This window comes from Bos mutus, chromosome 23 (genome assembly GCF_027580195.1).
Source record: "Bos mutus isolate GX-2022 chromosome 23, NWIPB_WYAK_1.1, whole genome shotgun sequence".
NCBI lineage: Eukaryota > Metazoa > Chordata > Mammalia > Artiodactyla > Bovidae > Bos > Bos mutus.
This window is the reverse complement of record NC_091639.1, coordinates 20,993,660-21,063,849: the sequence shown is the minus strand read 5'-3', so window position 1 is coordinate 21,063,849 and position 70,190 is coordinate 20,993,660. Positions and strand designations below refer to the sequence as shown.

Genomic DNA, 70,190 nt, shown 5'->3' with positions numbered 1-70,190 from the left:
CCTGCCAATATTTTATTAAACTTTTAAATACTTGCCAATCTGTTAGGTGTGTAATGGTATCTTGTTTTTATTTTTAATCTCCAAATATTAATGGAATTATGCCTCCTTTTATATGTTTATTGGTCATTTGCATTTCTTCCTTTGTGAGTTTTTGATTCATATCCTTTGTCCAGCCTCCTTTTGGGCTTTTTAACTTTTTTTTCCCCCAGGCTATACCATGTGGATTGTGGAAGGTCTCTGTTCCCTGACCAGGGATCAAACCTGGACCCTGAACAGTGAGAGCATGGAGTCCTAACCCCTGGACTGCCAGGGAATTCCCTAACTTTTCCTTACTGATGTGTAGAAATTCTTTATAGTATATCTATTAACCCTATAATTAATATGTGTTAAGTAATCCATATTAATATGTGTGTACATTTGTGTATATGTATACATGTACGTGTGTGTATATATATGTGTCATTAAAAAACTGGACTACGTCTGGAGCATAAGATACTGAATGGGAGTTCTGCTGAATCCCAGACTTCAGGTGGAGTGCACCTGCCACTAAATTATGGACTATCTGGAGAAGCAAGAGAAGTCCCAGTTGTGGTCATGCCAGTTCTGGAACAAAAAAGGGCTACATGAGTCAAAGTGGAAAAAAACAGCTTCATATAGAATCAGGAATCTAGCCTGCTAGGGAAGAGTCCCTCACAGCAGGAAGTTTGCAAACAGCACTTCTGCTACCAGGATTTCCTTGGGCCTGACTCTGACCATCTCTGGGAGATATAGGGGTAACAGAGACCCAACCTTCTCTCTCCCAGGAGCAATGACTTCACCAAGATATAAGTTTAGGTCCTCACGTGTAAACTTTGGAGGAAGGTGATTGCCAGGGTTCTGTTCCAGCACTTAGGGAACTAGGTTCCTTCTAGCTTATTTCTCCATCACTTCCTGAGCAGGGACTGGTGTGTATAGCTAGCCTGGGCCAGTTCTGCCTTAGTCTTAGGACTAGAGTCCCTCACCATATCCCTTGGATCACTGATTGTTCTTAACTGTGGAGCCACTTTGAGGGTCATGAAAGAGTGTAGGCCAGGCTCAGAGAGGGTAATCTGCCCAAAGCAAAGACTTTCCAGTGCCACATTTATGCTGCTTTATAAATATTACTCACACTGTCTCTATCTCCTGCATAGCTGGTGCTGATTTGCTCTTTAGAACTCTCACTGTGGATGTGGTTCAGAGAAGGGCTTGGGTGGGGGGCATGGTGGTGGTGGAGGGAGGCTGTGGTGGGCAGTCAGGCCACAGTGTCTGTGTGTGTGCGTGTGTGCACACGTGTTCAGGCAGCCAGGCTACATCACTGTGTGTGTGTATGTGTGCACGCGTGTGCTCAGTCCCTCAGTCGTGTCAGGCTCTGCGACCCCATGGATTATAGCCTGCCAGACACCTCTGTCTATGGGATTTCCCAGGGAAGAATACTGGAGTGGTTTGCCATTTCACCCTCCAGGGGATCTTCCGGACCCAGGGATCGAACCTGTGTCTCCTGCATTGGTAAGCAAATTCTTTATGACTGCACCACCTGGGAAGCCCTTGATATCACAGAACTGTGATCTAAATGATAGTCAGGGAAGCCACGTAGAGAGCTACAGACAGACTCAAGAGAGATTAAGAGGTGGGTGGTAGGAAGGAATCACAGATGACATCTGTGGTCCCTGGGTGGGTACTGAAGTCATTTATGTATTTAATTATGGGGCCCTTGAGAAGAACACATTTGGAAGGGGGAGATAATAAATACAACTTTTGATAACTGCCAAGTAGAGGATGGACAGAGGGCTCTAAAGATCAAGATAGAAAGTGAAATAAGAGTTTATTCTGTAAATAATTCCTGCCCACACTAGCAACCACTATCTGTACTAGTCATTTATCATTTATTTGTTTATTTATTGGCCATGTGGCACAGTGGGATTGAACCCATGGCCCCTGCATTGGAAACAGTCTTAACCATTGGACTGCCAGGGAAGTCCCTTATCATTTAATTGAAACCCACATTCTATTAATACTCTTGTAAGTGGGTATTTGTAGATACCAGTATTCTTGCCTGGGAAATTCCATGGACAGAGGATCCTGGAAGGCTACAGTCCATGGGGGTTGCAAAGAATTGGACACAGCTGAGTGGCTAACACTTTCACATAGATACCAGACATTCCACTGAAAGCAGGAGCCAATCCACTTTAGTGATGTATTTCACAAGGAATAACAGATTAAAGAAAATAACATTTGAGCATCTGAGTGTGGAGTAAATGAATCTGTTACTGTTATGCATGGCTTACACTTGCACCTCAGCATGTGGGTAATTTCACGCCTGTTGAAAGAATTCAAGTAGGACTACTTGCCATCCAGCCAGAATTGGGAAGGTACAGCTTAGGGTGAGAAGGGAATGCAATGTATGTCACACAGAAATGAGTGAGATCTGTCTAAATCATCAATACTAAACTTCAGCACTAAAGAGTCACAGTTCACATCATTCACTTCCCACCCCCGCCCCCGCCCCCTGCAAGTATTTCTCCTTTGGTTACCTGCTCTGATGACTTGAATCCTGGACTCATTTAATCTCCTTAGTAGTTTTCACCATAGGCTTTATGTTGACTTTACTGCTACCCTTGCCTTTCTTCTCATGATGATTCTATTGTTACCCTGATTTGCTCCTTATTTACTGTTTTCTTGACTCCTTTGGCTTCTGCTGCCAATTTCCACAGTCACAATAGGACACACTTTTCACTTCAGTACTCAAAGACACTGCTTCACCTCCAGTTTTCCCTTTACAGAACACTCCTTCAACATCCCTGCCTACACACAATCAGAAGTGGGTATACCAATGCTCAGGTCATCAGCCTCTGACACCTGTTTTATTTAGATCTTCCTGACCTCATGGGCTCTGTTTTGATTTTCAGCTATGGATTCAGCGCCATCCTGTGGTTATTTTTATGTTCCATTATCATTTATCTTGATATTGAATATAGTTCCCCGTGCTACATACAGTAGGACATTGCTGTTAACCTGTTTCATATCTGCTGTCTGCATATCTGCTAATCCCAAACTCCTAATTTATCCCTCTCCCACTCTCTCCCTTTGGTAACTATAAGTTTTCTGCATTAATGAGTCTGTTTTGTAAATAAGTTCATTTGTATTCTATTTTAGATTCCACATAAGTGATTTTCTGTTTCTCTGACCTACTTCACCTAGTATGATGATCTCTAGTTCTATCCATGTTGCTGCCAATGGAATTACTTCATTATTTTTTATGGCTGAGTAGTATTTCATTGTATATATGTAACACATCTTCTTTATCCATCCATTCAATGGACATTTAGTTGCTTCCATGGCTTGGCTACTGTAAATAGTGCTGCTATGAACACTGGGGTACATGTGTCTTTTTGAATTAGGGTTTTCTCTTGATATATGCCTAGGAGTGGGATTGCTGGATTATATTTTTAGCTTTTTAAGGAACCTCCATACTGTTCTCCATAGTGTGTACTCAGTTACATCTGACTCTTTGTGACCCCATGGACTGCAGCCCACCAGGCTCCTCTGTCCATGAAATTTTCCAGGCAGGAATACTGGAGTGGGTTGCCATTTCCTCCTCCAGGGGATTTTCCCAATTTAGGAAAATCTGCCCATGACTTCTACATTGGCAGGCAGATTCTTTACCACTGAGCCACCTGGGAAGCCCAGGGTCCATAGCGGCTGCACCAATTTACATTCCCATCAACAGTGTAGAAGGGTTCCCTTCACCCCATCATCTCCAACATTTGTTATTTGTAGTCTTTAAGATTTTTTATTTATTTTTGATTATGCTGGGTCTTTGTTGCTGCACACGCTTTCTCTAGTAGCAGTGTGTGGGCTTCTCATTGTGGTGGCTTCTCTTGTTGCAGACCATAGACTCTAGGCATGCGGGTGCTTCAGTAGTTGTGGCCTGCGGGCTTGAGAGCACAGGCTCAATAGTTGTGGTGCAAGGGATTAGCTGCTCTGAGACACTTAGCAGACCAGGGGTCAAACCCCTGTCTCCTGTATTGGCAGATGGAGTCTTATTCACTGTGCCCCAGCAAAGACCCATTTGTGGGCTTTTTGATGAAAGCCATTCTGACTGGTGTGAGGTGATACCTCATTGTAGCTTTAACTTGCATCTCTGTAATAATTAGCAACGTTGAGCATCTTTTCACACGTGCCTTTTGGACTTTTGTATGTCTTTTTTGGAGAAATGTCTATTTAGGTCTTCTGCCCATTTAGCAATTGAGTTATTTTTCTGTTACTGAGTTGTATGAGCTATTTGTATAGTTTGGAAGTTAAGCCAAATCTGTGGCTTGTCAGTCACATCATTTGCAAATATTTTCTCCTAGTCTATGGGTTGTCTTTTCATTTTGTTTATTGTTTGCTGTGCAAAAGTTTGTAAAGTTTGATTAGGCCCCATCTGTTTATTTTTGCTTTCATTTCTATTGGCTTGGGGGACTGACCTAAGGAAAAAGTGCTATGATTTATGTCAGAGAATAAATTGTCTAGGTTCTCTTCTAGTTTTATGATGTCATGTCTTATGTCTTTAAGCCACTTTGAGTTTATTTTTGGATGTGGTGTGAGGTGTGTTCTAACCTTATTGATGTACGTATGACTGTCCAACTTTCCCAGTACCACCTGAAGACTGTTTTCTACTTTGTATATTCTTGCCTCTTGTCGAAGTTTGATCATAGGTGTAGGTTTATTTCTGGGCTCTTTATTCTGTTCCATTGATCCATGTGTCTGTTTTTTGTGCCAGTATTACATTGTTTTGGTTACTGTAGCTTTGTAGTATTGTCAGAAGTCTGGGAGGGTTATGCCTCTAGCTTTGTTCTTTTTCCTCAGGACTGCTTTGGCAATTCTGGGTCTTTAGTGGTTCCATATAAATTTTGGAATTATTTGTTCTAGTTCTGTGAAAATTTTTAATGAGTGATTTGATAGGGATTATATTAAATTCTGCCTGCATTTATAAATGGCATTCCCCAGAAAAAACCACCAAGAAAAAAAAAGGCAGGATTTCATTCTTTAAATGGATAATCAATTCAATGCAACTAATAAAGGGTTTCCCATATGTTTATATCAAAATTAGACATACACAAGGTACCAATGGATTTCAACATTTTTACAGATCATTTGTTCTAAGTTTTTGAAACTCTACATTTTTAACAGAAATATTAGTTATTTAATTGTATACATACATCATGTTTGCTTTGGGTACAATCTGCTGTATAGCTGTGACTTTTCTGTGTTTTATTAATGTCTTCATTGTGTCTGTTTCACCTGCCTTAATCTGACATATTCGCATTATGCTCCAAGTAGAAATGTGCAACGTATCTCCGAAAATCCCCGAGGTCTAGAGAGGCGCCTGGGTTACAGGCTCTGTGTAGCTGCCATGCGTTGCTCATGGCTATGTCAATCATATAGCTCACCAGAACTGAGTACCATTTCTTGCTTCTTATTCTTACCCTGTATTTGGAAGTGATCTGCTCCATTTTAGCTACACCTTCCCTGCATTCATCATACAGTTTTACTATGGATGGTTGACTTATCTGAGGGATCTCCTTGTCACTGGCAAAACAGTGTATCTCATCGACTGGCTCTATGCCAACAGCATTGGAACACAGACTGATAATACCATCACCATGCCAACGACACAAAATTATCTCATCATTTTCTTCTACTCGGAAATCACAGTACCCCTTCTTCATTGTTTTCATATGTTCTGCACTCATAAGGGGGCATTTTTCAGTCCTGCTCTCACGAATTGTCCCTGTGGCCCTCACCCCTTTCTTCTTCAAGGCTGACACCAATGTGACACTTGTAAAGAAGCCATCGAAGCACAGGTGATATGGATACTGACCCCTTGCTAAAAGAACATCAGCAAAATTCATCACGAGGTTTCCACCGAAACCAAGATCAGGATCCTTACCTGCCATCAGAGTTGCTTCTTCTTGATGAGGCTCAAACCAAACCAGATAACCCTCTGTGGTAGCACCACACCAGATTTTATAGCCAATTCTAATAGATTTACCATTCAGAAATTGGTCACTATCAAAGCACTCACACATTGTCTTATCAAAACAGTAGTATTCTTTGAGGGGAGCATATAGGAGAAAATTTTTATTCATTTGCTTTATGAGAGGCCTCAATTTTGTGAACTTATCATTCTGATCTAGATGGCTATTATCTGCAAAATGCAGGTATGAGAAAATCAATTCAAATCTATCCCTTCTGATTGCATCTCTAACCAGGTTCTGGTCAGCATCAGACGTTTCCCAGTACATTCCCCTTCTGGGACGCCGCACGAGTCCACTCAAAAGCAGGACACCAAACACACACCTCACTTCCTGAACTGTGACTTCCAAGTTGACATTTTTCTGAGAAGCATAATTATTGGTTTCACTGACAATCAGGTTGAATGTTTCATCATCAAAAAATAACTCAAAGAACTCTACTGGGTTCAACTTTTCACTCTTGAGATTCAAAAGTCCAGAATCCAGTGCTGACCAGCATGGAAAGCTGGGTTTAATATCTCTTTTGGTCCAGTGCTTCTCTGGGACACCTGGCCCTTTTGGCCGTTTTGGAGCAGGCTGGGTCTCAGGCCCGTTATCCTCCTCCACATCTGAATCACCAGAAAATGCAAGCCCTTGGAGCAGTTCACTCACTCGAGCTTTGTCTTTCTTCCTCCCTTTCCGGGTGATGTCTCCTGCAGCATATTCCAGGGAGGAGATGTGCATCCGAGCCCACAAGTCCCCCGGATGACGGTCCTTGAGAGTGTTCAAATGCACAAGTGTCCTTTCAGCAGGAACAGGGGTATCACAAGGGGTCTGGGGTACACAGTCTCTGAGAAAGAAAAAAACATAGGCTGTAAAAATTCTCAGTCTTATTTACTGATACAGGATAAATCCACTGACACCTAAAGATTCTTCTGTGGGGAATACTTCTCACTCGTGTTTCTGTGGGGAGGGCTCTGGCCAGACTGAGCATTTCTGGCCTCCCTTCTTCCAACTCACTCCTCATGACTTAACTGTTGAATCTGGGAGAAGGAACTGGGCTGTCCTCTTTCTGAGCAGGCTGCAGACATTCCATGTTCCTTCCCCCAGCCAAGATGGATCAGGAAGGCCTATGCGGAAAGGATGCAGCCACTATGCATCCATTTAGCTCTGCCTCTGAGCGGCTTTATTGGTCTAGCTTCTCTCAGTCATAAAGCTGAGGTTTCTAGACTATCTGTTTTACTCCTATGTCTCTATCAATTGGTTCTGAATTTAGACAAAGAAATGGGTGATTATTTACTGAGCCCCCTCATCTCTAACAGACTTTCTGAACAAAGAAGGATTTAGCCTCCTCTAGTTCTGCATTCATCTGGTGGATACACTGTTTTGGGGAGAAACAAAAGAGAAACTCAGACTGATTGCCCTTGAACTGATTTTTATGGGTTTCTCAAAGAAGTGTGCTAAAGTTACTAAGATGAAAACTATTACTTCATACAAGCTTCTTAAATTCTAGAAATCTGCGTTTTATTTACTAATGTCCTGTTGGTAAATGGTCTAATTTAAGAAGACATAAGGGAGAAAAAAGCAGTGAAAAAAGTATGGTGTAATATAATTTACAGTACATATGTTTATCTGCTTAGAGCATTTATGCTCAGTCGTGTCTGACTCTCAGTGACCCCACCGACTTCTCTGTCCATTGGATTCTCCAGGCAAGAATACTGGGAGTGGGTTGCCATGCCCTACTCTAGGGGATCTTCCTGACTCAGGGATCAAACCCAAGTCTTCTGGGTCTCCTGCATTGCAGGCAGATTCTTTACCCACTGAGCCATCTAGGAAGCCCAATATAATTTACAGTATATATATTTATCTGCTTAGAGCATTTATCATCCTGAATGTCATTAATATGTGTGTATGATCCATTCAACACATCCATCTTAAGAGTTCCCTGACATCCTCAACTTCAGGGATCTTCCTTGAATCCTGTCACTTCACTACACTGAACTTTCCATTGCTGAAAACTCCAAAAGCTCACTCTCTGGTCCCAATTTCTTTTCACTCTAGGCCCCTCATAAAGTTGTCCCATGGTACTGGTTCTTCCCTCTCACTCTGGCTCCTCCATTCCCTCCTCATTTTACCTCTCTTGCTCTTCCATCTAGACTTCATGATCCACTGCCTTAGTCCCTCTCTTGCCAGGATCATCAGTCACCCTGCCCCAGTGTCTGTAGTCTGGACTGGCAAAATTCAGCACCCGATCAACCCCCTCCTCAGTCTTCTCTATTCCTCACCCAGGAGTGAGCAGTGCCACAGAATCACACAATGAGGTAGACTGATAACAGCTAATAATGATGGTCTCTGAAGTTCAGCTAGTTACTCAATACTGCCCAGAAATCCTTCTCATGTCCTCTTGTCCCTTTATTCCCAGTTCCCCACAATGGGTGTTTCATCACTCTTCTCAGATCTTCTTTGTACTCAGTTCTTGGTATCTCCAAACATGATCTCTTTTCCTACTCCAAAGAGGACCCAGAATTTTTCAGGCAGAAAGTTGCTCTTCAAAATGATCTGTGACTCTTCTCTCCCAGTTCTTCTAGCCTCTCTAGGCATTTGCATTTTCTTTCTCTCTCTGATCTGCCTCCTCTTTATTTGGTAAATGCCGGCTTACTCGTCAGGTTTTGTTTCAAATGTTACCTCTTCTGGGATACCCTCTCCAGTATCCAGATCTCAGTTGGGTTCTCTGCCGCAAGATCTATCATAGCTACAGGGCACGAAGTCATACCGCATTGTGTTCTGTGTTCACTTATCTGCTGTACCCTCACATGACTTACTGAAGGTAGGGTCTCTGTATTATATATGATTCTGAATATGAGTGATAATATGCTTACTGAATGAGTGAGGATGTTGGGGGTCACTCAATCTCTGATATCATGATGGAGCCTCAAACCTAGAACAGCCTACCCCTTCAGACTTCTTGTCACATCAAACAGTAAGATACTTTGATTCTCAGAGGCACTGTGAGTCATGGTTTCAGTTATCTGATGTAAATGTACCTGACAGACACATGAGCAGATTTGTATTATCTAATTATAGTCCTGAGCTAAGTCACAGTGTTACTTCTCGTTTAGTACAGCCTGGCTCAGACTTCACAAGCTTTATGAAAGATTTCACTTCTCAAGCTTTAAGACGTTTCTCTTTTAACTGAGATTGTGGTCCCTGTTTGCCTAAGATGAACAAATGTCAAGAAGAATTCTCATCCCCTGCCCTGCTCTTCAATATAATTATCCCAAGCTGTTTCCTTTTTCTTCTTTACTCAAGTCTCCAAGGAGTTGGTGGTCTCACCAGAAGCCCACCTTCTGCTCATGATCTGGTCTCTCTGCTTCAGGAGCACCTATGCTACACACTCATTCATTCCACAACCAGCACTCGTGTGTGTACTCTTTTTTTTTTTTTTTGATATTGGAGCACGGTTGAGTTACAACGTTATTAGTTTCTTTTGTACAGTAAAGTGAATCAGTTATACACATATCCACTGTTTTTTTTTTAAAGATTCCCTTCCCATTTAGGTCACTACAGAGCACTGACTACAGAGTTCCTTGTGCTATACAGTAGGTTCTCATTAGCTACCTATTTTACATACAGTAGCATATACATGTCAATCCCAATCTCCCAATTCATCCCACCCCTCACTTTCCCCATTCCTAACCATAAGTTTGTTTTCTACATCTGTGACTCTCTTTCTGCTTTGCAGATAAGTTCATCCATTTTTCCTGATTCTACATATAAGTGATATTATACAATATTTGTCTTTCTGGCTTACTTCACTGTGTATGACAGTCTCTAGGTCTCTGCAAATGGCATTATTTCATCCCTTTTTATGGCTAACATTGTATATATGTATGACATCTTTATACATTCCTGTTGATGGACATTTGGGTGTCTTCCATAACCTGGCTGTTGTAAATAGTGCTGCAGTGATCACTGGGGTGCATGTATCTTTTTGAATTACGGGTTTCTCAGGTATATGCCTGGGAATGGAATTGCAGGGTCATATGGCAACTCTAGTTTTTTGAGGAACCTCCATACTGTTCTCCATAGTGGCTGTACCACTTACATCCCCACTAACAGTGTAGGAGGGCTCCCTTTTCTCCACATCCTCTCCAGTATTTGTTGTTTGTAGGTTTTTGGATGATGGCCATTCTGACTAGTGTAGGTTGATGCCTCACTGTAGTTTTGATTTGCATTTCTCTAATACTTAGTGATGTTGAGCATCTTTTCATCTGTTTTTGGCCACCTGTGTGTCTTCTGTGGAGGAATATCTATTTAGATCTTCTGCCCATTTTTTCATTGTTTTGTTTTTTTAAAAAACTTTTAATTTTATATTGGGGAATAGCCAATTAACAATGTTGTGACAGTTCCAGGTGGACAGCAAAGGGACTCAGCCATACATATATGTGTATCCATTCTCCCCCAAACTCCCCTCCTATCCAGGCTGCCACATACCATTGAGCAGAGTTCCATGTGCTATATAGTAGGTCCTTGTTGGTTACGTTTTAAATATAGCAGTGTGTACATGTCCATTCCAAACTCCCTAACTATCAATTGAGTTTTTTTTAAATATTGAATTGCATGAGCTGTTTGCATATTTTGGAGATTAATCCCTTCTCAGTTGCTTTGTTTGCAAATATTTTCTCCCTTCCTGAGGGCTGTCTAACTGTAGGTTTGCTGTATAATAGCCTTTTATTATGTTGAGGTACATTCCCTCTAAAACTACTAGAGTTTTAATCATAAATGGGTGTTGAATTTTGTCTAAAGTTTTTTTTTGCATCTATAGACATGATCATATGGTTTTTATTCTTCAATTTGTTAATGTGGTGTATCATATTGATTGGTTTGCATACATTGAAGAATCCATGTTGCATCCCTGGGATAAATCCAGCTTGATCAGGGTATATGATCCTTTTAATATGTTGTTGGATTCAGTTTGCTAGTATTTTATTGAGGATTTTTGCACCTATGTTCATGTGATATTGGTCTGTAATTTTTGTGTGTGTGTGTGTGATATCTTCGGTTTGGGTATCAGAGTGATGATAGCCTTGTAGAAGGAGCTTGGGAGTGTTCCTCTGCAATTTTCTGGAAGAGTTTCAGAAGGGTAGGTGTTAACTCTTTTCTAAATGTTTGACAGAATTCACCTGTGAGGCCATCTGGTTCAGGACATTTGTTTGTAGGGATTTTTTTCCCACTTTGGGGCCGTTTTATCTTTTTATAAGATAATTTTTTATTTGTTTTATCTTTGGCTGTACTGAGTCTTCATTGCTGCATAGGCTTTTTTCTAGTTGCCGTGAGCAGGGGTTACTCTTCGTTGTGGTGCACAGGCTCCTCACTGTGGTGGCTTCTCTCGTTGCTGAGCACCGGCTCTAGGACACACGGGCTTCAGTAGTTGTGGCGTGTGGGCTCTGCAGTTGTGGCTCCTGGGCTCTAGAGCACAGGTTTAGTTGCTCCACGGCATGTAGGATCTTCCTGGACCAAGGATCCAACTCATGTCTCCTACATTGTCAGGTGGATTCTTTACCCATGAGCTACCAGGGAAGCCCTGTTTGGAGTTTTTTAATCGAACTTTGTTTCAGTACTTGTGACTGGCCTGTTAATGTTTTCTACTTCTTCCTGGTTCAGTCTTAGAAGACCGTACCTAAGAATCTGTCCATTTCTTCCAGGTTGTCCATTTTATTGGCATACAGTTGCACAGTAGTCTCTTATGATCCTTTGTATTTCTGTGGTGTCAGTTGAAACTTTTTCATTTCTAATTTTATTGAGTTCTCTCCTTTTTTCCTTGATGAGTCTGGCTAAAGGCTTATCCATTTCACCTTTTCAAAGAACAAGCTTTTAGTTCTTTGCTCTTGTTTTGTCTCTATTTCTGCTCTGATCTTCATGATTTATTTCCTTCTAAGTTTGGGTTTTGTTTGTTCTTCTTTTTTTAGTTGCTTTAAGTGTAAGGTTAGGTTGTTTGAGATTTTTTTTGTTTCTTGAGATAAGACTGTACTGCTATAAACTTCCCTCTTAGAATTGCTTTTGCTGCTTCTCATAGGTTTTGGATCAACATGTTTTCATTGTCATATGTCTCCAAGTATTTTTTTATTTCTTCAGTGACTCATTGGCTATTTAATAACATTGTTTAGCCTCATGTGTTTGTGTTTCTTACAGGTTTTTTTCCTGTAATTTATTTCGAATCTCATAGCATTGTGGTCAGAAAAGATGCTTTTATGATTTCAATTTTCTTAAGCCTCAGTAAACTTGTGGCCCAAGATGTGATCTATCTTGGAGAATGTTCTGTGTGCATTTGAGGAGAAAGTGTATTCTGCTGCTTTTGGATGGAATGCCCTCTGAATACCAATTAAGTCTATTTGGTCTAATCTCTCATTTAAAGTTTGTGCTTCCTTTGTTATTTTCTGTCTGGATGATCTGTCTGTTGTTGTTAATTGGGGGCTTAAAGTTCCCTACTACTATTGTGGTGCTGTTGATGTCCCCTTTCATGGCTGTTAAAGTGCAAGTGTAGTCATCTAGTCGTGTTTGACTCTTTGTGACCCCAGGGACTGTACCCTCTGTCCATGGAATTCTCCAGGTAAGAATACTGGAGTGGGTAGCCATTCCCTTCTCCAGGACCATGGCTGTTCAGAGCATCTCAATATATAAGGCAAATGCTATGTTGGGTGCATATGTGTTGTCTTCTTCTTGTATTGATCCCTCAGTCATGATGTAGTGACCTTCCTTGTCTCTTGTCTATTTTGTCTGATATGAGTATTGCTACTTCAACTTTCTTTTGATTTCTATTTGTATGGATATCTTTTCCCGTCCCCTCACTTTTAGTCTGTATGTGTCCTTATGTCTGAGGTGGGTCTCTTGTAGATAGCATATATACAAGGCCTTGTTTTTGTATCCATTCAGTCAACCTGTGTCTCTTGGTTGAAACATTTAATCCATTTACATTTAAGGTAATTATTGATATATATGTTCCTATTTCCATTTTCTTAATTGTTTTGGGTTTGTTTTTGAAGGTCTTTTTTCTTCCCTTCCTCTCTTCCTCTTTTGTTCTTGTGTTTCCCACCTAGAGAGGTTCATTTAGCATTTGTATAAAGTCGGTTTGGTGCTGCTGAATTTTCACAGCTTTTGCTTGTCTGTAAAACTTTTGATTTCTGTCAAATGTGAATGAGAGCCTTGCTGCGTAGAGTATTCTTGGTTGTAGGTTTTCCCCTTTCATTACTTTAAATATATCTTGCCACTTCCTTCTGGCCTGCAGAGTTTCAGCTAAAAAATCAGCTGATAACCTTATGGGGATTCCCTTGTATGTGCTGCTTTTCCCTTGTTGCTTTAATATCTTTATTTATATTTAATTTTTGTTAGTTTGACACTGTGTGGTCTCAGCTTGTTCCTCCTTGGGTTTACCCTGTATGGGACTCTCCTTTCTGTGCTCCCTGGATTTGGGTGACTATCTCCTTCTCATGTTCAGGAAGCTTTCTGTTATTAGGCCCTTTCTCCTCTGGGGCTGTTCACCTGTGGGTATGCTCTGTTGTGTCCCCTTTTGTCTACTGTGCGAGTCCACAAACTACACTATTGTTGGTGCTGCTCTCAGTCCCACCTTATTAACCCTGGGTATGTGGGCAAATGGCTCTGGTGACTCTCAGGTGGTTTTTCACCAGGTCACTGGTGCAAATCCTACTATTACCTTTAATTTGTCCATTATCAGCTTCACTCCTTTTGATTCTTGCTCAGGACTCCCCTAATGGAGGCTGAAAATACCCTACCTATCTTCCTGTCTTAAGTCCTTTTCCAGATCTGATATTTCTTTAACCATCATGACAACAGCCTCATCTGCAGCCCTCACTCTCCTATCTCAATCCTCTGCCTTCTCTATCTTCTTTTTCTGGCTTCAGTATCTATAGCTCCACAAAAACATAAGGGAGCCAGGGGAACAGTGATCAGGCAAGGAACTGAGAGGATTCTTGAAGGCAACCGTGTGCCAACTGAAGGTTTTGTGTAATTATGATATACCGACAGGTCAGTGTCTTGACGTGGGGCCTCCTCTGATCATAGAAGTGAGTGTTACTTTTTCTGTATTATTCCAGGGAAGCAGACGTTTACCAACTGGTTTCTCTGGTTTCATTCCAATTTTTTACTTTTGTAGGAGCTATTCTACATGGACACTCACCTGTTCACTATTCCTAAGGCCTCAGCACCTCGTTCCATTTCTTCAGAAGTTTCTTGCTTTGCATTAAAAAATCCATCTTTAGTTACAACTTCTTCAGCTAAAATAACACATTGATAATTCAAATGTCATTGCCACCTGAATCTAGAAAATATCTCCAGGGTATGGAATAGGATGTTTCAAATTAAAACCAAAAATCAACAGGTGTCCCAGGAACATACTCATAGCAATCCTAAAAACGTGGTGGATTGTGGGAAGATAGTAAGAAAGGTCAGTTTCCAGGGGAGAAGGCCTAATGGGACAAAGACTATTTAAAGAAAATTACACATAACTTTTAGTGTTCTCAGAGTAAAGAGAACTTCCTCTGATGTGAAGAAGGAATAAGGCAGAGGTGTTTGTGGAATTTCCAGATATTAAGGGATGTGTGAAAATGACAAATTATATGGGACCCTTGCAAAGGGGGAAAAAAGGAGCAAAGGAGGAGACATTGAGGGAATCAGGGAATACAGAGGGATGATCAGAGAACAGCAAGAATCAGTAGGCTGAGTGTCTAGTAATAGAAGGTACTGTGATTGTGAGGGATACAAAATGACAGGCTGAGAGAAGTGTGGAGATCGAGCCCAGAAGGGGAAAGAAGTGTGTGTAGGAAATGTGGGTTCATGATGGCTGAGTCAGGGTTAATGACGGGAAAGGTGGACACCAGTCAGAGGCCTGTCCTCACCCATGAGACTGACGTCTGTAGCCTCCTCCTGAGCCAGACTCGGAACTGGCCATTCCTCTGAGACAAGGAGCGGCGCTGCTTCCTCAGTCTTCACTGATGTCTACAAGGACAACAAATGGCCTCTTAGTCTTCACTGTGGTAAAGATAAAGGGACTGGTTGTGAAGGGTGCTGACTACCCCACTGCACACCAGTAGGACCAACCAGCAGGGCCTGCTCTCTGAAGGTCTAGAGTAGCGTCCTGCCTCTCCTACCTTCTGAGGGTTGTCAGCAGTCCTGTGTCCCCTGGATGCATCACTCTGGTCTCTGCTTCTGTCCTTACATGGCCTTCTCTGTGTGTTTCTGTCATCACATGGCCTTTGTACAAGGACACTGACCACTGAACACAGGGCCCACCCTGATGCAGTATGACCTCATCTTAACTTGATTACATCCACAAAAAGTCTATATCCAAATCAGATCAGTCACAGGCACCTGGGGTTAGGACTTTAATATATCTTTTCCGGACACAATACAGCCCATAACTTCATCTTAGCCCTACTTCAGTTAATATGAATTTCCTCTTTCTCTGGCTGGTCTTTCATTATTTGACTCAACACTACTTTCATTCTACTGACCACCCATATCTCTGCCCTTTCATTGCCCAGACTGTTGATCTTCTTACTCCAACTTAATTCAAACTTGATTATGGTGCAACATTTAATTATTTCTTGGAGTTATTATGTTCAAATGTTTGCATTTTTTAAATTCATACACACACGGCTTATGGGATCTTAGTTCCTCGATGAGGGATCAAACCTGGGCCCAAGGCAGTGAGCGTGCAAAGTCCTAACCCCGAACCACCAGGGAATTTTTTCTTTTCTTAATAAATTATTTTGTTTCTCCATTATGTTACATTTTAGGATAATTACATTGATTTAAATATACATAAGGTAAGTTTTACTTGCTATACATTTCACTTGCTATACACTGGTTTTCAGGAAGGTAAAGTATTAAGACTAGGAGGCCCAGGGTCTGACAGAGCCAATTAGAAATCACAGGTGAAAACAGAGAGGAGAGGACTGCATGAAAACCTGTCTGGAGGAAATGAACGCAGAGGAAAGGGCTTCAATGGGAGAGTTAAACACTTACAAACTAAACAACTCGGAAAATGACTGGACCACTAAAAATAAGGGGAAGAATGAACAAGAGTCCACTCTGTGAAGAAGATACACAGTACTGCCATTACCATCACCAAGTATGAATTGGGCATGTGCAGAACACTGGGAATATAAAGGAATATGAGAAAGAGGTTGGTTCTCAGACTGCGGAGAGAAACCAGAGGTTCCCCAAAAGAGAAAACATCTGTCACTGGGCATCAAATGAGTGGAGGCACTTTCGGAAACCAAGGGCCTCACTCTACCCCTTATACCTGAGATTTGGATGTGCCTTCTGCATATGGTGCGGAATGAGGCAACAGCGTGTATGTGTGAGCTCCCGGATGAGGCGCACATAGTGTGTGGTATTCAGTGACAAGGTGAAGGCAGAGGGATTGTGCCACCTGAAAGGCTCTCAGGGTGACCAGTGTGAGCCAAGAGAAGGGCCACGGATGGGTGGGCGGGGGAAGGAGGGCTACTACTGAGGTTCCCACAGCCTGGGCACCCTGCTCACCTGGGACCTGGCTGAGTTCAACCCCAGTACTGCAGCCTGGTCTCTGGGATTCTCTTCCTGGAGAGGGTCTGGTCTCTGGGGAGCTGGCCTTGTGGACGGAGCAGACAAGAGTCCTGAAGAGAAATAGTAGCTTTTACAAGAGCCCTTTGTGGGGGACCCAGACCCTAAATCTTATGTTTTTTAAACATCCAAGAACTAAGATACAGATCTTAAGCTAGAACATCACGTCTGTTTTCATTGTCAGGAATTCTAGAGCTTTAGCGTCCCCCACCCACAGAATAAGTGGTGTTTATGAACTCATGAGATGCTTTCCAGTGATGCACTTTCACAGACATAAAAGAAAAATCAGAAATCACAGATGAAAAATAAGGAGAGGGAAGAAGAAGTTGGTGATTAAAGAAACATTAACCAGAGAACAAAGAAGAAAGGTAAGAAGTGGAGAACAGAGACAAAGCCAAGGGGCAACAGGAAAGCAGGTAAGAGAAAGATGAAAAGAGAAAGTGAGGATAAAAAAAATTGAGTTGATAATGGGGGAGGCTGGGTATGTGTGGGAGGCAGGGGGAGACGAGAAATCTTTCAATTTTGCTGTGAACCTAAAATGGCTCTAAAAAAGTCATACATGTACACTTGAAACTAATAGCACTGTAAATAAACTATACTTCAGTAAAAAATGTCAGACAGTCATACATAGAAGAGATGCTACCTGCAAACTAGGAGAACTTTTGAGAATCTGCTTCCTTGGAAACCATAATCCAAACAGTGATAATGACTGCACGTCACTGCACTGTTACTTAGAAAGATTCTTTCCCATTCCTTATCTGTATAAGGGGGAGAACACAGTCCACTTTACAGGGGCAATGAAGACTGAGATAACATAAAAGCCCTTTGTAAAGCCCTTTAAGACCCCATGCAAAGTAATGTACCACTGTTTGCCAAGACGGTAACAACAGAGGGAGTCCAGAATTACTAAACGAAGTGCACAGGGGATATTCTAACCCAGAACATAGCATTACTTTTCTTTGCTTCAACAGTGAATCACTGTGGAATCTTCTTGGTGCTGTTCCTTCATACTAGAGAGAATAAAGCTTGCTAGGAAAATAAAATAGCCTAGCCCATGATTCACTATTACCACCTAATCTCCCTGCAATGCATATATGCCAGAAAACCAACAGCTTAAAAAGCACAGTGTGAAGCCGGTCTGCTGTCAGAGAAAGGGCTAGGCTAAGGAGGGGCAGGATGGCAACAGAAAATGGAAGAGGGGCAAAGAGATCAAGAGCAATGGGAAATCTGAGCACAAACGTCAGACCAGACTCTGTGATTGCTCCTTATCATCCTCCTGAGGTGGAAAAGCTTTAGGGTTAAGACTGGGAAGAAGGTAGAAGAATGTTTTCAAACATATTATGCTCACTACACACACCACACTGATCCCATTGCTCTATATTTCTGCCAAAGACAGAACAAGACAAAGTGGGCTTAAGTTGCCATGAGTAAGATGATACCAAGGTCTTTTCTACTTCTCCATCAACATATCTAAAATTTAACAATCTGTCTGACACTAAGAATCACAGCTGAGCATTAAGAGGCTAGTAAAACTCAAGTACTCGGTAGTTTTCATTTTAAACTAGTGTTCCATGACTTGTGGGAATGAAATACCAAATATACACAAATAACAGTCACTGTAAATCATACTTTTTACGGAAAAAAAAAGGCTTCAATGGTACCCAACTTTTTTTCAAGTCTGAACTTCCTGGTTTGAATTTAAACACCCCATAAAATGGCCCCAACTAACCTTCCCCCCCCGCCCTCCGCCTTTCCCCTAATAAACCCTACCCTCCAGCAGGAGGGGAGGGAAGGCAGGTAGCCTGGGGAATTGTTCTTCTGTTCATTTGGTCTCTGGTACCCTGGAGAAATGTGCTTGGGTTATGACTAGTAGGCACACAGGTCCTTGGCTAGAGCCTCCGGAATATTTGGGAGGGCCTATGAAGGTATAAAAAGCCCTTCTGAATGACAGGGAGTGCATCTTGAAGGAGGCCACTGAAGAAAACATTACCATGGGGAAAAAGACAAAGTTATGGAAAGCTACCAAGTAAATATTTAAATTCCAGGTGTGGAATTAGAAATGTAGAGACATATAGTAAAGAGAATCTTAGCCAGAAGGTCAGGTGACAACGCTGCCTCTGCTGACCCTGGGCAAGTCATTTAAACTCTGAGTTTTGGCTTTCCTAACTATTAAGGGTGTTGAAAAGATCTTAGATTTCTAACATTTTACAATTTCAGGTGTTCTTAAAAGCTTGCTTAGGTACAGGGCTGCTGCTGCTGCTGCTAAGTCGCTTCAGTCGTGTCCGACTCTGTGCGACCCCAGAGATGGCAGTCCACCAGGCTCCGCGATCCCTGGGATTCTGGGATTCCCTGGCATCTCCTGGGATGCCATTTCCTTCTCCGATTCATGAAAGAGAAAAGTTAAAGTGAAGTCGCTCAGTCATGTCCGACTCGTCACGACCCCATGGACTGCAGCCTACCAGGCTCCTCCGTCCATGGGATTTTCCAGGCAAGAGTACTGGAGTGGGTTGCCATTGTCTTCTCTGAGGTACAGGGTTAGACAAAAACAAAACTTGAGAACACAGATAAACAAGCTTTCACGTAGAAGGCCACACACCTGTCAGTGGCCTGTTCCCAGTATCTTTACTAACTTCGCCCTCTGGCACTCACCACTCACTTCTTGGGAGGTCTCCTGGAGGGACTCTGGAGGCTCACTCTTCAGGGTGGTTGCCCCCAACAGGAGCTGGGCGCTCTGACACTCTGAAGAGGTTCCTTGATATTCTGTCACCAGGAGGTGCAGGTCCTGTCCTACAGTGTAGACAGAAGCCTGCGGACAAAAGATTCACTTTGAAAAGGCGTCCTGGTGGGAACTGGACTGAACAGCAGTTAGGGACATTCCCCAAAGGAACACCAGACAAGCTTCATTTAGTCCTTAAGTAGCGAGTAAGACAAAGTAGCAAGACACAGACATTCACTCATTTGGCAAATATGGACTGAATGCCTACTAAAGCCAGATTCTGTTCTACATGCTAAGCAAAGAAGAGACACAATACAGGCAAAGAACCCCTACCTGGAAAACAAAACAAAACCCCAGATTGATGCTTAAACCAGTGTGTGGAAATTTAATGAGAAATAGGATATGTATACCATCTCCAAATGTCTCCCACAGATTACTAATTACAAAGGGGAAAATGGTAACTTGATAGTGGAGAAATCTGACATATACCACCTTAACCTCATCAGCAACAGGATGATCCACCACCGTGTGCCTCCTGAAGTGATGCACTGAGGAGACCACAATGTCACTGCTGTGGTATTCCAGCCAAAATGTACTACCTGGGTCTTATCGTGAGAAAATACAAGACAAACCCAAATTGAGGGGCATTCCAAAAAGTAACAGATCTGTACTCTTCAAAAATGTCATTGTCATGACAGAGACTGAACAACTGTTCCAGATCTAAGAAGACTGAAGAGACAGCAACTAAAAAATGTGTGATGATGGAATCGGGGCAAAACTGTCATAAGGAACACTATTGGGCTATCACGGATACATCTGAACAAGGACTACTACTGAGGTGATAGTATCATAAAAATTTTAATTTCCCAAAACATGATAATCTATAATCTAGTTATACAAAAGAATGTCTTTCTTCTTCAGAAACACACTGAAGTGTTTAGAGATAAAAGGTATCTCCAACTAATTCCATTTTCAAATGGTTCAAGAAAAAAAACTGCATAAGCTGTATGGGGGTGTGTGCGTGCACACACAATATGTATGCATACAGAGAGAGGGAGCACTTGCTCACACAAGAAGGGTGCACATTCCTGTAACAAATGTTAACATTTCGTTAACATGTGTGTGAATCATACACACAGTTCTCTGCACTACTCTCCCAAGTTATAAATTATTTCAGAGTTAAAAATTAACAGACAAATGTTCGCCATTACATCTCCCACACCACCACACACATTCTCTTCCCACCTGTTCTCCTGAGTCTCCTGTGTCTCTCTCTAGACTCTCCAGCGCTATCACTGCATCCTCCCCACTCTCCAAAGAACACGCCTGCACCCTGGCCTGGAGCTCCTCGGGTAGGATGGTCAGGAACTGCTCCAGCACCAGCAGCTCCAAGATCCGCTCCTTGCTGTGGGTCTCTGGGCTCAACCACTGATGGCAAAGTTCTCGGAGCTGGGCCAGAGCCTCCCGGGGCCCAGGTACCTCCTGGTAGCAGAAGTGCCGGAAGCGCAGGCGGCAAAGCTCCCGAGTATTGGGGACACTCTCCTGTGAGCTGCATGTCTGTTCCCATGTGGGGTCTTCCTCCTTCACTTTCACAAGGCCGTCTCCATTTTCAGGAGCGGAGTCCTGCAAAACTTCATCCATGGTGATCTTAAAAGCTTCGAAAACAGTTCACTTAGCTTTTCCAAATGTACACCTGAGGCGTAAGTATTGATCAGTAACATGAAAATAACAAGAGCTTCAAAAATCTATGTAACACATTTATCTTTTTGTCCCCACTCTAAGTGATGCTCAAAAACTGGGCCTGCTTGCCTGTTTTATCAATAAAGTATACCTTGACTCCTAAGGGAGTAGAGCCCAAAGGGAGGGGATATAAGAGAAGAAGGGTTAATAAGAATGCCTGAGCAGCTTATACTTTAGATGGAGGGTCATCTATCTCTGTGTCTTTCTCACAGAATACTTTACCTTAGGTGAAGCAGACTTTCAAAAGTCTCCAAGTCTCCATCGCCTAAAATCTGTTGTGATGAGATTTTGTTACATTTCCCATTATGGGGTGGAGTCTTTTTCCTTCCCTTGAATCTGTGCTGGTCTGTGACTTGCTCTGACCAATAAAATATGGCAGATATGACACTGTAAGTGGAAGTGCTGTGTAGTGCCTGGCACACAGCCATGAGACTGCCTTGCTGTGAGAAGGCCCAAGCTAGCCATGCAGAGGTCACGTGGATGAGAACCACAGAGCCCCAGCTGAAGCGGAGCTGAGCCTAGTCCCCAGCCACATGAGTGAGTCCAGTAACACTGCCCAGTCAACCTACAGAATCATAAGAAATAATAAGCTGAAGTTGTCTTACACCACTAAGTTTGGGGCATTCTTTTTAAGGAAACAATAGATAAACAGCAGAAATATTTCAACTTCTGTTTCTCCCTCTCATTTTTCCTTTTGTTATCTTCATCAAAATTCAATATATCTCTGTTCTAAGAACACTATTATCTATCTGGTTCTGACTTGCTTTTCACATTCCAGACTCACATCTTGAAAAGCCACAGGATGCCTCCAGCCTTGGACCTTCCTTCCCTGTCATTTCAACACATCCCCAACTGAAATCAGCCTCCTCAAAGCTGCACTCACTCTGTATTTTTCTATTTCTATTGGCATCACCACCATCCTCCATGTATTCAGGCTCAAAGCCAGCCTACGTATATGTACATATACGTGTACGTATATGTACATATAGTGTACATAATCACCCTGGGTCCAGTCAGTTCTTCCTCCAAAAGGCCTCTTGCACCCACTCCTTCATCTTCCTTTTTACACCATTATGATTGACAGTCACTATTATCACAATATTATCTGTGTGGTATTCCTGCTCCACCACTTCATCATCACTGGATTGGTATTTCTTAAAGCACAATTCGGACCATATCTGACAACCCCCCACCCCCAAATGCTAATTTCAATTGCTCCTGGTTGAACTAAATTCAAATTCCCCAGGATTCGATCTTAGAACTGAGTTTCACTTACGTGTTTGCCACTCGATAAACATTTATCAAGCACATCATTATTTTCCAGGAGCTATCCCCAGAATAAAAGACACAGACCCTACTTGCAAGAAAGCCATCGTCTTCTCAAACACCTCGTGTCACTGCCAGCTAATACTCAAATTTGTTCCACCCACCTTGTACTTTATGGCCACGATTAGTCTTCTTACTGTGAATCCCCAAGGTCCAGCGCAAATGCCACCCCCAAACCTAACGTACAGACAATCTTGTCCTCTGAGCCACTCAGGCGGAGGGCGTTCCCATGGAAAAGTGAGCCCAAGCCTGCCTCACCAACTCGCTTCATTCTCCAACTCACAGGTCACAGCCCTCATCACGACCATCACCCCTTGCTCCTTGAGGACAGGGTCTTATCTTTGCCGGCCTACCTGGTATTCAGCAAATACTGGTGGATGTCCTGCTGAATGCACGGAGATGTACTGGGATGCCAGGACGTCCCGCGGTCCCAGAACGTATCTTACTGCGATCGCATCCCAGCACTTGGAATACAGGGGGCACTCGGTGAATGAGTGTCTTAACTGCTAACAGACCAAAAGTTTAAGGATCAAGCACAACAAAGACGTAGCTGACCCAGTGAAAAATCCCATCGGAGATCAGAGGCGCAGCTCTCCAGTCCAAAGAATCCAGCTACCTCGCCTGGTGGGCGTGCCCCCACTTCCTGCCGTCAGGATTCCGGGCTGCGGCCGAGCCGGCTCTGCGTCTCTCTAGGAACGCGGCCGCACATCTCTCTGGTGCGCCTGGAAGACTCCAGCTGCCACAGCCCAACAGGCTCAGTAGCATAGTCTCCGACAGACCATCCGGATATCCCCAAACTACCCCTCATTTTTGCAATTATTTCGATTAAAAACCAAATAGATGATGAAGACAAAACTGAGTTTCTGTCTTTAGAGTCCTCACAGGCTGCTGGGGAGACAGATGAATAAACATTGCAATAGAGCAAGCAGCACACATTTAAAAATTTAAATATACAGATTCAAATAACGCACAACTAAAACTCAAGTTGCATATAACTGCATATATAACTTAGTTAAGCCTGCTAATAATGTACCAATATATCAAAATATATTAAAAAGTCCCATAGTAAACAAAAACAAAAACACCCTCATGTTGCACAGAGACTGAAATGAAAAGTATCCCAACTCCCCACAGTTAACCACTGTTAGTATTTTGTGTATACCCTCCCAGGACACCACCAGCCACACAATGCTGCTGCTGCTAAGTCACTTCAGTCGTGTCCGACTCTGTGGGACCCCATAGATGGCAGCCCACCAGGCTCCCCCGTCTCTGGGATTCTCCAGGCAATAACACTGGAATGGGTTGCCATTTCCTTCTCCAATGCATGAAAGTGAAAAGTGAAAGTGAAGTCGCTCAGTCGTGTCCGACCCTCAGCAACCCCATGGACTGCAGGCTTCCAGGTTCCTCCATCCATGGGATTTTCCAGGCAAGAGTACTGGAGTGGGGTGCCATTGCCTTCTCCGCAGCCACAATAGCACTCAACAAACATTTGTTTAGTATGTATTTTAAACCACCCCTGGCATCATGATATTATTTTACATCTTATCTTTTTCAGTTAACTTGGCGATCTTCCCATACCAGTTCATCTTTTAAGAGCTAATTAGTATTCCAGTGTATGGGCTAATTTACTTAACTATCCCTACTATATTTTTTCTTTATAAGTAGAGAACACCACTGAATATCTTTATATGCTTTTATGAATATATTTCTAGGGTCAATACATACTGGAATATATTTGTCAAAGGGCATGTGCATTTAAATTTAAATCCCCTGTTTAATTTTTAAGGGCACTGCTGTTTAAGAGTAAAAGGAGAATCTAATAGAATAATTCAGCCCAGGTGAACATGGTGGCTCAAAATCAGAATTAACATTAACAACCAGTTAATATGTGAAAAGATGGTCATTTTTGACAGTAAAACTACTTAAAAACTCTAAAAGTAAACTCAAACAGAAATGGCCAATCAGAATATCGCTGCAATACAGTACAGTCTTCCTGACTTTCTGCTCTGAGTAGATTTTTAACTGCATTTTAGGGTGTCTAGGATGTTTTATTTTTTAAGCAAAACCCCAATTGAATCTAACATTTGCCCTTTGTTCAACGTTTCTATAATTTCCAGGAATAAGGAAAACATTATTTAAATATATCTCTATCCATCATTTGTGCCCAGGTGGTTATTTATGGGTCTGCCCCCAGGGTACAGATGAGTGCACCACTTCCTTTGGAATTGTAAGGAAGAATTAGGTTAAAGTGTCAATGAACTTAGGGTGCTTGTAATACCTATAATATAGAGTCATCATGAAAAGAAAAAGCCAAGATTAATTTTCCAGAGCGCTAAGAGTATGTACTGTTCATGGGGTTCTCAAGGCAAGAATACTGAAGTGATTTGCCATCCCTTTTCCAGTGGATCATGTTTTGTCAGAACTCTCCACTATGACCCGTCTGTCTTGGGTGACCCTAACACGGCATCTCATAGTTTCATTGAGTTAGACAAAGCTGTGATTCAAGTGATCAGTCTGGTTAGTTTTCTGTAACCATGGTTTCCATTCTCTCTGCCCTCTGAGGGATAAGGATAAGAGGCTTGTGGAAGCTTCAGTCAATCCTAAAGGAAGTCAGTACTGAATATTCACTGGAAGGACTGATTCTGAAGTTGAAGCTCCAATACTGTGGCCACCTGATGCAAAGAACTGACTTATTGGGGAAAAAAAAAAAAAAACCTGATGCTGGGAAAGATTGAAGGCAGGAGAAAGGGGCGACAGAGGATGAGATGACTGGATGGCATCACCAACTTGATGGACATGAATTTGAGCAAGTTCCGGGAGTTGGTGATGGACAGGGAAGCCTGGCGTGCCGTAGCCCATGGGGTCACAGAGTTGGATGTGACTGAGCGACTGAACTGAAGGATATATAATTCTTCATACTTTGAATCTTTTCATTATCATCGCTCTTTAATAGAGAATAAAGATATTTCAGGTCACTTCCTTAACTGAGCAGAATCAAACAGATCTAAACTATGATATAGAGCTAAATATTTAGGCATTAACCTCAGCACATCCCTCAAAACTCTTGGAAAACTCCCTGGTATCAACTTAATTTTACTAATAAAAGCAGAATAAAAGATACATACCTTATGGCTTAAGCAATGGAATATGACTGACTTTCCATAAAATTCAATTTCTTGAAAAATTATAGCTGCTTCTCCTGCAGATTTGGTCCTTCTCCAGAAAATGGCATTAACTGTAGCTTCTGGTCAGCTTGCACTAAGTCAGATCACAGTGGGAAGTGGATCAAAGACTCCTAAGTGCCTATTTCAACCTTCATTCTCCCCTTTACTCTTAGTGACAGAAGCCTGATTTTCAGCTGGACACTCTGAAACCCAGAATAAGATATACTTTCCAGTTTCCCTTTCTTTAGTTTTGGCCTATGATATATGTGCTGAAGTGATTTATGGGAAAGCTGCTTAAAAGGAGCTGACTGATGGGGAGGCATCTCTGTTCTTCTGCCTCTGTCCACATTTTGTATGTGATAGCTGGAGCTTCAGCAGCCATCAAGGATCATCATATGATGACTTTAAGGAATGATGGCATGAAAGGCAAAGGCTGGGGCCCCTAGTGATGTCAGAGAACCACCTTCCAGGCCTGGGCTGCTGTCTCTGGCCTTTTCTATTTAAAGAAAAACAAACTTTTATTATGTTATTCCCACTTTTTGTGTTTAAATTATATGCAGCTGAACAAAACCTTAGCAAAACCTGAGGGCTCACCAGTCTTCTCAACCACATGACAGACTAACAAGTATTTTCCAGACAGCGGTACCCCAAGCAGCTGCCACCAATCAGCAAGTGATGTTTATCATCCTGGTGACATATTCAGAAGTCAGACTCCCCTAAGCTTACTAGTCTTCACCATTACCATGACATTTTGGCATTCACAATGTGACGAACATGATCTCTTCCAAGCTGATTTTATTACTTGACTTTCAAAATTCCAGAACAAACAGCATTTTAAAGTTACATCATCAGTATTAAAGGAAAAAAATCCAATCTCTTTCCCCAGACATTTATCAAAGTTGCTATGCAGCAGCCACTATACTAACACTGAAGTTATCAAGTAAGATAGTTGCTACTTGGATTAATTCAGCCTGGTTCATTCAAATAACTTACCAAATCTCTTCCATAGTCTAAATAAAACTTTAGTTTCTAATTTGAATCAATGAGGTATACATGGCAGGGATGGGGCTGGGAAATGGTAAAATTAGATCATCATTGCTTTCCAAAATGCTTCTGCTGATTGGGGTGGGGATGGGGTAGTAAAATCAGTGGAGTAAAATGTTTACCATTAATAACCTGGACTTTAAGATACCTTTGAGGGACTTCCCTGGCAGTCTGGTGGAAGTCTGCACTCCCAATGCAGGGGGCATGGGTTTGATCCCTGGTCAGAGAACTAAGATCCCATGTGTTGTGCAATGCAGCAAAAAAAAAAAAAAAAAAAAAAAAATTAAAAGGTACCTTTCAGTGTGGTATTCCAAAGTCTTTTTTTATTTTGTATAGGAGACTGCTGCTGCAGCATGTGCAAAAATATCAACCCTCTCTTCTTCTGCTTAAACCTATAAATTTATACATACTTGACTCATTGATGACTTCAAGCCCTTGATTATGAGGCTCTCTGCTACTTGGAGACACATAACTACACATTTACCATGTTAAAGCCTCTGAGAAGTCCTGCAGTGAAGAATGCTTTTACCTTTGATCCCATAGTACCATCTAGGGTCAAAATATTGTGGCCCAAAGCTGACTACAAGGAAAATAAGAGTGCAGGCAGAAAGCCTTCAACTTGGCCCCCAATTCTCTGCCAGAACTGGCTAGAATGACTTTTCCTGAAGTGCTGCTTATTAACGTACTGTCTCTGATGGTCTATAAGGAGAGGACACTTCATCAAGCCAGTCTGTTTTTGTGGTGGTATCTCTGATGTTGAAAAAGACCAGACCTCTGCCTGAAGGCTTCTCCACATTCATTACACTTATAGGGTTTTTCCTCGTTGTGGATTCTCACATGCTGAGCGAGATGGGAGTTTAATCGGAAGGCTTTCTGGCAAATAGTACACTTGAAAGGTTTTTCTCCAGTGTGAATCCTGTGGTGTCGAATAAGGTCTGATGTCAAACTGAAGGTTTTCCCACACTCATTACACTGGTGGCTTCTGGAGTGGCTGTGGATTCTCTGATGGTGGGTGAGGAGAAGGGCCTGACTAAAGGTTTTTCCACACTCTTTGCACTGACAGGGCTCCTCCTGACTGTGAATTCTCTGGTGTCGATTAAGGTGGGAGCTGCGCCGAAAGTTCTTTCCACAGTGGATACATAGATAAGGTTTCTCTCCAGTATGGATTCTGAGATGTTCCAAAAGGCCTGCGTTCTGGCTAAAGACTTTTCCACACTCCTTGCACTGATAAGGCTTCTCACCAAGATGGATTTTCTGATGTCTGACAAGGTGTGAACTTCTCTGAAAGGCTTTCCCACATTCATGACACTGATGACCTTTTTCTCTAGAGCATATTTTCTGATGTCCAGGAAGACTCAAACTCTGACACACTTCAGCTTCACAGAGTTTTTCTTTCCTGTGTGAACTTTCATGCTTAATCAGGTCTGAGTGCTGGAAGAATGCCTGCCCATATTCTGAGCATTTACAGTCAGTCTTCTCCTTGGGCTCAGCCTGCTGCCTATCCAAGTTAGAGTCCTTGTAATGAACCTCCATGGGTTCAAATGGTTTCCCAGATGATTCCACTCTTCCACAGGAGTCTGTCTCTACAACCAGCTTCCCATTCTCAATCCTTTTCGCCTCCCCTGAAACATTAAGCATATAACACCAATTACTTGCTTTTTGGTGCTCAGGAGAAGGAATCTGCAATTAGGAGGATAAAACTGAATATGTGCAAAATGGAAATGTGGATGTTTGTGTTTGTATATAACATATATGGAATGATACATAAGAAAATGTTTCTCAGTGGCTGCTTTGAGAGGATTATGGTGAGAGATGACTTATTTTAAATGGTTTGAAGTCATGTGATACATATGCATAAATACACAGAGAGAGAAGTTAGCAAGCAAGTAAACAGTCATAAAGGGCAGGGCTCTATGTTCTTTTTTGTTTTTAAATCTGCTTATGGCTTCAGTGAAGAAAATACTGAACATTTTCCTGCCTTCATCCCTTCCTTTCTAAACCCATCCTAAATGCCAATCATTACTGTAGGCACTGAGGTTATCAAGTAGAATAAAAACTTATTTTTTATGAACTCTTTTTAAAGGAGAGACAGAATTATAAACAAGTAGTGGGAAAATAACGTAAAGTTTGTGCCAGACATAGCAGTGACACAGAAGAAAAAAATGATTGTTATAATTTTATCTTTGAGAACTTTTTGCTAATCTAGTTTTCTATAAATTACCATAAAACACCAACCACCAGGCAAAACCAGGAAATAAGAGTATATTAAACAACTTGAGTTTTTGAATAATTTATAATGGCTATATTACTTTAAAAACTTCAGTTAACTTAGGCAAAATGATGAGATCACTGGTCTCAAAATTGAAGAAAAAGCATATAGAATTGCAGGGTCTGAAAAGAACATACAATTGGAAGTATTTAAAAGTGAGATTAAACAAATAAGGACCTACTGTATAGCACAGGGAACTCTACTCTGTAATGGCCTGTGTGGGAAAAGAATCCACAAAAGAACAGACATATGAATATGCATAACTGATTCACCAAACTGTATCCCTGAGACTAACATGACATTGTAAATCAACTAGACACCAATAAAAAATTTTTTTAAGTGTGGATATACATATAACTGATTCACTTTGCTGTACAGCTGACAGCTGTATGTTCTTGATAATGGTCTGCCATGTGGAAATTAGAAAGCTAGGTCAATTAAATACCCAGGGCAAATAAGAGAAAGGGATAGCACCAGAAATGAAGAAATGAACTGGAAATGAAGGCATGCAGACATGGTGCCAATTTTATCACTGATTAGCTGTGTTTCTTAGGTGATTTAAATCCTCTGGGCTCAATGTCCTCACCAATAAATCAAAAAAACACCACAAGACCTTGAGGGTAACATGAAGTCCACAAAAATGTGTTAGCCTTTCCTGATCTCCTTGGACAGCAGAAACTGCTTTCCTGTGTGGTTCAGTAGATCCATTATAGTTCATTGCTTTAATAATTTGCTTATAGATGTGGCACAGAAGAGATAATAAACAATGTTTGCTGAATAAAAACTTAGCTCAGACACCAGGGAGAGGGTCAGAGGGAATACCAGATAGGAGCACGAAGTCCAGGAGCATGAATGGGATGGAAAGCAGAATGAGAGTAAAAGGAGAAGTGGATGGAGAAAATAGAAGAGAGAGAGAGTCTAAACAGCACTAATAACAAACAAATGAAGCTTACTCTGTGTGAGCAAGATAAAGATAGCAAGCAGAACATTTCAAAAGTGAGAGTCAGTGAGAAAGTGAAAATGAAGGGTGGGGGGAGGAGGTATCAGAGAAAGTAAAAGCACATGTTGGGGAGGCAGAGTAGAAACACTAGAAACCTGATCGGGTGTAAAGGCCTTTGGCAAGAGGATGAATAGCCCCCACGGGGAGGGAGTGAGAGAACAGCCTTTTCCATGAGGACAGAATGACACACACAACTAAAAGGGAATGCAAGGGCCTCCCAAACTGAAAAACAACCTGAACTCTGAGTGTAAAATAACATTTTTCAACAGATCTAGAAGGTAAGGAACAATTTCAAGAATCTACTGTTGTTAAATCTACTTTTTATATTTAAAATATATACCCATCATTGATTACATGGCATAAATTCATTTCTGCAAGGCTGTTTAGAAAAAGTAGGCCTCTCTCTTTTGGCTGCTTTACTCAGAAAGCTTCCAGAAGAAGAGGAATTTTGAAGTATACTCAGAAACTGCACAGGGGAACCAGGTAGTAAGTAAAAGAAGGCTTTACAATTGAAATCAGCCATGCATCAAATAGATATATACTGAAGGTCTACTCTAGGCGCGGGATGGTAGCAGACTCAGGAGACAAAACAAAGCCCTGTCCTTTGGGTCCGGCAGGAGAAAAAGAGAAGTAAACCAGTGATTCTAATGTAATATGATCAGTTCTATGGTAGCTTTAGCAGCAGAGGTGGGGAAACTGATCTAGACTTGGGGGGATTTAGGAAGGACAAAGAAAGTGATATCTAAGCTAGCTGTGAAGGAGGAGTAGGAATTAGCCAGCGAGAGTGAGGAAAAAATATTCCAGACAGACAAGGTGGGAAAGGGACTCAGCATGAGGAGAAACACACGTAAGAGCTGATGGAACCAAGGATGACTAATTGTCCCAGTGTGTCTGGGAATGAGGGGTTTCCCAGCACATGGAATAGTTGGAATGAAAAGTCTCCAGCAAACTGAAGCAAGCTGATTATGTCAGGGAATACGAGGCTGCAAAGTCCGCAAGTGCCAGAATATGCTAGGTGAGGCTTCTGTTAAGAGCTATTGGGAGTGACTGAAGGTGATGGGTTGTTTCTTAGTTCATTGAAGGTCTTCAAGGAGGGGAGCAACAGTAATGAATGTGTTTAAATGGTGGAGAATGAACAAGAGGTAATTTAACTTTAGCGGAAGCACCAAGATGAGAGACGGTAAAACAAAAAAGAGAAACAGGGCTTGTACCAGACTGGAAAGAGGAGAAGAAGAATGAAAGGGATAAATATTAGAAAGAGAGATTTCAGAGTCTAGAGCAAAAAGAAAAAAACAAAAGAAAATCCAGACAACATTTAGAAATAAAAGGCAGTAGTCATTTACAATAACTGAAAGGTGGTAAGAAAAAATAAGCAGTGAATCATGTGGCTGCCATTCTTTCCCTTGGGAGAGAAACAAGCACTCCTTTTTAATTCACACCCCCACCCCCCAGTAATGGGGAGAAGAGGAAGGTAAAGGTTCACACAGGAGAAGGATTCAGTTTTAATTAAACAGAAAAAACCAAACTAGAAACACTCAAAAACAGAAACAAGGGTTAGGGAAAAAGGAAATGTCTGGGGCGATGGAAACTTCTCTGTCTTGATTGTGGTGATGATTAGACAACTGTCATTATTTCATGTTTGTGAAAACTCATTGGCCTGTACACTTACAAAGAGTGAATTTTAGTGCATGTAAACTAACCTCAATAAACCTGACTCAAAACAAAAACAAAAAAGCAAAATGCCAAGGGTGCCGAGCAAGGCCTCCAGGCAGAACCACAAATCTCACATGCGAAGATGCAGTCTTCTTACCCTTCTCTCTCTCGGGCTGTGGAACGTCACCTTCAGGTTGGACCTGCCGCTCTGGCGTGGCTTTTCCAGGGGCTGTCTCCTCCATGAGCACTTCCTGTTTCTTTGCCTGGTTTGGGTCCTAGGGATGATTAGGTACACGTGGGTTTAGGCGGAAACTGCTGTTCAGAAAAACACTTCAATGTTTAGAAAAGGAAGCGAAGAGAAACCACAGAAAGGCAAAGAAAAGAGGCTGGAGAGCCTGGAGTACATTCAGTTTCCTCCCAGCAGAGGCAGGCTGGCTGAGGTAAGAGCTTCAGCAAGAAACAACCAGACTACAAAGAAACGGAACCCAAGCTGAGCAGTTCTTCCACTGCTGAAGTCATGGCTACAGCTCTGGCCCAGTGTGTCAACTCCTGCTTTCTTGCAAAGGGGGACACCTGACCCTTACCTCCTGTTGTCCTGTTCCTCCCAGCTCCAGCTGCAAATCCTCCAGGAAAACCACCGCATCTTCCCCGCTCTCCAGGTGATGCTCCCGCAACCGGGCCTGGAGCTCCTCAGGCAGGATGGTCAGGAACTGCTCCAGCACCAGCAGCTCCAGGATCTGCTCCTTGGTGTGGGTCTCAGGCTGTAGCCATTGTCGGCAGAGTTCCCGGAGCCGGCTCAGGGCCTCTCGAGGTCCTGTGGTCTCTTCATAGCGCAACTGCCTGAACCGCTTACACAGGGGCTCCTGCCGGAAGCCTGTGCCGTTTCCCTGCAGCTTGACTCCCTGTTCCCGAGCAGAGAGGTGATCCTCCTTTACCACCTGAAGCCCCTCCTTCTTCAGGTTCACAGGAGCCAGGGAAGGAACGGTTCCCCATGCTATCGCCATCCCCACCTTCAGACTGCTCTATTTGGGGCAAATTTCTTTTGACTGCCTCCTCAGGGATACCCCTGAAAATGTAATAACAAGAATCACAGAAACAGTAATAGTAGTAGTAATGATAATAACTGCAATAGCAATACCCCTTTGTTGGATTTATACATTTCCAATAATTACTATCCATTTCTTCTCTCTCTCTGAAACAACCATACAAAATGAGAAGACTGTTTTACAGAAGATCGCCAGCTAACAGCATAAATAACAGATTTGAAAAATCACCATTCTGTAGCCCTTGATGAAATAACTGATTCAATCAAGGACCACAAATGGGTGAAATCATTGGGTAAAAAGCAGTAAGGGGAAAGGATAATCTCAGCCTCAAAGAATCACCACGCTGATTGCTTATGAATTACAAAGGGAAGAATGGCGCTATCCGGCAGTCAAATGAAACCTAGCAACACCAACAGTAAGATAACTGACCTTGTGCCTTAATCACGTATGCAGCATTTTTACTAGATGTGTTTAACACGAATCTAATAATGAGGAAACTTTCAGATAAATCTAGAATGTCCAGAATGCAGCTTATCTACAAGAGGTATGCACTTTTCAAAACATCAATTTCATGAAAATAAAGAGTGAGTGTGGGAAAGGTATTTCTCTAGATTAAAGAGATACAGCAAAATGTAACAAGTGAAATTTGCTCTTGAATAAAAAAATATATACAAATGTTTTGAAGAATTCAGAAATCTGAATAATATATAGGCAAACCAAATAGAGCCCAAAGGCTGTATTTGTACTTAAAGTTTTACCAGAATACTGCTGCTGCTGCTGCCTAGGTGCACAGTCATGTCTGACTCTGCAGGGATTGAACCCGAGTCTCCCACATTAAAGGCAGACTCTTTACCCACCGAGCCAACAGGGAAGATTGATTTTTTCTTGTTGAAATACAGCCAAACCCATTTAGTAGATAGTGTTTACATCTGCTTTCAGAAATACACTAGCAGGACTGAGGACTTGAACATTGGGGCACTGACCCCTGCTCAGTCAAAAATCCAAAATCTGTGTGCTACTTACTATCTCTGCTGCAAAAACAAAGGAACTGATAGATGAGCAAGGGTAGGAAGCTAAAACAGCTTCAACAGGATCAGGACTCAAACTCTAGTTCTTTTGACTCCACATGATCTTTAACCAAACACAAACTTTCCCCCACTTAAAGATCTGCAAAATGAAAATACATGTACTATATGGACCCATGTAGTCCAAACCCTTTTGTTCAAGGGTCAACTGGAGTTACCACAGAGACTGCAGCACCTGCAAAGCTCAGCTATTCTGGCCCTTCAAAGAAGAAGTGTGCAGATCTGAGAGTCTCCTCGGGTGGGATACAGTTTTGTGGTCATGTAAGAGAATAGCCTTATTCTCAGGGGACGGTACTAAAACTTATTTTCAAATGTTGCAAGAAAAGGGGAGTCTGTGGAGAGGTATGAGGAGAGAGGGAGAGAGAAAAAACACAAACGTAGCAGGAAGTTGACAAGAGCTGCTATATGTGGGGTTTATAGTGTTGACCATACTATTCTTACAACTTTTCAGTAGATTTGAAAATTCTCCAAATGTTGAGAGGGAGACAAAAGACACAAAATGAACAAAACTGTTTGTATGTTCATTCATTAAAGCCAGTATCAGAATTAACTAAAAGAACATAAGGATATTCACAACTTACCTCATTTATTGTCTAGGTGCCACACTCTTAGTTGCTGGAGATACAGAGATGAAATAACCTCTGGCCTCTATAGCTCTCTGCCCCACAAGAAATCAAGTAAATAAGCAATTACAGTTGCATGTATTAAGTGCCACGGTGAAGGTAGACACAGGATGCTAGCAGAGCTCAGTGGTAAGACACTTAATCCCTGTTAGCAGGTCAGAAAAGGCCTCTTGAAGGTGAGCCCTTCTGACTCGTAAAAGACATGTGAAAGTCAGACAAGAAAATACAGAAAGGGTTTTCCAGACAGAGAAAAACCTGAGCGCAGAGCTGTTGGAAAACCTCACATGTTCAGGGTAGTTGTTAGTTATAGCTGGGAAAAGGGTGAGTGGGGCTGGAACCTGGGAAACACCTACGTGTAAGCAAGAGAAGAAGGAACAAGCAGGAAGGTAGAAAAACAAAGACAGTAGAATCCAGGAGACAAGGGGCCTGCATTCCATCCAACTCTGTCACTACACTGTTTACTCATTTGTAAAATGAAGATAATACCTAATTCAGAGACATGTTTTGAGGTAAATGAGGGCATCTCAACTGGAGAGTAGTCCTCACTCACTGCAACTAGAGAAAGCCTTGCACGCAGCAATGAAGACGCATCCACAGCCAAAAAAAACCAAAACAAACAGAAAACCCCAAAACTTTCCATGTCTCCTTGTCCATAACTATATTGTGCTCAGTAGCATCCGACTTTTTGCAACCCTATGGACTGTAGACCGCCAGGCTTCTCTGTCCACAGGATTTTCCAGGCAAGAATACTGAAGCGGGCTGCCACGTCCTCCCTCCAGAGGATCTTCCTGACCCAGGAATTGAACCCATGTCTCTTGCATCTCCTGCACTGCAGGTGAATTCTTTACTGCTGAATCATCTGGGGAGCCCAGATGATTACTATTTCTATTAGTATTTCTAAAAAACATACAAACAAAAACAAAAAAAAGTCAGTGACTTCCCTGACAGTCCAGCAGCCAAGACTCTTTGCAACAAATGCAGGGGTCCCGAGTTCAATCCCTGGTCAGAGAACTAGATCCCACATGCCACATCTAGAAGATCCAGCATGTCACAACTAAGACCCAGCAGAGCCATAAATACTTAAATAAATATTATTTAAAACAAACAAACAAACAGAGGTCACTGCAACCTCTGTAAAGGCAATTCTGGTCATTGGATAGGGAGAACAGTCACCCAGCCACAGGAAAATGAGAAAAATGGCACAAGCAAAAATTACTCTTTCAAAAAACAGGACATTGAAAGGAAAAAGAGAAATAGGACCTAAGCTAGGAGAGGGTAACATACAGGACAGGTATGTTATGTACCATCTTTATGCCAATGATTTCCTTATTTTTCTGCCCAGACCTCTCAAGAGTGACAGATTTTTCTTCTGGCTATCTGGTTCCTGGACACCTTACAAAAGCCTATCAAACGCAACATGTCAAGATGAACTCAGAGAGGCTTCCTGGTGGCTCAGTGGTTAAGAAACTGCCTGCCAATGCAGGAGACAAGGGTTCAATCCCTGGTCTGGGAAGATCCCACACGCCTCAGAGCAACTAAGCCTGTGTCCCACAACTGTTGAGCCTGTGCTCTGGGGCCCAGGAACGGCAACTATTGAGCCCAAAAGCTGCACTACTGAAGCCCATGTACCCTTGAGCCTGTGCTCATAACAAGAGAAACCACCTCCGTGAGAACCCCATGCACTGCAATGCAGAGTACCCCCCATGCCCAGCAATGAAGACCCAACACAACCTTAAAAAAAAAAAAAAAAAAACTCAGAGAATTATACCATCAATCTTTTGAACAGGCTCTTGGTGTGTGGAGACTCTTGATTTTGATGACTCTTGAGTGACTCTAGAGATAAGTGAAATAGTATCTGCCAATTGTTGGCACACACTTCTGAATCAGCATGAATAAGGCTCACTCACTCAGTGGCTGTGTCCAGTTAGGTTCCAAATTCAGTTCGCTGTTACATAGTATCACTCCCAGCTGATACTTATTTGTCAAAACAGGATTTACAATCCAAAACGCCAATGCTTCTGCAGCTGACCCTTAAACAACAGGAGAGTGAACTACATGGGTCCACTTATACATGGATTTCTTTTTTTTCAAATAGGCCAAATCTGCAATGTGGCCCTGTGAGTAGACAGAGCAGACTGTAAAGTTATAGTTGGATTTCTGACTTCACTATGGGCCGCTAACCCATGTTGTTTAAGGGTCAACTGTATTCTTAAAAGAAGTGAAAAAATGTCCATGAAAGTAATGATGGTTAGCCAGACAACAGTTTGGTACTATGATGGTGAATTTTATTTGACAACTTGACTGCACCATCAGGTACCCAGATATTTAGCCAAACATTACAGTGGGTGTTTCTGTGAGGGTGTTTCAGATGAGATTAACATTTAAAGGAGTCGACTGAGTAAAGCAGATGGCTTTCATTTATGTAAGTGGACTTCATCCAATCGGGTGAAAGCCAGGATAGAACAAAAAGGCTTTCCCCCAATAAGAGAAGTCACTTGCCTGACAGCCTTCAAGCTGAGAAATCAGCGTTTTTCCTGCCTCCAGTCACCCGATTCCAGTCTTGCCCTCCAGTCTGGTCTCATCTCGAGTTCCCGGCTGTAGATGCTTAAAAACCTGTCAGGTGTTTTTCCTTTGCTCAAAACCTTCCGAATACTCTTTCCACATCAAGAAATGAACAAATTCCTTACACAATACCCACTTTTTCTACAGGCCTCCTCCCACCCCCATCTCTCTGACAGCATTTTCTACACACTTTCCCCTTGTTGACTGTGCTCTAACCACTCTGGGCTCCCAGCTACTCCTCGAGTATGATAAGCAAGCTCCTGCTTTAGCGCCTTTGCATCTGCTGTTGCCCCTTACTAGAAAACTCGTGTCCGCAAAGGCCACGTAGGTTTTTTAAACCTCTCTCAGGCTTTTGCTCAAAAGTCACCTTCTAAGGCTTAACTTTATACATATTTAAAATTGAGCTCAGTGGATAGAATATATATATATACACACATGCAGAAGATTGTGCCTCTAGAACAAGATCCACAGCATCATTCCTTTCCTAGGCCCCAAGATTAACATCTCCTGTCCTCGCCCACTCAGAGTCCACAAGTCTCCTCCATGGGGTAAGGCTTCTCCGCACCTCCAAGGAAATCAGCTGCTTCCCAGCCCACGGGCCGCAGTTACTCCCCAAAATGGAGCACAATCACCACTCACCCCTCCAAGGACCCACGGGAAAAGCCAAAAGCTTTCAAGCAGCTTGTTAGCTCTTTACTGGGCGGCCGCTCTCGCTCCGCGGCGCACTTGACGGTCGCTCTAGGAATACTGGAGGACTGCGGCTCGATGGCCTCCTGCTCCCGCCTCCCAAGAGGAGGCCAAATTCAGGCTAGTTGGTTGAGCGGTCTCCGGTCTCCAAGTCCAGAGGCTGGGAGGGGCGTCCAGGTGTGTTTTTAGGTTTCTTAAATTTTTAACCCGAAATTTATTTCATTCATGTAGATGACACGCAAATTGGTGAAACCTTGCGTATTTGGGGGCTTTCCAGGTTGCCCTCCGGAGAAGGCAATGGCAAGCCACTCCAGTACTCTTGCCTAGAAAATCTCATGGACTGAGGAGCCTGGTGGGCTGCAGTCCATGGGGTCGCAGAGTCGGACACGACTGAGTGACTTCACTTTCACTTCTCACTTTCACGCATTGGAGAAGGCAATGGCAACCCACTCCAGTGTTCTTGCCTGGAGAATCCCAGGGACGGGGGAGCCTGGTGGGCTGCCCTCTATGGGGTCGCACAGAATCGGACACGACTGAAGCCGACTTAGGAGTAGCAGGTTGCCCTCAGTTCAGTTCAGTCGCTTAGTCGTGTCCAACTCTTTGCGATCCCATGGACTGCCGCACCCAGGCTTCCCTATCCATCACCAACCTTAGCGGTAATCCCCCTGCTAATGCAGAAGACTTCAGAGGCACAAGTTTGATCCTTAGGTTGGGAAGATCCTCTGGAGTAGGAGATGGCAACCCACTCCAGTATTCTTGCCTGGGAAATCCCAGGGACAGAGGAACCTGGTGGGCCTTAGTCCATGGGGTTGCAAAGAGTTGGACATGACTGAGCACACATATGCTATGCTATGCTAAGTCACTTCAGTTGTGTCCGACTCTGTGTGACCCCACAGACGGCAGCCACCAGGCTCCCCCGTCCCTGAGATTCTCCAGGCAAGAACACTGGAGTGGGTTGCCATTTTCTTCTCCAATGCATGAAAGTGAAAAGTGAAAGTGAAGTCACTCAGTCGTGTCCGACTCTTCCCGACCCCATGGACTGCAGCCCACCAGGCTCCTCCATTCATGGGACTCTCTGGGCAAGAGTACTGGAGTGGGGTGCCATTGCCTTCTCCAGAGCACACATATACAGGCACGGCAACAGGCCAGCTCACTTTAGTGTTATCACAGCCAGTATTCCACTTTGCTCACTCACCTAATTAAGACACGGACACATATTTTACCATTCTCCCCAATTAAAAAAATTATCAAATACAGTGGCAAAAATAAAAGTATTTTTAAGTTGAACATGTATGTATGTACATATGCAAATATACAATGAATGTATATTTGCAAGGTTTAAGGTAACAAAAACTTAAGGAATGTTACCAAACGCAAGGTTGTGTGCCAGATGCAGTAGGCCAAAGAAACCAAAATGTGGGCGTTGTGGAGCAGCGAGGTTTATTGCAGGACCAAGCAAGGAAAACTTCTGGTGTGTGCTCAAAAATACCCCCAACTCCTCAAAGGGTTTCACCAAAGCATTTTTTAAGAGTCAGGTGAGGTGGAGAAGGAAATGGCAACCCACTCCAGTATTCTTGCCTGGAGAATCCCAGGGCCAGAGGAGCCTGACAGGCTACAGTCCATGGGGTCACAAAGAGTCTGACATGACTCAGTGACTAAACCACCACCCCTCTTCAAAGAATCAGTCTAAAGCATGTAGAAGAGAACCTCTCTCCCAGCTGTAAGAACCATGAAGGGAACACCCAGAAAGACACTGATGTTGCCTATACTGAGGACATATGAAAAACACAATTTGACTTTCTGAGATGTGGTGTTAGAATTAAATTCAAGGGATGTGCAAATAAAATAAAATAAAAGTCAGCTGAGGGAGGCAGGGTTGTCAGGAACCTGATCAGCTCTTGCACAGTTCTCTGATTGGTTGGTGTTGAGGTAACAGAGTGGTTAACATTACTACTACTTAGGTTAAGTTGTCCATGAAATTCTCCAGGCAAGAATAACTGGGGTGGGTAGCCATACCCTTCTCTAGGGAATCTACCCAATCCAGGGATCCAAACCCAGTCTCCTGTGTTGCAGGCAGATTCTTTAACCAGGCAAATAAGGCAGTCTGAGTCACCTTATTGGTACTTTGGGACTGTAGGTCTAGAGGCATGATCATCAAGTATTTCATTTCTTTCATTTGGTGGTAATGTTAGCATCTGTAAGACAACCCAGGAGAGTGCATCAGATACTATTATCTATGTACATCAGAGAGGAGCTACAGCAGAGGATAGGAGGGAGGTGTTTGTACCAGGAAGATCCCATAGGGTCCTCCTCAATTACAGTCTATTACCATGGGAGAGAATAATCAACCATTATTCTCTGCAAAATATGTGAAGGGGGGAGGGGTAGGGTGGTGTCACTACCAAAATAAATTCTGCCAAAGAAAATAGAAGTATTCCCTCTCTTGCCCACATCATCATAAACTGTATTTTTATTATCTGTGAACAAAATAAACCCTTTAAAAAATTTGAACAAACTGGTTTAATCAGTTGGCTAATTTTGAAACATATATCTTACTAAACATTGTTTTATCACACAATTCATATTGTTTCAAGCCTGAAATTATCATAACAGAAAAAAAACTCCATTATCAACAGAGTTCTTTTTCCCCTTGTGTCTCAAAAACTTAAAAATATCTTTTAAAAGTTTAACTTAAAAAAAAAGTTAAAGTAAAATGTATATACTTAAAAACTTTTCCTTAGGCTAACAAATCCAATCAATGCAAATATTTTACTAATTAAAAGTTAATAATTCTGTCCTGAGGGGAAAATGCATATCTCATTTTTTTCAAGAGCTTTCCCTCAAAAAAATTATACAAGAGGTAAACATAAATTTCAATTTTAAAAGGAAGCAAATATATCCTAATTCATTCATTCCCACTTTCAAACTCCCTACCATGGTTGGCTTAAATGTCACCCATATTATCAAGGCTGAGATTATTGTCATTGCATTGGATATCATGAAAATAAAAACACAATGAAGCTAGACAAAGAGCTTTTTTAAAAGAATTCAAGGTGTGCATTTTTAAGTAGGCTGTATTTTTTGGAAGCGGTACAGGTAGATAAAGTGAGAATAAATCAAAATACCATTTTTACCAAGACAGAGCTACATTTCACTAATAATACAAATCAATTTTTGAACTTGAGATTTTCATTTTCTAAGATTATCCTCATTTCTGTAAACAAAATGGTCATCTATATGTTTCCATCAGAGGTCCAGGTCCATGATGTTTAAAATAAAAGCTTCCTTTTCTATATGATCAGTAGAGGCACTACTGCATTATAGCCATGAGATACAAGTATCTTTTTGTAATGATTCTTTCCACTATTCTCTCTGCTTCCACCCATACTCATTCATTACTGTGAATTATGGCATAGAAAAATTTGTAGTCAATCATTGTTTTAAATAATCAAAAACTTCCAAATGAATCTAATAAACAACACATAATTTAATTCTAGGAAATCCATAACTTTAAAACCAGCATATTAATAGACTAATAACTACAAATGCTAAAACGTCATTTAATAAAATTCAACAAACATTTCTGAATAAATGGGGAAACTCCTAATTAAAGAGGAATAGATGGATACTTCCTTTATATGGAAAAACACACACATACACATATCTCAAACCAAAAAACCTCCCTCATGCTTGATAGTAAAACTTCATAAGTATCTTCATAAAAATGCAGCTGAATTTATTAGGTTAAGAGCAAAGAGATGAGGAATTCCCAAGGGATCCATGGGTCAGGACACCAGGCTTCCAGTGCAGAGGGAAATAAGATCCTGTATGCAGCCTGGTGCAGCCAAAAGAGAGAGGGACAGAAGTCCACCAGTCTTACCTTGGTTTACTTAGGAGCCACAGTTTCTGAGCTACATCTTTTCCTCACGTAAGAAAGACAATTCACTGAATGGCTACTAGAGTCTTTAGGGCTTAAAGGGCAATATGATCAAGTGTTTCCCAAAAAAGCAATTCAAAAGTCAAATAAGGGGAAAGTATCTTCAAGTTCTGTAATAAAGAACTGATTTATTTATTATTTGAAGAGTTCTTATGATCAATAAGAAAAAGATCAGAAACTCAATAGGAAAATACACAAATATATAATGTGGATAATTCACACACACAAAAGAATTACAATTATTATACATACTCAACCATACTCTTAAATAAAAGTGAAATGCCATTATCACCCATCAGATTGGCAAAGATTCAGATTCAAAAGGTTTAGAAATACAATATTAGCAGGTGAGTGTATAAACCAGTGCATCCTCTTTGGAAAGCAATGTTACAATGGCTATTAAAAGCACTTTAAGGTTAAATGTAATATTCTTAGACTTTGACCGCTCTACCAAAAACATCCACCATTTCTGGCTCTAGCCCCTTCTTTTCTTCATAGCATACTACAATTTATAATTATTTGTCTATTAACTATTTAAAGTCTGTCTCCCCAAGTTAGCATGTAAAATTCTATGATGGCAGGTATCAAGCTTAATTTGCTTTTTGGTTTATCCCTAATATCTGCTATATTGCCTAGTACATGGAAAGCACTTATATTAGTAAATACCTTCCCTTTGATCCAATAATTCCACTTCTAGGTGGCCATTTTTAGATGACACAAAGCATTCTTTTTTGCCCAATAATTAATTCTATTTTTAGATGAGCATGCTACAGATGATAACCCTCATACATCCACAAAGATTTTCACTACAAGTGTTGTATAATAGCAAAATACAAAAAACATCCTAAACATCAGATATAATATGGTTCATCCATAGACTGGAATACTATAGTCATTAAAAAGATCTATTTATATGCATTGATATAAAACATCTCCAAGCTATGTAGATTCTTCTGTATAGTGTGGTATAAATGGAAATGTACATACCTAACAAGAGGGCTTTCACCCAACTCTCTTTGGGAAAATCTCAAGCTAGTGTGATCCAGTGTCAAGCTAGTGTGATCCAGGGTAAAAGTTCCTCTCTACATCAACTCTGCCCTGCCAGATTCTAGAGCCACATCCTTTCACTTTCAGCTCTGTGGTCTTTCCAGGGTCTTGTGGCTTGAAAAGGGGCTTATCCAAATTAGATAGTTTTCATTTGTACTGAAAGTCTAAGTTTGGTCAGATATCACTAGATGACAATAAAGGTCTTATCACAGACCACAAGTGGAGCTTGCTCTAAATGTCTTTCCAGCACTGGTGCTAACCAGTGTCTCCAGGTTAACTCTCTTGTCCACATGGTCCTTCCTGATCTGATCATTTCATGAGCTCTACCAACCATCTCTTTATACCTCCTCCTTTTGCTCTTTCTCTTCCTAGTCTAGCTGGCACCTAATCTACTCGTTGGAATACCCAAGCACTCTGGATCGTTATCTTTCTAATGTCTATTTTTATGGGTAAACCCCAGGACTCTTTCAATGAGGTCCTTGGCTTCTGACAGTCAAAGCCAAGTTTTTCAAAAAAATGTTGGCTTTCAGCACATGTACTATATTTTTTTAAAAAGTCATTCAGAACTGTAGTGGGCACCTGTTGGTTGCCTACCCCTGCCTTCCTAACATTACTCTAATATGGATACTCAGGTATCCATTCCTTACCCATAGTCCATAAGGTGAGCAACTCGGCAGATCAGGAGTAAGTCATTCTCTTTTCGTGGCAATGATATATCCGGAAATGGGGCGGGGGGAGGGCGGCAGCGGGGCATGTGACCTAAGCTAATCTAATTAGGCTGAGTCTCAGTAGTCTTATTTGGAATGCCAAGACAAAAATTTTCCTTCCCTCTTCATAAGTGGACCAGGAAATACATAACCAAACTCAGGAGCTTTGGCAGCCTATTATTTAAGGGAAACAAGCTAGAAGAGGAAAATGAGCCAATAAAACTAACTTTTAACTCTGTTAAATGCAAACCACAAGTATACACTCAATTGAATCCTTTGTTCTTTGTGGTGTTCTCCTGGTTGTCCCTGGGTAAATGAATGTCTCCATGAGGAAATGAAGCCCTGGAAGAGAGAAAAGTCAGAACAACAGGTAAACAACAACCCTTTAGGTTAATAGCTCCAACTTTTATCCTGCAATACACATGCTTGTACCTAAACAGGACTCATGGATAGATAAAGAAAATACCAAAAAGAGATTTCTTAGGAGGGAAGGATTAGGGATGGGGCTAGAAGACCCATATTTTACTGACTCTCCTCCTATAGTGTTTGAATATTTTTAAAAACACGTACACATATAATTTTTTCAGTTAAATTTAACAAAATTGTTAAAGAAATTTAAAAAAGCAGCTTTTTCTTAAGGAACTTACAGTTGGTACAGTAGCACCATAAAGCCTTTTAATTTTGGTCATATAAAATTGTTGAAAGTCCTGCCATGGAACAAAAGTCCTTATTTATCATCTTTTCCTTTTGTTTTTCGGTACACCATCTCTCGGAAACTAGTTAGAATCTTATTTTCTCTCTTCCGTCTCTCTTCTTGGTTAAACGATGCAAGGGCTCTCTTCTCATCAGCACTATAGATCTGATTCTCTTTACGCAGGCGCACAGCCTCCATTCTGCGATGTCTGCTACCACTCATAACATAACCTGAGCATTCAAAAGAAGCAATCTCTTCACTTGTCAACCCAATTTCACCTCTTCGTGGGATACGCTTTCCGGCTTTTACATACTCAGCCATAGCTGCACCTTCACCTGGAAGCAGAGCATGGCCATAGTTCAAAGGTTTCTCATCTTGAGAGGTGTGTATAATAGGTGCCTCTGGACCTATTAGATCCATGTTATCTGCAATCTTTGACTGCTCAATCCAGACGTCTTCTGCCAACTCCCCTTCTGAATCCTTATAGCTTGAGTCACTGGATTCTTTTTTAGTCTTCTTAGTCTTCTTTTTCTTGGGCTTTTTAGCTCTGCGTTTCTTTTTCTTCTTGACTTTTTTTACTCTCCTTTTATCATCAGAGCTGGAATTAGTGTCGGAGTCCGAATCACTGTCACTATTATCAGAATATGTCCTATGTTTTCTTTTGGACTTTTTCTTTCTTTTCTTTTTATTTTTTGAACGACCGGCCTTTTTCCTTTTTTCTTCGGAGCTGGAATCTGAACTGCTGCTCTTGTTGGTCTTTACCTCTTCATCCTCAACCGGGGTGTGTTCATCAGAATCTGGCTCAGGAAACTTTGGAGACAGCCCCCATACCTCAGGAGCTCCCAACTCCCCAATCCTTTCTCTCTCTTTCAGCCGCCTCTGGCGATAGCTCTCCTCCTTCTCTTTCTCACAGTCCTCCGCCCACTGCCTGTTGCCCACATAGTGGTGTTGATGGTAACGGTACCCTCCACAGGAGAAAGAAGAGGATGAGAAGTCGTAGTTGCGGAGCCCGGGGGGCCGCTCTCGAGACCCAGGGCGGTTAAAGGGGTAAGAAGCTCCAACACCCGACCGACTCCACGAAGGCCTGAGGCCTTCGCGGTCGCGGGAGTGAGTACGGCTGACCCAAGGGGAGTGTCTGGCCTGTGCGGATGGCGGGCTCTTGGACGAGCTGCGTCGCTGTCTCCCAGAGCCCGGGGTGTCCTCTGGGTAGCTGGACTGGAACACTGGCGCCATCGGCCGGTCTTTCAAACTGGCGGTTATTACAGAGTTCCTCACTGGCCAGCAATTCTCGCCCACGCAGGCGCACTAGCAACGGTCCAGAGCACGACTTCCGGTCCAGCGCACGACTTCCGGTCCAGCGCACGACTTCCGCTTCCGGCGGTTGCTAGGCGAGGATCTTAATCCGAGTGTGGGCTGTAAGGTCCGTTTTTAGGTGAGGCTGCAAGGAGGCCTCTTCTGGAGAGCAGATAAAGAGGGCGTGGAAACGCCTGTTTTGGGGATTTACATTTCCCATGTTGAGCCCCTTGGGAATATTTAGAAGAGGAATTCGCATCAGTGAATCCCTCTCCTGTTCAAACACTCCGTTCTCTACCTGGTTATTTGCCTTTAAGCATCTTAACACCATTCTCTTCTACCATTCTCACTCCGGCTCTCTTTATCTTTACCCCTTGGTGAAGGTTCCCCACTTCTCCCACTCCTCTTGTTTACCCCTTAAAAAGGACCTCGTCCACTATTTTCATAGCAGAGATACGTTTTTTAATGACTACCAAGTCCCACTTGGAAGCAAAACCTAGAACTTCTTTTAAAATAAAAAATTGAGCTTGGCCTGAGTTAACTGAAGACTGGAATTATGATTTGTATTCTTAAATTCACAGAAACACAGGGAAGCATCCAACTCAGTCCAGATTCTCTCTTTACCTAGATGATCTCTTCAGAAACTGTGGTTTGGGAATTACGCTCTGCATACATTTTGTTCGCTCTCTAAAATGGCAAATATTTCATGCAAAAGATTGTTTCCCCCGATCTTAAAATGTGTAGACACTACCGTCATTTTGGTTTTCTATAGTTAAGTTGACCTGCTCAGTTAGCAGACTTGAAATGTGACAGGAAAGCTAAGACAGAACTTCAGTTCAGTTCAGTTCAGTCGCTCAGTCGTCTCCGACTCTTTGCGACCCCATGAAGCACAGCACGCCAGGCCTCCCTATCCATCACCAACTCCCGGAGTTGACTCAGACTCATGTCCATTGAGTTGGTGATGCCATCCAGCCATCTCATCCTCTGTCGTCCCCTTCTCCTCCTGTCCCCAATCCCTCCCAGCATCAGGGTCTTTTCCAATGAGTCAACTCTTTGCATGAGGTGGCCGAAGTATTGGAGTTTCAACTTCAGCATCAGTCCTTCCAAAGAACACCCAGGACTGATCTCCTTTAGGATGGACTGGTTGGATCTCCTTGCAGTCCAAGGGATCTCAAGAGTCTTCTCTAACACCACAGTTCAAAAGCATCAATTCTTTGGTGCTCATCTATCTTCACAGTCCCTCTCACATCCGTACATGACCACTGGAAAAACCATAGCCTTGACTAGATGGACCTTTGTTGGCAAAGTAATATCTCTGCTTTTGAATATACTATCTAGGTTGGTCATAACTTTCCTTCCAAGGAGTAAGCGCCTTTTAATTTCATGGCTGCAATCACCATCTGCAGTGATTTTGGAGCCCCCAAAAAATAAAGTTTGATACTATTTCCACTGTCTCCCCATCTATTTCCCATGAAGTGATGGGACCGGATGCCATGATCTTCGTTTTCTGAATGCTGAGCTTTAAGCCAACTTTTTCACTCTCCTTTTTCACTTTCATCAAGAGGCTTTTTAGTTCCTCTTCACTTTCTGTCATAAGGGTGGTGTCATCTGCATATCTGAGGTTATTGATATTTCTCCCGGCAATCTTGATTCCAGCTTGTGCTTCTTCCAGCCCAGTGTTTCTCATGATGTACTCTGCATAGAAGTTAAATAAGCAGGGTGACAATATATAGCCTTGATGTACTCCTTTTCCTATTTGGAACCAGTCTGTTGTTCCATGTCCAGTTCTAACTGTTGCTTCCTGACCTGCATATAGGTTTCTCAAGAGGCAGGTCAGGTGGTCTGGTATTCCCATCTCTTTCAGAATTTTCCACAGTTTATTGTGATCCACACAGTCAAAGGCTTTGGCATAGTCAATAAAGCAGAAATAGATGTTTTTCTGGAACTCTCTTGCTTTTTCCATGATCCAGCGGATGTTGGCAATTTGATCTCTGGTTTCTCTGCCTTTTCTAAAACCAGCTTGAACATCTGGAAGTTCACAGTTCACATATTGCTGCAGCCTGGCTTGGAGAATTTTGAGCATTACTTTACTAGCGTGTGAGATGAGTGCAATTGTGCAGTAGTTTGAGCATTCTTTGGCATTGCCTTTCTTTGGGATTGGAATGAAAACTGACCTTTTCCAGTCCTGTGGCCACTGCTGACAGAACTTAGCAATGGTGTTTTCCTGATGCTAGGGTCAACGAATAAAATGGAGAAATTAAACAGAACCAAGTTAGGTCATTTGATCCAAGTAGAATTTTAGTAATGTGATTTTAGGGGATAAGGACTGGCATGGTGCTCTGCCATAAAATATGATTTCTTCAGTTCAGTTGCTCAGTTGTGTCCAACTCTTTGTGACCCCATGGACAGCAGCACGCCAGGCTTCCCTGTCCTTCACCAACTCCCAGAGCTTGCTTAAACTCATGTCCATCAACTCCATGATGCTATCCAGCCATCTCATTCTCTGCCATCCCCTTTTCCTCCCACCTTCAATCATTCCCAGCATCAGGGTCTTTTCCAAGGATTCAGTTCATTGCATTAGGTGGCCAAAGTATTGGAGTTTCAGCTTCAGCATCCATCCCTTCCAATGAATATTCAGGACTGATTTCCTTTAGGATTAACTGGTTTGATTTCCTTGCAGTCCAAGGGACTCTATGCTGCCTTAGAAACTGGCAAATAGGAGGGAGTATTAAAAATGAATGGTCACATGTATTTCACCATACATATCACAATGGATAAGGTAAGTATTATAGATTATCTGTAAGCAAATATGTCTCAGCCCCACACCAGTCTGGGCTTCCCTTGTGGTTCAGCTGGTAAAGAATCCATCCACAATGTGGGAGGCCTGGGTTTGATCCCTGGGTTGGGAAGATCCCCTGGAGAAGGGAAAGGCTACCCACTCCAGTATTTTGGCCTGGAGAATTCCATGGACTGTATAGTCCATGGGGTCAAGAAGAGTCGGACACAACTAAGCAACTTTCACTTTCACCACACCAGTCCTATACCCTGAACTGTAGTGCATCAGAAAGGCTACAAATTCCATTTCACAGACTCCCAGTGCTGATGGGCAGAATTGGAGAACAGAGTGGAGGAAATGGTTCAAAGTGTTAACACTTTAGTTAATACCTGTAAGTACAGTTATTTTCTAACAGCCTGGAAATTATGCAGTGTTTTAGCTGTTTAAGAATTCACTGAGACAAAAGGAATAATCACATGATTTATTATTTTATACAAATAAGTTACATTAGGATTGCTCAGATTTTTTTTTAGACCCTCAAAAATTTGAAGTAGCTTAGAAATTAGAATAAAAACAGGAATTTGGAAAGTTGTGCATAGGCTTTTGGATGACAACTCAAATCCTAATAAACAAAAGACATGGAACAGGTAAGAATATATCATAATGTTCAGTCATTAATTGGGAAAAGAGACCAGGAATGCTTGCTGTGCTGAAATTCCAAGGTCTCAGTTGATGCAGTAAACAAAAAGGAATTGCTAATGCCATAGATAAAGTGAGAAATGTGGGTAGATGCAGAAATAAAAGGATATTTCTACAAATAATATGCTAACAAAAAAATTCACAGGAAAATACTCATCCCCAAGTATTTCTGTAGTAGCAACTCCACTTGAAACATTCAAAATAAGTACCACATCTACAGAACTGACCAAAAAAAAGTTTCCTCATTTGAATCCATCAGACCCAATGTTAATTATCATGAGGAATAACAAAAGACAGACTAAAAAGTGTGTTTAGTGAAATGTAGGTAAATTAAGTTTACTGAGTGGTTAAAGTTCTCATATGAATAACTGAGATGCAACCACACAGATGACTTGGGACATCATTACAAGATAAGATCAACACTGTTATATACTAGTATTAGGACACTTTTTTTAAAAGATAGCCTTTACTATTAAACAATTGTCATTCCAATATATAGATATTTCAGCTAACAGAGCATTTAATCTCCATTTCTCTATCAATGTTAATGTTTTCAGATTATTTACCCAGCACTTCTTTTTTGTAGGATAGATCCTCACAATTCTGTGAGGTAAGCTGGCACTCTATTCATTTTTTCCGTTAAAGAAGGCAGAGAAACAGAATCTTTTGTAGGATTACACACATATTTACCAAAATTAAGACTACGTCTAGGGGACTTCACTGGTGGTCCAGTGGCTAAGATGCCAAGCTCCTAATGTAGGGGGCCCAGTTTTAATCCCTGGTCAGGGAACAAGATCCCACATGCCACAACTAAAACTTGGTACAGCCAAGTAAATCCATTTAAAAAATAAGAACACATCTATGAGGGCTATTCATTAAAAATCTTTTTTCATTGTAGCTACTCATTTTACCCAAGTTAAAAAAAATTAGTTATAATTAGTTACTTATTCATGAAATGGAAGGAAAAATAAAATGGTAGATTTCAGCATTGCTTCAGTTGGAGAAGTGAATGGCCAGCTGACACTAAAATTCCTAGAAACAGTTTTTAAAAACATGAAAAGTGATATTTTATTTCACTTTATATACTGATTGTATCTTAACTAAGTAGCTTCTTTTACTGGGTCTAATTTTCATCTGAAAATAACTTTTTGACCATCCTTTTAAATAGGCTAGAGTTAAAACCCATTTTCTAATTCACTTATTTATAAACACACATCTATTATATACAAAAGTGGGGTGTCCAAAAGCCTATCAGAAAAATAATTTTTTAATCTGAAATCATACAATAGTGCCAGACAGCTTCCTAAATATTTTTATCATAAAATGTCAGCGTTACTGAATAAAATTTAAGCCCCTTGCTCTGGCACTGAAGGCCCTTACAATGCACTACTTCTTCAAACTTGCCTTAGTTACTAAATCTGGTAACTCCTTTAGTCTCTGTAGCTAATGTATCAGCCTGTCAATGTAATAAAAATAGCACACAGCAGAAGTAACATTTCTCTCCTCTGAACTTTCACAGTATTCAGTTCATCATTCACAAGTCACTGATCAGAATATTGCCTTATTTAAAAAACAATTTTTTTTTTTTGGCTGTACTGCATGGCATGCAGGATCTTAAGTCCCCGACCAGGGATTGAAGCCATGCACCTAGCAGTGGAAGCATGGAGTCCCAACTCTGGCACTGTCTTATTTTTATGTGCAAGTCTTATCAATGTTATTATACTGAAAGTCTAAGCCCAAGTATGTATGCATGTGTATGTCTATGCTTTATCCCCTTCATTGTCAGGCACAGCAGGCACTGAAAAGTATTTTTCTATGATCCTCCCCTCCTCCCTGGAGAAGATTTTTAGCTTCAGAAGGAGCAGAAAGAGTGAAAGGAGGCACAGTGGTCCTTTGTTAATCTCAATAGATAATACTTATTGAGTAAGTGTATAATGCTTTCTGGTTTGTAAAAGGTTCTCATGTATATCTCTTCACATGACATAAGAAACAAATACCAAAAAAACCCCAAAAAACAGTGTTTAAGATCAGGGCTATTAAAAAACATTTAGGAAAAATAAAGGTAAGGAGAGAAGAGGAAATGGTAAGCTTTATGGAGGTACCCAAAATACAGTTAATATAAAAGGAAAATTTTACAGGCTAGAAAAGGTTAACTGGAGAAAGTCTGCAAGTTCTTAGAAAAATAGTTTTAAATTATACTCCAATGAGGGAATAATGAAGGCAATGAAAGACCCAAGGGAAGTGATACTGGGAGAGGCCTACAGTTTGCAAAGTCCCTAGTCAGCCTGGGGTTCTTCAGAGAAGGAATCCAGCAAGGGACTGGAGAACAGAAAACGTTCTGCTGGTGACTGAACAAAACTGGTCCAGGATTTCATCAAAGCAGAATCCATTCTTGGCATAATCTGGTAAAGCTGGAAGCTGGGGAGAGGGCACTCGCACCTATGAAGATGGTATTGGTCTTTGAAGAGCTTCACAGAAGGTGATCTGAGTGAAAACAGGAGATACCAAGAAATTCTTATTGACAGTCTTGACTTCACAGGTTGATACTTTGGACGTTGTGGAATCATTTCTGTCAGATCCCAGGACTCCCAATGTGTTTCCAAAAAGATACATTTTCTCCTACCACCGATATTCAGGTCTCTATCATTGTTGGCTGCCTCTGACCCAGTCTTCCTCTCCCCAACCACAGGGCAGTTTTGAAAACATGAATGATACTTGTTATAAATATCTGGTGTGAATCCTCTAGCCTGGAAGAAGTTTAAGCCTAGCTGGCATAAGCCTTGATGCACCATGGGCTCTAAGTTGGGAGAGAGAGATATCAATGGTGTCTTGGTACTTGGTTAGGTCCAAGATAACCAAAAAGTGAGAAGCTCTTGAGCATCATAGGATTTATATCAAGATACATAACCATTTTGATCTGACTTGATCAATTGTTTTTTATTTACTTGACTGTGAAAGGTTTTCCCTAAAGAACAGCACAATTAATATGAACTAATGTCGTTAACGCTGACTACAGACTGCAGTTGTATGGATGCAACAGTCTCACAATGTCTTAATGATAAAGAAGCTATTTAAGGCATTCTTACTATAACTCCTATGCTGGTGAAGAAATGTGGATTCCTCTACCCCAACTCTCAGATGGTAAGAATCTGCCTGCAATACAGGAGACCCAGGTTTAATCCCTTGGTTGGGAAGATCCCCTGGAGAAGGGAATGGCAACCCACTCCAGTATTCTTGCCTGGAGAATCCCATGGGCAGAGGAGCCTGGCAGGCTACAGTCCATGGTGTGGCAAAGAGTCGGACATGACTGAGCGACTAACACACACACACTTCTCCAACTCTGACAATCTTATGTACTTGGCAGTAAATATACTAGATTGACCCAGAATCTAGACCCTCAGAGAATTAGACAAGCACAAATGGCCTTAAAAAGTCATCAGCAATGCAGACATTAGATTTTCAGAGCTATGAAAGTCATTTCACTGGTATATTTCATAAATGTTTATAGCACCTGTATACAAGGCACAGTGGGGTGGGGATAAGACATCACTGATCCAACCAACAGGTGAGGGATTAATTATATGCAAAATGAGCAGTCAGAACACCAGCCCCCCAAATCAGAGAGCCATCCACCCAGAAGACATCATAAAATGCTGGCTGAGAGTGATTAATTAGACAGCCTGGAAGCCCATTTAAGTCTAAAAGGTGAGAACTATTTCAGGTCCAACCTCTTCCAGATAATGCTCCCATAGCTTCCTATCAAACAAGTTTTTTTTTTTTTTTCAATCACCTTCTAGGTTGTAGAAGATAATTCATCTCAGACTCTCTTTTCTAACAAACACCTGATGATATGTGGTGGGAAATAAAGCTCAGCTCAGTTTTCTAGTCAGCAAGGGTTCCAGGGTGGCTTCAGTTCAATGAGGAAGGAACATCAACTCTGGCATGTAAGACGTGGGTCACGGAGATAGAATTTTTTTCCCAACATGGCTTCTCTGATGTTGAATAAGGTATGAAGTTCGGGTGAAGCCTTTTCCACATGTATCACACTGAAAGGGTTTCTCACCCGTGTGGATCTTTTGATGCTCAATTAGGCTTCTATTCCTAGTGAAACTTCTCTCACACTCATTACATTTATAAGACACAGGAACCTCAACATTTTCCCACTGGCTTTCCTTCCTCCCCTGACTCTCCCAGGTCCGTCCAGGGTCAGGATTCTGAAGGTTTTTATTGCCGTGGATCCTCTGATGTCTCAGAAGATGTGAATTCCGCCTAAAGGCTTTACCACACATGTTGCACTGGTAAGGCTTCTCCCCGGTATGGATTTTGTGATGTTCAAGGAGGCTGCAGCTCTGGCTAAATGTTTTCCCACAGTCATCACACTCGTAGGGCTTCTCCCCAGTGTGAGTTCTCTGGTGTTTGATAAGGTTTGAACTGTGACTGAAGACCTTGCCACATTCTTCACATTCATATGGCTTCTCACCAGTGTGAACTCTCTGATGAATGACGAGAGCAGAGCTTCCGATGAAGGTCTTGCCACAGTCCTCACATTCATAGGGTTTCTCCCCAGTGTGGATTCTCCTGTGCTTAGTCAGGCCTGAACTCTGAGCAAAAGTCTTTCCACATTCATGGCAATAGTGCCGCCTGTTTCCTGCGGCAGTTTTCTTTCTTTGTAACCTGCCCTCCTGTTCACCAGCTTCTGCACAAGCAGGAATCTGGCCAGTGGCTTCACCCAGGTGGCATGGTATCTGCCCGGGCTCCTGTGTTGGATGATCCTCATCTGGAGGCAGCTCTCTGATCTTCGGTTGCACCACACCACCTGAACAACAAACGGCCAGCAACTGTCAGTTATGTCCTGCCACAGAGGAAAGCTTTGTGATGAGTCCCAGGGAGGCAAGAGTTACAAAGGTCTGTATATGGCAAGGATGAGGATGTAAGTATTAGAATGCAGATGGGAATAAAGGGGGAGAACAGGGATGCTGGGGAGGAGAGAGACCTGAGAATGAGAATGGGGCTGTTGGAAGAAGGGTGCAACCTGGGAAAGGAGAGACTGGAGGGAAGGTGGTGAGAAATACTGAGGACTGTGCTGGGGATACACACAGAGGCTCTAAATTCTGTAAAGTAAGAAGGGCCATGAAAGTAAGGCAGGGCCATGTGCTTGGGGTTAGACACTAAAAGGGCTGAGCAGGGGGTGAGTAAACAAGGCAAGTAAAAGAATTTCTGAAATGTTCTGTGAGAAACAGGGAAAGCAGGAACTCAGAATTCAGTGACCACTGGAAGGTACAGTCATTTCTGGCTGGAACCCAGGCAGTGGCAGGGTCCACCAAGTAAAACTGGCATCAGTGCTGGGAGATCTGAGTTGGAGCCCCTACTGTGCTGCCAATGAGCTGTGTGAACTCAGACAAGCCAGGCAATCTTGTGTGTCTCTGCACCGCATCCTCATCTCTAAGGCCAGGCTCTGCAGTCAGTCTCTAGATCACTTCTAGCTCTCGCCCTATGGTTCCATGGTCCATTTCCTGAAGAGACCCCTCAGCTCTCCTCTCCTGTCAGGGCTAGCAACAGGAAGGGAAGGGGAAGAAATCAGCATTTACTAAGCATCTACTATGAGCTAGATCTAAACTAGAGGTTGTACCTACTTCATCCCACCTAAACTGACCAGAACACTGGCAGTACAGATAAAAATGCAAGGGTCATGGACTTCCCTAGTGGTTCAGTGGCTAAGGCTCCATGCTCCCAATGCTGGGGGCCTAGGTTGAGTCTCTGGTCAGGGAACTAGGTCCCACATGCCCTAAGAGTTCCCATGCTGCAACTAAAGACTTCATATGCTGCAACTAAGGATCCCACATGCCACAACAAAGACTAGGCACAGCCAAATATTAATAGGTAAATACATTTTTTTTTAGAAAAAGCAAGGCTCAGAAGGATTAATAAACTAGTCACATAGCCAGTTAGTAGTTGGGATTCAGACATGGTGGTTCTAATGCTAAACATAATTCATACAGCTTCTAATAGCCTAGTAGATGCTAATATACAAAGGAAGCCAGGAAATCTTAGAAGAAATCAATGTCCATAAGTCTTACCCAAGGAGGTCAGGCTGCCATGGTTCTCTTGCCTTTTATCTCCATACAAGTTCACCTGAGATGAATCCAGCTGTGTCCATCCAGGGGAAACAGTCAGTGCCACATCTTCCATTTTAAATGGCCCCTAAAACAATAGAGTTAGTTCCATTTGCCCAAAATCACTCCCCAGGCACTCATACTGAGTACAAGTCAGTCAGACAGAGAAAGACAAACATCATATAATGTTGCTTATATGTGGAATATAAAAAAAGGGTACAAATGAACTTATCAGAAATAGAATTACAGGTGTAGAAAACAAACTGACAATTACTAGGGGATAAGAGGTAGTAAAGGATAAATTCGAAGATTGGGATTGACATATACATACTGCTGCTGCTGCTGCTAAGTCGCTTCAGTCGTGTCCAACTCTGTGAGACCCCATAGACGGCAGCCCATCAGGCTCCCCCATCCCTGGGATTCTCCAGACAGGAACACTGGAGTGGGTTGCCATTTCCTTCTCCAATGCATGAAAGTGAAAAGTCAAAGTGAAGTCGCTCAGTCGTGTCTGACTCCTAGCAACCCCATGCACTGCAGCCTACCAGGCTCCTCCGTCCATGAGATTTGCCAGGCAAGAACACTGGAGTGGGTTGCCATTGCCTTCTCCAACATATACATACTACTACATATAAAATAGATAACTAGTAAGGACCTACTTTATAGCATAGGGAATTCTAGTCAATACTCTGTAACAGCTTATATGGGAAAAGAATCTAAAAAGAGTGGAGAGGGATTTCCTTGATGGTCCAGTGGTTGAGACTCTACACTTCCACTGCAGGGGAGTGCAGGTTTGATCCCTGATCAGGGAACTAAGGTCCCATATGCTCTGTGGTGCAGCCAAAATATAAATTAATTTTTTAAAAAGAGTGGATATATGTATATGTATAACTGATTCACTTTGCTATATACCTGAAACTAACATATTATAAATCAACTATGCTCCAATAAAAAACAAAACAAAACAAAACTGGGTACATGTAATGAAGGAACATTCCCTTTACATGGGCTATTTATAAAAAAACAAGTATGGTACACTTATGCCTACTTAACCCTGTCTCTAATAATATCTTCATCAAAAAAAATAACCATTAAAGGAAAGAAATACACACATTACAATAAGTACTTTCACATAAATATCTAAAAAGTCCAGAAAGTAAAAGGTTTGGAAAATAAGGACAAATGCAGTGGAAGGAGTGGAACCATATCCAAACTTTTCAAAATATATGTGATGTGCTTTGGCAAACCAGGGGTGGGGGCTTATTTATAGCAATGATTTTAAAATACAATGAAATCTAGGTCTGAGGTGAGGGAAAATAGATTCTACAGAGCCTCAAATACTGAGGTCTTCAAGCAGGACATGAAAGACCAGTTAAGAAATTAAAATCCAGGTTAAGCAAATGCTGTTCAGTATCTTGGACTAAAAGCACACACATTCTGTGTTCCTTTAAGTCCCTAGGGGACAGAGCATGACTTTATATTACTCACTAGCAGCACAGTTTTTGATACTTAAAAAAAAAAAAATTACCATCACAACAAAATCTTCAGTTTGTATTTGCTAAATTTCCCTTGAAGAAGAAAATCTTGTTGATGAAAGAGTTGACCAAACAGATGGGGTAGGAAGAACCGAGAAGCACAGACATTCCCTCAGCTAGGAGTGAAACAGAAAAATCCTCTTAAGTGAACACCAAAATAATGACATATGGCAATCTTGGAATAGATGAGAAAACTCAAAACTCCAGATGCATATAGGATGAGGGTGGAGGAGGAATGGGGAGAAAGAGATCTACTGGGGAGCCCATCAGTAGTGAAGGGTGCTGGGTGCAGGGGGAGGGAGAGGGGCTCCAGCTCACCTGGGACCCTGGGGCGAACCTGGTGGCTATCACGGCATCTTCTCTGCAGCGCCCCCCAGGGGCAAGCCTTGGAACCTGGAGAACTGAGAAGGAAAGCACTTTGGATGAGATCTACCCTGGCATTCAGCCTTCCTGCTCCGTGGAATCCAAGTTCAAAAACTGCATAGATAAATTGCCACAAAGAAGTTTATATAGCATGTGTGCCTTTCCAAAATTCCTGATCCTGGCCAGCTCAAATCCTTAGACCTAAAGAGATGTGGTGTGCTCCATAGAGGCACAGAATTGGTGGGCAGATCCTTGGTAAGAAATGGAAGCAGCATAAAGGCAAAACAAAGCATTCCATCTAAAGAGTCTTTCATCTTGAACATTCTGGAAAGAGTGGATAAGAGGATATTTGTTTTTGCTAAAATTTATTTAGAAGCTTAGAGTACTTTTTTCTTAAGTTCTGTTATAAAAGACTAAGAAGAGTCAGATTAGGCTGAGCCCAGAAAGAAGGAAATAGGAATCTGCTTATATAGAACTTGCTCAGATTCAAGAGAAGTAAAGGGGAACTTCAGGTTTTCCTATAAAAGGTGAACTTGGCAGGAGGCAGAAAATAGGTTAGGCTAGGATCTCTTTTGAGAAATAAAGATTTCATGTTGGCTGGCATATCCCAGTGTTATTTGCCTTGGAAATCTGCCCAAATGTTCACAGCACATGGGGAACACTCAGGAAAATATAGCAGTTTCCTACTGAGTGATTTTTCACCCTGTTCTAGTGACAGGTTTTGAAGATTTACACTCTTTGATTTGCACAAGTCCTACGATTCTGGAATATTCTGACAGGCTTTACACATTCTGTTTTATGTTCCTCATAGCACTCACCAATATCTGAAAGTGTATTATTAATTTATTTGCTATTCTTCTTACTAGAATGTAAGCTCCACAGGAGGAAGAAATCTATGCTGTGGACCATGCTATTCTTGATACCCACAACACCAATACTGGCTACCACATAGGGAGCCTCCAGAAATATATGTTGAATGAACGGAGATAACTGTGTTGCTAAAAAAAATCAACTCTTTCCAAACACCAATTTTAATAAAGTCTTATTTATCATGTCCAGTTTTGATTAGGAAAGCTTTCCACTATTGTTTGAAATTTCCCTGCTGGTCTCAGTCTCAAAGAGAAGTAGATCTGTGATGGGCATATAAAGCACTTATCCACAAATCTGTCCTTTAGGGGATCCTTAAGTGAAACTGGGTGAAGTCTGTAGAATTCATACTGCCCAGAAGATAACACTCACCTCTGTCTGGAATGGATTCCAGAGATTCACGCTTGAGCAGAGCCTTCACTGGCTGGAACTGGATATTTTGTGGCCTCTGAATGGGTGTCAACACTGCCATCTTGCAACAGAGCAGTTCTTGCTCCTGGCCACCACCTAGGACCTAAAAGTCATTCATTTATTTATTCAGACACTTCTATAACATTCTCTATGTGCCAGTACTTTCTATTTCCTTTCTATTCATTATTTCTAAGAGCTTTATGAATATTAACTTAATGCAGATAGCAACAACCTTAGCTAGGTATTTTTATTATCTGCATTCTTGTAATGGTGAAACTGAGGCACAGTGTTAAAGCAACTTGCCCAAGGTCACCCAGCTTAGGCAGAATGACTCCAGAGTCCACGTTCTTTACCATTCCTCTGTGCTCCCTCATTATTTATATTTGTGATTTTGTGAAAACTCTTTGGGAACTGGTGCTAAGTTCTCAGAGAACACTAATATGTTTTCTTATCCTAAAAAAAAGATAATTTCTAGCTTGCAGGGCTTTGCAAACCAGCAAATAAGAACCCAGTGTGTGAAATCACCTAACACAGGGCCTAGTGATGGTACGTCCTCATTAAATGCAGGTTTCCTTCCAGACATTTGTAATTAATGGGTTTTCAAGCCACTGTCACAATCATTAGCTCATGTGCAGCTTAGAATTTCCCACAACAACTATAAAAAATGAAAAGCCTGAAGCTGAAACTTGAAGTGATTCTTCTATTACAGGGCTGCTGCTGCTGCTGCTGCTAAGTCGCTTCAGTCGTGTCCGACTCTGTGCGACCCCATGGACGGCAGCCCACCAGGCTCCCCCGTCCCTGGGATTCTCCAGGCAAGAACACTGGAGTGGGTTACCATTTCCTTCTCCAATGCATGAAAGTGAGAAGTGAAAGTGAAGTCGCTCAGTCGTGTCCGACTCTTCAGGACCCCATGGACTGCAGCCTACCAGGCTCCTCCATCCATGGGATTTTCCAGGCAAGAGTACTGGAGTGGGGTGTCATTGCCTTCTCTGAAACGGAACTTAGTCTTACACAATATTCAGGAAGATGTAAATAAATACAAACCCAGGGGTTTCTAACTTGTGGTCCACAGATTCGCTCCTAAGTATTCCATGAATATGAATAGGAAAAATTATTTTTACTAGACTCTAAGCAAAATTCATTATTTCATTCAATCATGAGCAGAAGCAACAAACCAAGATGTTACAGACAGTACAAAAGACTGTCACCAATTGAAACTGGAGGTGTTTTCACATCACATTACAACCAAGTAAATGTTAATCAAAGATATTCACCACCACTTTGAAATTATACTAGAGTTATTAGGCCTGTCCCTCGATCTCACTCTTTAGTGCATTAATTTTTAAAAGCATATATATAACGTTACCATACATTTACTACTTTGCTAACTGTATTTCAATATAATTGAGTTGCTTTTAATTCTTTATATTTTACTTCAGGTATTTAATAAATACTATTATGTGAAGGAGTCCAGAGACTTCACCTTACTGTCAAAGAGGTTTATAGTACCAAAAGAGACGGAGAATTTCTGGATCTTAAAGAAAAGCCCCTCACTCTGATCTTGAGATTTCAGGAAGAAGCCGACCACAGCTTGCAGACACTAAACCTGTTCTACCTGCGGCATCGGCCCATCCGGCTGCCTCTCCAGATACTCCAAGAGCGCCACCACCTCCTCCCCGCTCTCTGGATGCTGCTCCCGCATCCAGCTCTGCAGGTCCGTCGGCAGGATGGTCAGGAACTGCTCCAGCACCAACAGCTCCAGCATCTGCTCCTTGCTGTGCGTCTCAGGCCGCAGCCACAGTCGGCAGAGCTCCCGAAGTTGGCTCAGCGCCTCGCGGGGCCCCTCAGCCTCCGGGTAGCGGAAGCCTCGGAAGCGCTGGCGGGAGTGCTCGGGGCTCGGAGCCGGGCTGCCTGGGGCGCGCGCCTCTGCAGCCAAGACGGAGGCGTCCTCTTTTTCCACCTTCACGGTCAGGATCCCCGTCCGGTCCTCTGCAGACTGGGCGTCCAAAGCTGCGCTTTCCTTCGATTCCCTAGCCATCGTGGACCAAGGCAGTACTTGAGCCTCACTCTACTTGGGAGCTATATGTCTTCGGAAAATTATTGAAACGTGGGCAATCACTATAGGACCGTAAAACTGCAGCGGTCCCCTTCCGCGTGTCCAGGGGCGAGGACACACCTGGGGAGCAGCTTCACAGGTTGCCCCCTGCAGTCCGCGCCTCTGCAGCGTCCTCCTCTGCACCCCACCCTGAATCCCACAATAAGTATCCCCAAAGATGTCTCGGTGCAATGAACAGCCTCCAGATGCTGGAGAAGAATTGAGACTGTGGGGCACAGGAAGCCCAAGTGGGAATCAATACCACTTCCCGGGCCCTCTAGGAAGAGCCTCTCGGTGGTTGTCCCCGAGTTAACCCATTAGCAACCATGCCCTTACCTCCAAGTGAAGCAGTTAGGGGAGGAGAAAGAAAGGATGACAGGCTCTGAATCATAAGAAATAAGACTAGATCTTTCGATCGTGTAAGGATGCTGTTGTGGCCTATACCATGCTCTGATGTAAGCTTGACTAAAGAGCTGGCATAAAACTGTCACTAAAGTTCAGTAGAAAGCAGGGTTTTCTCAGAGCTCCAGGCAGGAGGTCACTCCCTTTCTCTCAGAAACATCAAAGAAGCAGAACATATTACCAAGCCCTTGCTCGAAGAAACAGTGGCTGCCCCTGGGTGCTGCCCCACTCCAGTTACCACTCTCTTTCCTCCCCTTCAAGGCTAAACTATTAAACTTGAAAGGAAGCCCTCCTATCTCTGATTCTAGTCCTCAATTTCCATTCATCCATAACACACTGTAGGTGGCAAACTGCCAGCAAAGCCATTGAGATTGCTCCTGCAAAAGTAACTAAAGTTTCCACTCCCCCTCCCCCTCTGCACATAAGTTATCCCTTTCTATTTTCCATGGCTTCTTCTCAGCCAAGCAGGCTTTCAGGCTTCCCACTTCCAGAAACTCTCTAGTCCTGTTATCTCCTTTCTTTGCTCTTGTTTCTTCCTAGCCCTCATTTACCATCTGGCATAATAGTTAGATCTGCAGATTTTCAAGCCAAGTTATCTGAGTAATCCTGGCTTTACCACATACTAACTGGGTGACCTTGGTAAATTATTTCAGCTTTCTGTGCCTGACTTTCCCAATCTATAAATGGGGATAGTAACAGTAGATAGTGATGGAAGAAAATTTCACCTATTGAGGCATAGGGAAGTTAGTCTGATTTACAAGATGTACATCTGCTTTAACCACTTAAAAAAATGCATTTACCTTATTGTTCACAATGTCCACTTTGAAGATAGAGATAAATGCCCCCCCCCCCTCCTATCAGGCCAATGTTATTTGTTCTCACAAGAACAAATATCTCATCACAAGATATGAAACTGTGGTTCAAGCACAGTTGGAACCGGGCGGGGGTGGGGGGACGCATTGTGGATATGGTTTCAGACACGTTCCTGCATCACTGAGAACTTGAATTTTCTGAACTGTATCAAACTCAAGGATACTACCAGCCATTCTCAAAACAGTATCTGCTACTAGCTGCCAGCTGCAATCTTATGGTGTCAAGGTCTCTCCTTGCAACTATACAACCATGAGCCAGATTCCCCATGTCAGAAAAGCAGTTACAAACATGAAAAAGAGAAAGGCCAAAATGATCCTGTGGTGTTGGATTGGAATCTAAAGTATCAACATGAACTCAAGTCCCAAAATCTACAGTTACTTATAGAAATAAATATAAATGTACACAAGTCAGTGTATAAGTGTACATATATAGTATTTGATAAATGGCACTGCAATGTTTTGAGATAAATGGAAAAATAAAACAAATTCTAATTGTTTAAAGACATAAAAGTCAAATAGCAAAACTTTCACATTTTTATAAAAAAATTAGAAGCATTTCTTTATGCTCTTGAGTATAAAATGCACAGACTGCACAAAATGTGAAGGAAAAATGTAGTACATTTGACATTAAAATTTAAAACCACATCAAAAGATACCAGAAACAAGTGGAAACTACAAACAGAAGACTGATGGAAGATATTTGCGAGCCATATGACCAACAAGGATCAATACCCAGATTATACAAAGAGCATAAACAAATAAACAAGAAAAAAGCCAACAGTCAAACAGAATAATTGACAAGAACTATGCACAGGCAATTTACAGATAAAGAGTCTGGAGTGACCAACAAACAAGCAAAGATCTTTAACTTCATTAGTTACTCAGTTCAGTTCAGTCAGTTCAGTCGCTCAGTCATGTCCAGCTCTTTGCGACCCCATGAACCGCAGCACGCCAGGCATCCCTGTCCATCACCAACTCCCGGAGTTCACTCAAACTCATGTCCATCGAGTTGGTGATGCCATCCAGCCATCTCATCCTATGTCGTCCCCTTCTCCTCTTGCCCCCAATCCCTCCAAGCATCAGAGTCTTTTCCAATGAGTCAACTCTTCGCATGAGGTGGCCAAAGTACTGGAGTTTCAGCTTTAGCATCATTCCTTCCAAAGAACACCCAGGACTGATCTCCTTTAGAATGGACTGGTTGGATCTCCTTGCAGTCCAAGGGACTCTCAAGAGTCTTCTCCAACACTACAGTTCAAAAGCATCAATTCTTCGGCGCTCAGCCTTCTTCACAGTCCAACTCTCACATCCATACATGACTACTGGAAAAACCATAGCCTTGACTAGATGGACCTTTGTTGGCAAAGTAATGTCTCTGCTTTTGAATATGCTATCTAGGTTGGTCATAACTTTCCTTCCAAAGAGTAAGCATCTTTTAATTTCATGGCTGCAGTCACCATCTGCAGTGATTTTGGAGCCCCCAAAAAATAAAGTCTGACACTGTTTTCACTGTTTCCCCATCTATTTCCCATGAAGTGATGGGACCAGATGCCATGATCTTAGTTTTCTGAACCTTGAGTTTTAAGCCAACTTTTTCACTCTCCTCTTTCACTTTCAACAAGAGGCTTTTTAGTTCCTCTTCACTTTCTGCCATAAGGGTGGTGTCATCTGCATATCTGAGGTTATTGATATTTCTCCCAGCAATCTTGATGCCAGCTTGTGCTTCTTCCAGCCCAGCGTTTCTCATGATGTACTCTGCATAGAAGGTAAATAAGCAGGGTGACACTATACAGCCTTGATGTACTCCTTTTCCTATTTGGAACCAGTCTGTTGTTCCATGTCCAGTTCTAACTGTTGCTTCCTGACCTACATATAGGTTTCTCAAGAGGCAGGTCAGGTGGTCTGGTATTCCCATCTCTTTCAGAATTTTCCACAGTTTATTGTGATTCACACAGTCAAAGGCTTTGGCATAGTCAATAAAGCAGAAATAGATGCTTTTCTGGAACTCTCTTGCTTTTTCTATGATCCAGCAGATGTTGGCAATTTGATCTCTTGTTCCTCTGCCTTTTCTAAAACCAGAAAATTTTAATACATTTCATACCAATACCTCAGCAAAATTTTGCAGTTTCAGTAATATTTGCTAATAAGAATGTGAAAAAATTTGAACTCATATACAGCTGATGGATGTGTAAGCTGGTGTGCTCATCTTAAAAGGCAATGTCAATATATACTGTAAAGTTGAGAATGATATACACATGGACTTAACAGCTTTAAATTATTTAACTTGTATGAGTCTTGAACATGAACAATTTTGTTAATTGAGTCACTTTTCAGAGCCAGACACTGTTTTAGGTATTCAGGATACAACATTGACAAAATAGGACAAAGATTTCTGACTTTATGAAATTTATATTCCAGTGGGGACTGACAAAAGATAAACAATGAGAAGAATACATAAATCTTAATAGGACATTATGAGAATGATGGTTTTTTAATAAAGGAATAAAAGTATAAGGACAAGACCTTGATCTTTTTTTTTTTTTTTTTTTAACCAGTCTATTCTACAGGATTGTTTATGTAGTTGGTCATCTTGAAAGATGAGATAACATATCCCAATGGTCAATTAGCAAGCTTGCTGCTAAGTCACTTCAGTCGTGTCTGACTCTGTGCGACCCCATAGACGGCAGCCCACCAGGCTCCCCCGTCCCTGGGATTCTCCAGGCAAGAACACTGGAGTGGGTTGCCATTTCCTTCTCCAATGGAGGAAAGTGAAAAGTGAAAGTGAAGTCATTCAGTCTCATCTGACTTTTAGCAACCCCATGGACTGCAGCCTACCAGGCTCCTCCATCCATGGGATTTTCCAGGCAAGAGTACTGGAGTGGGGTGCCATTGTCTTCTCTGATTAGCAAGCTTACTTACTGCTTATTATAAAAGCTGAGCATTTTGTAAATTCAGATTTCCTGGATGCAACATAGGCACATTGTGTGTATAGCACCCACCTGAGCCCATCATGTCACCTCCTTGGGACTTGGGGGCAAGGGAAACTGATGCAAATATGATGATCTCATGCTGCTCGCCATCTATGAATAACAAGTGTTAGGCTTGTGATCTATAAGAAATGGGCTAAAGAAGTAATGATCAGGGCCTTATAACCTGAACCCATGCAACAAGACATGTAGAAGCACTGAAGACCCAAGGAGGACTGTCATAATAAGAAGGTTTCTGAGAATTGGAGAAGAAAAACAATTATGACTTTGAAACAGTATGGCTATAGGTGGGGGAGGATGTGGACATCCATGCACTGGAGAAACACAATGAAATTCTGAGGGCAAAATGTGAAAGGCATTGGGCCTCCATGGAATCATATAAAATTCTTTCTTTCTGACCCAGGAAACTCATATTTTATGCCAGATTCCATGAAAGAATCACAGGCTAAATTAATTAGCTTGTTGAAAGTGAAAGTTGCTCAGTCATGTCTGACTCTTTGCAACCATGACCCCATGGGACTACACAGTCCATAGCATTCTCCAGGCAGAATACTGGAGTGGGTAGCCTTTCCCTTCTCCAGGGCATCTTCTCAACCCAGGGATTGAATCTAGGTCTCCCACATCGCAGACAGATTCTTTACCAGCTGAGCCACCAGGGAAGCCCAAGAATACTGGAATGGGTAGCCTATCCCTTCTGCAGCAGATCTTCCCAACCCAGGAATCGAACCAGGATCTCCTGCATTGCAGGCAGATTCTTTACCAGCTGAGTTACCAGGGAAGCCCTAATTACTTGTTAGTAGAGTGAAATCCCAGACCCCCAAAATCTGAGAAAATATGTCCACCAGTCCTTGTTGATGTCCTTCTGGGCTTGTTTAGTCTTGGGTCAAGACCCTATTATGCATACACATAAATCTCAAGATTTGGAGCATTACTTATGAATTTTCCTTAGACATATATTCCCTTTCAATATTATGGTGATAAAGCTTTGCATGCATAACTGTTTTTTTAATAATTCTAATTTCCTCAAGGTATATACATACATACACTGGCATAGAAGGCCAGCACTCACTCTAGACACATTTTAACTCTCACACTGCTTTCACCTCTTGAGGAACAGTCACCTTGCTGCCAAACAAAATTAAAGATATTATGGCTAATTTGTAGACGCTTTAAAAATAGTTTATGAACTCCTCTCTGCAGTCAATTTTAAAGACCCCCTAAAAGCTAAAAGACTCACTTCTCTGCTGAAACATAGAGAAATTCAGGGAGCTCAAGTTCCCCCATCTAATTAGTAGAAAAATTAGGATAGAAGCTTTGTACACACAGTTTCAGTTATCCAGTAAGATTTTTACCCACCTATATGGTCAGAGGAGCCTGTCCATGGGGTTGCAAAGAGTTGGACACAATTGAGCGACTAAACACATAGACACACACTCACACACACACATTGTTTCTCGTGAACAGTACCCCTCACCTATATCAATCAGCTGTTGTGCAGGTAACAATGGTGACTATCCTGGCTTGGGTAGTCCAGAGTCTCATAAATAAGACTGGAATTTCATTCATACCTAAGGAATCAGATTCAGGACAGTAAATAACAGAATCTGAGGAAGTTGGAAAGGGGCAAATGACACCAATCACTTGGATAGGTACTGCCACTGTGAAAGGATACAATTATGAGCTGTGATAAAAGCCAGTCTTTGATGCAATCTCAAAGAGAAGTCCAGTATATTCCTTCTCTCTCCATTTCTCTACTTTTCTCCCAAAGGAATAGGGGCAAACCTGGAAACACCCCCGTTCAGTTCATTCAGTTCAGTCGCTCAGTCCTGTCCAACTCTTTGTGACCCCATGAATTGTAGCACGCCAGGCCTCCCTGTCCATCGCCAACTCCTGGAGTTCACTCAGACTCACGTCCATCGAGTCAGTGATGCCATCCAGCCATCTCATCCTCTCTCATCCCCCTCTCCTCCTGCCCCCAATCCCTCCCAGCATCAGAGTCTTTTCCAATGAGTCAACTCTTTGCATGAGGTGGCCAAAGTACTGGAGGTTCAGCTTTAGCATCATTCCTTCCAAAGAAATCCCAGGGCTGATCTCCTTCAGAATGGACTGGTTGGGTCTCCTTGCAGTCCAAGGGACTCTCAAGAGTCTTCTCCAACACCACACTTCAAAAGCATCAATTATTTGGTGCTCAGCCTTCTTCACAGTCTTGAATTCTATGAGTCAAAGAAAGGTTTCTAGGGGTGAACAGAATGTAGAAGACATCTAGATTTTTCTGAATTGAGGGTTGAATTCTGAGTTAACTTCTTGCTGGGTGAGCCTCAGAGAATCTTCTGCTTATAGCCTTCAACTAGCTCATCTGATATTAATAACTGTGACTTCCCTGGTGGCTCAGATGGTAAAGTGTCTGTCTACAATGTGGGAGACCTGGGTTCGATCCCTAGGTTGGGAAGTTCCCTGGAGAAGGAAATGGCGACCCACTCCAGTACTCCTGCCTAGAAAATCCCATGGACGGAGGAGCCTGATGTCCATGGGGTCACAAAGAGTCAGACATGACTGAGCGACTTCAGTTCACTTCACTTCATTCAACAATTAGTTCTATACCTTAAAAGTACTCCCAAAGCACTGGCTTCTGCTGCACTGGATATCATTTTGTCAGGATAGGCAGGGTGACCAGCAACTGGTCTGAGGGTGAGGACATCATCCAGAATGTGAAGAGGAAATGGTGATTGTGCTGGAGGATCTGGAGAGAGAACCTCCTGGTAAACCAGGAGAGCCGATGAAAATGTTGATGTGGGACTGTGCGTGTGTGTGTGTGTCGGGGGGCGGGAGGTGTACGTGTGAAAAAAATCAAAGTTGGAGTCAGGGCTCTCTCTGAAAAGGCTCCACCACACCTGTTTCTTGTCATTCCACCACACATCAGGCAGTAGTTCTTAACTTTGTTTAGTTTTTGGACCCTTTTGAAAATATGATGGACACTATAGATCCTCAGTGTATTAAAATTAACCACTACCATAGTAATATCCTTTTGTATCTAAACATTTTTAATTACTCATAGATCCCAGCTGTTCCTCTCTGGCAGGAAGTAGGCAAGAAAGAGTTGTATGTTTCCAAACAGATTAGGAATCCCTGAAATTTCACCTCAGGTCCCACAAACCACACCCCCTTCAAGAGTCTAGTGAGGGGACAGGCTGCCTCTGGGAGCTCACCTCTTCTATAAAGTCTCAGCTGACTTCAGTGGGAGGTGAGCCACTCTGCAGTAGTGAGACAGTTTCAGGTAGTCAAATGGACAGGTATGGATTTTTTTTTTTTAACAGGTATGGATTTTTTGCTTTTTCTCATTATATACATTTGTTTAAAAATGGATTGAATGCTAAATTCATACTTACTCCTTAGTTTACAAGGATAGAGCAACTAGAATCAGATGATAAAGTATCTCCTGAATTGATTCTCTTTAAACAGTTGTAATTAAAAAAAAATCTTGACTGTTGTTGATGTTTGACAGATCACTGACAGCTTTCACCTCCTATTTTCCCCTTCCTTTCTCCCCACATCTGAGTAAGTTTATAAGAAATATGCTTCCTCAGTTGGCACCTCAAGCTATGCAAGTCCTTACCTTATCTGTGTGTAAGAAGTATTTCCTGGGCCCATCCCCTAACCACAATAAAAACCAGGGCCACTAGCTCTTACCCTCCTTTGCACTGCTCGTGATGGTTTAGTCGCTAAGTCTTGTCTGCCTCTTGTGATACCATGAACTGTTATTTCCTTCTCCAGGAAGCTCCTTTTCTGAGCTTCCCTGGCTGTCTGCAATGCAGGACACCTGGGCTTAATCCCTGTGTTGGGAAGATCCCCTGGAAGGAAATAGCAACCCACTCCAGTATTCTTGCCTAGAGAATTTCATGGACAGGGAAGCCTGGTGGCTACGTCCTTGGGGTCACAAAGAGTCGAATACAACTGAGTAACTAACACTTTAATATATCTGATAGAAAGCAAAATTTCAAATTCTGCCTTGGAAGTTTCAGTCTCAGCTCTCTTAACCTGTGACATCCTTTGCACTATTCAAGTCAATTCTGGACCAGCTTGGGTGCTGCCCTACTATCCCCCAAAAGTTCCTTGATTAGAATAAAACATTTTTCATTCATTCTTCATAGCATCATCCCTAGTAATTGGAAGGGGGAGTCATACCACCTCTGTACAATAAGCATATTCACAGCTCAAAGAGAGGTAACACAAAGCGAAAGGGTCATGTAGTCCTCCATCTACCCCAGTTACCATGTTGACAGTCTGTTGCATATTTCCCCTACATGATCAAATCTTGACACATCCATAGCATTCTGGACCATTCTGGGTATATTCCTAGGCCCATCTTCATTCCTTCTACTAACAGATGTCCACTGTTTGAACTTTTCTTTCCTTATCCCACATACCTGTTCTGTGTCTGGCCATTACTTCTTTTGGCCCCTGGCATCACAGATTTCATCTTTCTCATGCCCTCCTCAAATTATTCCCTCTTCATATACTTTCCAGATACATACCAACTTCATATTCTTGCATTTCATTTGGAAGATTCTCTCCCTCCTAACAGGTCCCTTCTTTATACTGGATTATTATTTCAGATGGAAAACTCAGCAGTTCCAAAGAAAATATAGGGTTATACAGGACGGTATGTAGAACACTGGGAGCGTTCACCAGCATCCTAAGTGTGAAAAAAAAATGGACACAAGATCAGATTAGAACATCAGCAGACAACTCCAGACCTAAGTAACACAACAGAAAGGAAAGATTCAGGAGATTTAAGATGGTAGTTTTTAAAGCATCTATGGATGATGATCCAATGCTCTGATGTCTTATATTAATACTCAGGATACTGACGACTTTTTGTAATGCTGAAGATTGATGGGAGAGCACTAAGGGAATTTTGGGTGACTGAGCTTAAATGAGGAAATCTAGGAATACCAATATGAAGCATGACATTGTAAACAGTGGGATTTGGATTCAAAAGTCAAGGGTTTAACTGAAAAGCCCCGATGTAAGATGTTAACATTAGGGGAAGCTGGGTGAAGGGTACATGAGAACTCTACCACTTTTGTGGGGGGAGGGAAGTGACAAACAGCTTGTGGGATATTAGTTCCCCGACCCTGGACTGAACTGGGGCCATGGCAGTGAAAGCCCCAGGTCCTAACCACTGGACTGCCAGGGAACTCCCTCTCTGCAACTTTTTTTATAAGTCTAAAATTATTCCATAAGTTAAAAGTTTACTAAAAATAAAAGTCCAAAGGTTAAGCCTTGGCTCTAAGGTTTGGAACTTCTGAATCTTCAATTCCTCATCTGTAAAACAGGATAATAATACTCATTTTCCTGTGTGGTTGTTGTGAGAAGCAACTGTGGTGAAGTAAATGGAAGCACTCTTTGTGTCCAACTCTTTGTGACCCCCTTTTTTTCTTTTTTTTTTTTTTATTAAATTTTTTAATTTTTTTCTTTTTTTTTTTAAAATTTTTTTTTTTTTAAAGAAAAAAAAATTTTTTTTTTTAAAAAAAAAAAAAAAAAAAAAAATGGAAGCACTCTGAGAACAGCGAAGCACCCAGCCAGTGCTGGTCAGTGATCCAAGGAAGGATCACGCAGGTGTCAGAGGGAAGCAGCAGGCAGAAACAGTGTTTACTATGTGGGTACCAGTCACGGGGAACACCAAAGACCCCTTTATTGTAAAACATCAGCAGCACTCTATGTGATCTTTAGGAATTAAACACAGATATAGGTCTATTCCAAATCCTGAAAGATGACGCACTCAATATGCCAGCAAATTTGGAAAACTCAGCAGTGGCCACAGGACTGGAAAAGATCCGTTTTCATTC

General features: G+C 42.1%; 6 protein-coding genes across 16 annotated transcripts in view; 1 reads left to right on the top strand and 5 right to left on the bottom strand.

The window, feature by feature from the left end:
- ZSCAN31 (zinc finger and SCAN domain containing 31) overlaps positions 1-658 on the top strand; it is a 14,382-nt gene extending 13,724 nt beyond the window's left edge. The window contains 1 exon segment of the mRNA XM_014481302.2: positions 1-658. This exon segment is cut by the window's left edge and continues 6,050 nt beyond it. The gene's annotated coding sequence lies outside the window, so the exon portion shown is untranslated.
- Positions 659-5,053: 4,395 nt separating this feature from the next.
- PGBD1 (piggyBac transposable element derived 1) lies at positions 5,054-22,907 on the bottom strand. Of its 4 annotated transcripts, none has more exons than XM_070361075.1 (7): positions 22,770-22,907; positions 20,596-21,005; positions 19,284-19,440; positions 16,575-16,687; positions 14,927-15,026; positions 14,209-14,305; positions 5,054-6,864 (listed from the first exon to the last, which is right to left on the bottom strand). In XM_070361075.1, the coding sequence occupies exons 2-7, from the start codon at positions 20,989-20,991 to the stop codon at positions 5,307-5,309; spliced, it is 2,421 nt and encodes an 806-aa protein (XP_070217176.1). In that variant the 5' UTR covers positions 20,992-21,005; positions 22,770-22,907; the 3' UTR covers positions 5,054-5,306. The 4 variants fall into 4 exon arrangements, with proteins under 4 accessions (XP_070217176.1, XP_070217177.1, XP_070217174.1 ...); XM_070361073.1 differs by having other exon boundaries at positions 5,055-6,864; positions 20,596-21,043; XM_070361074.1 differs by lacking the exon at positions 22,770-22,907 and adding an exon at positions 21,313-21,445 and having other exon boundaries at positions 5,055-6,864; positions 20,596-21,043.
- A 4,436-nt stretch (positions 22,908-27,343) lies between these two features.
- On the bottom strand, positions 27,344-37,599 carry ZSCAN26 (zinc finger and SCAN domain containing 26). 7 transcript variants are annotated; one of them, XM_070361101.1, is made up of 5 exons: positions 37,502-37,582; positions 34,259-35,197; positions 32,131-32,612; positions 31,704-31,821; positions 27,344-28,246 (listed from the first exon to the last, which is right to left on the bottom strand). In XM_070361101.1, exons 3-5 carry the CDS (start codon positions 32,548-32,550, stop codon positions 27,345-27,347), a joined length of 1,440 nt encoding a protein of 479 aa, XP_070217202.1. In that variant the 5' UTR covers positions 32,551-32,612; positions 34,259-35,197; positions 37,502-37,582; the 3' UTR covers position 27,344. The 7 variants fall into 7 exon arrangements, with proteins under 7 accessions (XP_070217202.1, XP_070217203.1, XP_070217201.1 ...); XM_070361102.1 differs by having other exon boundaries at positions 34,259-34,335; positions 37,502-37,564; XM_070361100.1 differs by lacking the exon at positions 37,502-37,582 and adding an exon at positions 37,298-37,495 and having other exon boundaries at positions 34,259-36,913.
- A 2,601-nt stretch (positions 37,600-40,200) lies between these two features.
- Positions 40,201-45,222, bottom strand: NKAPL (NFKB activating protein like). Its single transcript, XM_070361106.1, has 2 exons — positions 43,888-45,222; positions 40,201-43,582 (listed from the first exon to the last, which is right to left on the bottom strand). The coding sequence occupies exon 1, from the start codon at positions 45,165-45,167 to the stop codon at positions 43,968-43,970; it is 1,200 nt and encodes a 399-aa protein (XP_070217207.1). The 5' UTR covers positions 45,168-45,222; the 3' UTR covers positions 40,201-43,582; positions 43,888-43,967.
- A 4,581-nt stretch (positions 45,223-49,803) lies between these two features.
- On the bottom strand, positions 49,804-60,317 carry ZKSCAN4 (zinc finger with KRAB and SCAN domains 4). 2 transcript variants are annotated; one of them, XR_011462249.1, is made up of 6 exons: positions 59,604-60,317; positions 57,950-58,091; positions 56,666-56,748; positions 54,780-54,903; positions 52,493-53,518; positions 49,804-51,186 (listed from the first exon to the last, which is right to left on the bottom strand). XR_011462249.1 is itself a non-coding variant. In XM_005906153.3 (5 exons), the coding sequence occupies exons 1-5, from the start codon at positions 60,024-60,026 to the stop codon at positions 52,659-52,661; spliced, it is 1,632 nt and encodes a 543-aa protein (XP_005906215.2). In that variant the 5' UTR covers positions 60,027-60,317; the 3' UTR covers positions 49,804-52,658. The 2 variants fall into 2 exon arrangements, 1 of the variants encoding a protein (XP_005906215.2); XM_005906153.3 differs by having other exon boundaries at positions 49,804-53,518.
- Positions 60,318-68,879: 8,562 nt separating this feature from the next.
- ZSCAN9 (zinc finger and SCAN domain containing 9) overlaps positions 68,880-70,190 on the bottom strand; it is a 9,032-nt gene continuing 7,721 nt past the window's right edge. Inside the window, 1 exon segment of the mRNA XM_005906154.2 lies at positions 68,880-69,034. The gene's annotated coding sequence lies outside the window, so the exon portion shown is untranslated.

Excerpts from the sequence above, each read along its gene's own strand:
- NKAPL (XM_070361106.1), bottom strand. The coding sequence starts at position 45,167 with ATGGCGCCAGTGTTCCAGTCCAGCTACCCAGAGGACACCCCGGGCTCT.
- ZSCAN26 (XM_070361104.1), bottom strand. The coding sequence starts at position 32,550 with ATGGCGATAGCATGGGGAACCGTTCCTTCCCTGGCTCCTGTGAACCTG. Across the intron at positions 31,822-32,130 it reads GAGGAACAGGACAACAGGAG|GACCCAAACCAGGCAAAGAA; the intron begins GTAAGGGTCAGG and ends AATCATCCCTAG. Across the intron at positions 28,247-31,703 it reads ACAGCCCGAGAGAGAGAAGG|GGGAGGCGAAAAGGATTGAG; the intron begins GTAAGAAGACTG and ends TTAATGTTTCAG.
- PGBD1 (XM_070361075.1), bottom strand. The coding sequence starts at position 20,991 with ATGGATGAAGTTTTGCAGGACTCCGCTCCTGAAAATGGAGACGGCCTT. Across the intron at positions 14,306-14,926 it reads TACAGACGTCAGTCTCATGG|CTGAAGAAGTTGTAACTAAA; the intron begins GTGAGGACAGGC and ends GTGTTATTTTAG. Across the intron at positions 6,865-14,208 it reads GCCTTAGGAATAGTGAACAG|AGACTGTGTACCCCAGACCC; the intron begins GTGAGTGTCCAT and ends TTTCTTTCTCAG.
- ZKSCAN4 (XM_005906153.3), bottom strand. The coding sequence starts at position 60,026 with ATGGCTAGGGAATCGAAGGAAAGCGCAGCTTTGGACGCCCAGTCTGCA. Across the intron at positions 58,092-59,603 it reads CGGATGGGCCGATGCCGCAG|GTCCTAGGTGGTGGCCAGGA; the intron begins GTAGAACAGGTT and ends AATGACTTTTAG. Across the intron at positions 56,749-57,949 it reads GGAATCCATTCCAGACAGAG|TTCTCCAGGTTCCAAGGCTT; the intron begins GTGAGTGTTATC and ends TTTCCTTCTCAG.